Source organism: Lytechinus variegatus, chromosome 8 (genome assembly GCF_018143015.1).
Source record: "Lytechinus variegatus isolate NC3 chromosome 8, Lvar_3.0, whole genome shotgun sequence".
NCBI classification, from domain to species: Eukaryota; Metazoa; Echinodermata; class Echinoidea; order Temnopleuroida; family Toxopneustidae; genus Lytechinus; species Lytechinus variegatus.
Window position 1 is genome coordinate 25,864,885 of NC_054747.1, and position 72,089 is coordinate 25,936,973.

Consider the following 72,089-nt stretch of genomic DNA (forward strand, 5'->3'; position numbering starts at 1 on the left):
TCCAGCAACTCCAGTCTACATTACTCACCACTTAGTGATATTTACAACAAATCTAAATATCTTATTTAATATATAACTGGTTTATGAAAGAAATATATTGCTATTTTATTGTTATCGCAAAGCAGAAATGTGCGTTGAGCTTACAAGATACCTGCGTAATGAAATTGATTTGTTCCCAAGCGAACTATTTTGAAACAATCAAATTTATATCAATCCAATCCAATTCATTTACATAACAAATTCTAAAACTCTTCCCTTCCGCATTCTCGTTGACTGTCTTAAGAAAGTTTTGAAACGTCTGCAATTTAGTAAAATAATTACAAAAAATTGAACATATTCTGTTGAAAATATCGATATTTTACCTTCATATTAACCCGCGAGTATTATTGAATTTACATTTCTTCATGTTTTTTTTTATATTATTTCTTATCAAGTATTACTGTGGTTATATTTTCTTTTTTTCATATGTAAAAGCTCTGTGTAACGTATCTTATGCTGTGAAAAGTCTTGAAATAAGATGCCATTATTGTCATTTTGTATGATATGAATATTACAGTGTAATGGAAGTTTTTAACTAAATTTGAGCTGTTGATGATTTGACCGGTAGCCTAACAATATTTATAACGTTGCATTAATATGAAGTTTGCATATCACATTTTCTCAAACACTTCTCTTCATGAATCTTCATAGATACCAATTACAACTTGGTTGTGGGATTTACTTCCCGCCAAGACCTTCTCGTTTGCTCCCAACGTGGAGAGATTTAAGAATGGTGTTAATTATATTTAATAAGCTTGATGTAAAACATTTTACTTATAAATGTGATAATGGTTTACTACGTGACAGTCATGAACCACTTTGTATCATGTTATGATGGAAACACTAGGCACAAAGAACAATCTAAAAAACTAATGCATAATATAGGTTTTCCCGTTCAATTTCATCAGAGTTGCATTTAAATTATTGAATTGACGTTCAAATTCGAAATATTTTGCCCACCTTCAACACATATTGATCATTTTTTTTATTCAGCATTCAATTCCGTTCTAGATCAATCCTTTCAATTTTGTAGAAATTCAGTTTAGAGAGAAATTAGTTCAAATTAATGGCCCAAAGGTGTCATTTAATTTCGCGACGACGAACTGATCGTTTTCATTTCGCCTGAAATGCCATTTCCAATTTCATTTATCGGCACATATATCTGCACTTTAAACGTCCAAATTCAGATTACATGTTTCTGTATTTTTTTATTACGTTATATAACATTTATTTTTTCCAACTTAACCCATCTTTGTGTTTTCTTCTGATCTTTTCAGTTAGAATCATTTTATTCCATTATGTTTGATAAAGACGTGATTAATCATGTTAATGTAGCACTTATAAGATATGGTTGTAAAGGGTTATTCTTTAAGTAATTGATGAGTCGGTGCAGGGCGGATCCAGGATTTCTCAAGGGGGGGGGGCACTTTTCCCGTTTTTCCACAAAAGAATAGGGGTATTTCGTCCACGAAATAAAATTTAAGTCGGCCTTTCAAGGGGGAGCACGATCCTGCTGTGCCCCTTTGGATCCGCCAGTTAGCTGTGGCTGACCTATGCCAATGGCAGGTACTTTTTTCTTCATCATTTTGTTCTTTTTTACTTTACATAAATGCAATTCGCATCTTTTGGGGGAAGTGGTAAGAAACATGGTATTGACCACAGTCTATATAGTTATGAAAATGGAGCTAAAACGAGTTGTTCTTCCGATGATGGTTTGTCAGATGGATGATACATTTAAACTAAATTTTAACCATCCAATTTAGAAGTAAAAAAAATTTCCATAATGATTCAAAAGAAGTAAAAAAAAAAACAATAACATCGACGAAAAACACTGTCCATATCCTATAAGTGATTGCAAATTAATGACTTTGAATTCCTAAAGGAGGACAACGGTGCAAATTAAAAAAACACTTCTTCTGCTATTTTAAGTTGATCTTTCTTTATGGACGTTCAAATGAGATAACAATGAAATCGCGTACCAATAAAATTAAATTGATTAAGTGTTTGGCTATTTAAATACTGATCTCATAGGTCGTTCAAATTAGTTGCAAAATGAATTATTAAATCATTAAATCGGTTGAGATTTTGACGAAATTGGACTGGAAAACCTATATTAGAATGAATATTTTGTAAATACAGGTTCAATTATAAGTGAAAAAATCATTTACTCGTTTCATTGAGATATTAATCACTTTGGTGATTTTCAGTATGATGTTAATAACATCTAAGTATGCTCTAGCTTTTATAACATTCTTTTAATATATACTTTATATTGATCTTTGATACTACGATTTCTAAATGTTTTGTTTCGTAACCTTTGTAAATATTTTTACCTGCCATTCGTTGGTACGAGAAGATTGACTTGGTTTATTTGTGTATATATTCTGTATACTACATTACCAATGTCTTAAACTTGAACGGAGTCATAATTAAACAATGCTCAGAAGCAATTTCAATCAAGTTAATATTATACATTCATTTAAAAGTAATCTTATGTGTATGTTCTCTAAATGTGTGAAAACGGCTCAAACATTTTGTTATATTGTCATGCCACTGCACGTCTGCCACCTTGGTGTAATCAGTATGTTAATGATCATAATTATACATCTTGCTTGCTAATAAATTAAATATCATGTGACAACTAGTAATATGTTACGTATAGGTGTTTTTGTAAGGATGTGTCAAATGATACGCGTAACTTTGCTGACTTAATAATAATATTATATAGTTTCTTCTTATCAAACGTTTTTTTTTCAAAAGCGTAAAGTAGGGTACGTAAAAATTAATTTTGGGGGTTGGAAATGATAATCAAGGAGAAAATTATTCGAAATCAGTTTGATGCCACTTTCGCACCCTTTAGCACTTTTTTTCATTAACGCTTGAAGCCACGCCCACTTTCAAGCTGATAATTTGGAAATGACAATGATGTGTTAGTCGGATCAATATACATCAAAAATACCCTTACCCTCCAATAAAAATGCAACAAAATTCTTTTTCAAGGTCTTGTAGTACTATCTGACCTCAGGAATAGCAAAGTAAAAATACATCAAAATCTGCATCCGGGAAGTGCGCATCCGGGAAAGAGGTGATTTTTAAGATTGCTTCTAAGATAGTAGCCATTCACTAAAAATGGGCATAACTCACTCATTTTCCAACCAAGACATCATTTTTGGTGCATATTCCATGGCTTAGGGTAAAAAGAAGATTTATAAGGGTTCCCAGTTTTTCAAGAAAACATAATTCACTGATAAAGAAACGCGATGTAGTAGATGATATATTTCGAAATTGCGCCATCTCCAGATTGACGGCATTAGCGATTTATTTTTTCTCGATGAGTAAATTAATATTCCTTCTTCCTGGGTGGAAGATTGGGTGATGGACGCGACGACGATGACGATGATGGTGACGGTGTTGATGGTAATGATGAAGATGATGATAATGGTGAGGGTGATGATCACGGTACGGTCATTATGATGGCAATGATGATGATGATGATGACGACGACGATGGTGATGATGCATGATGATTGTGACGATGATGATGGTAATTATGATGAGGATGATGGTGATGATGATTATGGTGATGGTGATCATGATGGTAATGATGATGGTGATGTTGTTGATGATGACTGGGATGATGATGATAATAACCAAGCCCTTCGAAACAACGCAGTTTCGTCCTGGACTTTGGACAAAATTTCATTTTCGTCAGCTCAGAATCTTACCATGATCAACTGCCCCGGTTCATCGATTTCCGACAAAAGCCTGCCAGATGTCCATTGTAATTTGACGGGCATTTTCAATAGATACAACTATTTAAATACATCAACATTAAATGTAAAACTTGGAGACGAAGACATAAACGGCTTTGGCGAAGTTGGTGACGTTTATTTATCAGATAAAAACGTAAGCCGGGCGCACACTATGGGATCCGATGCGATACAATTTTTTTTTTTTATTTCATATTTTAGCATTTTACATTAATTTGAAGGTTTCAAGAAGTACAATTATCTGATTTGAAGTTCGGCACTATTGTTAGGAATAATAATATAACAATATAACAAAAAAAAAATCCGGGAGTGGGTGGGGCTGCAAGACCTAAATTTCCGAAGAAACATAAGAGCGAGGGGGTTTGTGATGGGGGAGCTTACAAATTTTGTAAAATAAAATTGAAGGATTTCGTGCACACTTTTCGTGAATTTTGCCCTCTCGATCGGCGGCCACCGGCTGCGTACGGACATGTTTGTCATCTTAAAGTCTTTAAAAGGCCTATATTACATTGGTTTGAAACAATTTCATTTGCAATAAGGCTCGTAATTTGCTGGAACTGCGACCCTGATCATGAAGAAACACCAGTCTGGGTCAGAAGGGAGGAAACAGAAGGAGGAAAAAGAACTCCAAGACTGTTTAATTCTCAATAAATTTATTATTGAATGCTCTTAGAAACGCAACTTTTATACTCAATTTTTACATAAAGTCCTTACAGTGGGGGGGGGGGGGTCCCACAGCCTCTCCTGCTCGATCGCTTCGGTATCTCACACTGTCAAAAATATTGTGCCCCCTTCGGGACTTTGCCCCCCCCCAAAAAAAAAAACTGAAAGTGTTCCGGCGCGCCTGCACACCGCACACCCACATGCGAATACACATACATGCGCGAATGCACACACACACTTTCGTCACTGGACTGGATGTGAAAACACTTCCTCTCGTTACTGGTCTCCTTCACAAACAACAACTTATACATCGGAGTTACCGACAACGGGTGGATTAGGCTTTACTATCTCCCACCCATCCGGCGTATATAGCATATATTTTTTGTGGGCTCGTAAGGGAAACACGCCAGTGTCGGTTTTTACGAGTTCGGTCTGGGAGAGCTACCGGGCGGTGTGCATCAATTATAAACTGTGCTTTTTGTGATTGGCGTGCTTTTTGACGGTAAGCAATATTGTCACTATTTGCATTGTCATATTCAATAAGCATTTAATGAATAGTGTAAATTCAAAAGCATCTGGATGCATAGTTACAATACACAAAGGTCGTGTGGTCTAGTGGTTAGAGCATTGCACTCATGATCGTGAGGTCGTGAGTTCGAATCCACGATCTGCCATCGTCTCCACTTCTTTAAAAACGCCCAAGAGCAATCTCTGTCGTATATATGGTCGGCCACTAGGCCTATACCTGATTAACATCGATTAAACATTGATTTAACCATTCCACATTAAAGTTCATATGAACGGCGTTGTTTGAAATTTCAAAGGGTGTTTCTTTAGATTTAGATTTAGATTTATTCATTTTCCGTTCACAAAGCACAACAAAATCAAACAATACATAGTCAAATTTAAAGTACAACATCAATCGAAATAAGGTATAAACAATGAGAACTAATGCAAACTAAATTAACTTTGACTATAATAACTATATAAAACAGAACGGAGGGGCTTGCCAAGAAAAGCGAAGCTTGTATGGGAGGCAAGCCCCCGTAACTTAGTTTCAATACGTATATTACAAATTATAGTATAAAGGAGAGACGGAAGACAGTTTAAAAGGAGGCTATACAAAATATCGAAGGTAACAACGAAAGAGTGAACCAAATTAGAATAAATGATACTAGTAATAACAATAAAAATAACAACAAAATAACAACATGGTTACAATAATTGTGATTATGAGGAGGAACAGAGAGGCAAATGTAGGGAGAGAGAAAGGGGGTGCAAGTACAATTGGAGGTGCAAAGAAGAGCATGGCAGGTGCGGAAACAGGCAAGTTGTAAGCTGGGAGGTAAAAAAAAAAAGGTTTTCTTTGTGTAGTGAGTGACGTTTGAAAAAACAGGGACCATAACTTTAAAGATACAAATAGTCTAGGAGTCAGGGGGCTTTATTCAGAATTTTTGGTGGGGAAGGATTGACAAGCTTATCCGGGGTAATATTGTGCGCTGATTCCAAAAATGCCACTCTTATTGACCGTACTCACGCCATTTTGGTCATTTTGGCCAAAAATGACCATTTTGACCACTCTTTGGAAAATGGTCCCTTAACAGACTGCTTTTGTAGCCACATGCAATTAAAAGGGTCTATCTTAAGTAAAAATGCACACAGATTCCAGATAAAGTGCTTTCATTTGCCAAATCACAATAGCAGTGGTCATTTTGGCCATGATTTGGCCAAAAATGAAAATTTTCATGATTTTTTGGCCGAAAATGTGTTACAAATATTGATCAGAGCTACGACTGGATGTTTTTAGAAATCCACATTTATTTTCAAAATGTGCGCTGGATCATAACCATCAACCTCATGTAATTTATTCCGTCAGTTTTGACCTATGAGGGTCATTTTGGGTACTTTAGACATAACTGACCATTCGCGCAATTTGCATTATTAACTGTTCAAATAGGCAGGAAATGGAGGTCTTCAGCATGTTTTTTCTTCTTCCCTTATAAAATGAGAATGCATTTAAATGTCCTTCATGTGTAAAATTTTATGCTGATTCCAAATATATCAGTCTAAATGACCCTATTTAACATTTTAAGGTCATTTTGGCCACTTATGACCCTTAAAATGACCAATGACATCAGTTCAATTATCCAAAAATACTTTGAATGTTACCAGAATCGTTACAAGGGCATACTGTGACACCTAACATTGGTGTATTAATCCTTGAAAATGAACATCTCAAAAGTATTTTGACCTCATGCAATTTATTCCATCAGTTTTGACCTATGAGGGTTACTTGGCGTACTCTAGCCTCAACTGACCATTCACGCAGTTTTGCATATAATAAACTGCTCATAGACATGAATTTTAGGTCTTCAGCGTGTTTTATCTTCTTCCCATATAAAATGGAAATGCATTCAAAAGTTCATCTTATGTAAAATGTGATGCTGATTCCAAATATATCAGTCTTAATGACCCTATTTAACAGCTTTAGGTTATTTTGGCCAGTTATTGCCCTTAAAATGGCCAATAACATCAGTTCAATTTATCCAGAAATACTTCGAATGTTACCAGAATCTTAACAAGGGTGTGCTGTAATACCCAACATTGGTGAATGAATCCTTAAAATTGAGCATCCCCAAAGTTGACTACCTTGGTCATTTTGGCCACCTTGACCCCCCGACCAGCCCTGCTCATTGTGTATGTTAATGGCGATATCGAACATGGTGAGGAGAAATTTTGGATTGCATCAATATTAGCATCAATTATTGTTAAATGGGAAAGTTTGAAAGCTTCTTGGTGGATGTCAACAATGAAATTATTCCACACAGACCATAACTATTGGACCCTGTGGTCATTTTGACCACGTTTCCCTCAATATTGACCAGTGACCATGGACCCTAGGAATCTCCAATTAGTGGAGAGATCAGCTAAGAGAGAGACCTTGCATGCTTTGATGAGTCAAAAAGGGCTCAAATGCTGGTCAGTATCATTATCAGCATGAGCTACCAATAATCGGTGAAGAGTGTCGATAATTGTGATAAAATCCTTTACATCGTGCATACATAAGGTTGTTTGACCATGGCACTGTGGTCATTTACATGATTTTAGCCACCTTGACCACACAGTAAATGTTTATGGAAACCTCACATATATGGGGCAGTAAATTCAGGAATGAGACACTTCACCATCATTTACATGTTATTCTAAGACACTTTTCTAGATTAATGTAGATTAATGATTCCAAATATATTAGTCTGAATGACCATTTATGAGCTAGTGGTCATTTTGGTCGCTTTTGGTCCCGACAATGACCAATCACATTTGCATGTATCAAAGAGGATTCAAATGTTGTTGTCGCTCAGTATTGTTAATAAGATGTATTATATCAATTATTGATTTTAATATGATATGACTAATAGCACATTATCAAAATTTTGAAACCAATAATATTTGGCCATTTTGACTATCTATCGCATGTATGACTTTTGTAAATAAACATGACAGGAGCAATTGTGGAAATGTGTTCAATCCCTTTCGATTGGAAATATTAAAAGCTCACCTTGAGTAAAAAAATTGTGCCAAATACCTCACCATTTGGTCATCGTGTGGTCATTGAGTAGCCATAACATCATTCCCTCCTTTTTTTATTTAAATTATACAGATAACTATATTCTAGAGAAAGGCACTAATCCTGAACTCAAAGGTGCGTCATTACAAAGCTATTGGTCAAAGTGGATTTCACGAATAGATTTAACCATGGTGCATTTTTATTACCTTTGCCATTTTGTGTAATGTTTCACAAACCTCACATTGGCATGATTGGTAAAGTTGAAAGTGGAAAACTTGCCCTAAATTGTTAGAGTGACCAAAATTCGGCACAGAGAATAATTTCATATAGAGAATGTATTTTATTACCCAGTACGTCTTCAAAAAGAATATAAAGGGTAAGTTTGCTGCTCACCAATCATGCCAATGTGAGCTTTGTGAATCACTGTACAAGAAAAACAAAGATGGTAAAAAATGAATGATAGTCAAAACTCTTTGTGAACTTCACTGTGACCTATTTTGCTTTGTAATGATTCTCAGTACAATTTGACTTTAAAGAAGGAAAATAATTCTGGCTATTTAGGAACATACAGTGACCAAAGTGGCCACAGTAGACAGTACGTCACATGATATTTGGCACAATTTTTACTCAAGGTGAGCCTTTAATATTTCCCATGAAAAGGGATTACGCATTTCATCATGTTCATAGACCTACAATTGCTGCTAAGTCATGTTTATTTCAAAATTCACACATTGGATAAACGGTCAAAGTGGCCAAAGTGGTCACATTTTGATTATGTACTATTAGTAATATCATATTGAATTAAATAATTTGTAATTGATTATGATTGATACAACAAATCTTACAAAAATATAGAGCAAGATCATTGGAATGCTTTTGATACATGTAATTGTCATTGCTAAATGTAGGGACCAAAAATGACCACTAAGTAGTCATTAAGACTGATATATTCTAAATCATTGTATTAATCTGGTGCAGAAAGTTTTTGTAATATGTCTTATCTAACATCATTCTTGAATTCGTTTCCATGAATTACAAAATGGTTAATGTTAATGTGTCATGAAAATGACCAAAGTGCATGGTCAAACAACCTTATGCGTACTTGATGTAAAGGTTTTTATCACATTCATTAAACTCTTGATTATTGGTGTAGTAGCTCAAGCTGAAAATAATATTAAGCAACATTGAGCTCTTTTTAAATCAAATAATGTGTGGTCACGAGAAATTATCGAGGAAAGGTGATAAAAATTACCACAAAGTCCAATAGTTCGGCCAATAATACTGATTTATATGGAATCATTGCATTGATTTTCACCCCAAAGCTTTCAAACTTTTCCAATTTAACAATAATTGATGCTAATATTAACACAATCCTGAATTGTCTCCTCACTATGTTCACTATAGGCTAATTTAGTATACACATTGGGCAGGGGACAATCTGGCCAAAATGACCAAGGTTGTCAAAAATATTTTGGGACACTCAATTTAAAAGATTAATACACCAGTGTTAGGTGTCACAGCACACCCTTGTAACGATTATAGTAACATTCAAAGTATTTTTGGATAAATTGAAGTATTGAACAGATGGTATTGGTCATTTGGGGCCAAACAGTGGCCAAATGACCATAATCTGTTAAATGGGGTCATTAAGACTGACATATTGGGAATCAGCATGAAATTCTACACAAGAACGACATATGCATCATTCCCATTTTATAAAGGAGGAAGATAAAGCACACTGAAGACCTCAAATTCCTGCCGATTTGCACAGTTATTATGCAAAATTGCACGAATGGTCAGTTACCCAAAATGGTCAAAAGTCAAAACTAATGATATAAATTACATGAGGTCAAAATACTTTTGAAATGTTCATTTTAAAGGATTAATACACCAATGTTCGATGTCACAGCACATCCTGGTAACGATTCTGGTAACATTGAGGTATTTTGGATAAATTGAACTGATGTTATTGGTCATTTTTATGGCCATAAGTGGCCAAAATGACCATTAGGTGTTCAATGGGGTCATTAAGACTGATATATTTAGAATCAGCATAATGTTCTATACAAGATGGACATTTAAATGTATTCCCATTTTATAAGGGAAGAAGATAAAACACACTGAAGACCTCAAATTCCTGCCTATGTGCGAATGGTCAGTTATGTCTAAAGTACCCAAAATGACCCTCATAGGTCAAAACTGATGGAATGAGGTCAAAATAATTTTGAGATGTTCAATTTAAAGGATTAACACACCCCAATGTTAGGTGTCGCAACACACACTTGTAACGATTCTGGTAACGTTCGAAGTATTTGGGGGTAAAATGATCTGATGTCATTGGTCATTTTAAGGGCCATAAGTGGCCAAAATAACCATAAGCTATTGAATAGGGTCAATAAGACTGATATATTTGGAATCTGCATAAAATTCTACACAAGATGGATTTTTGAACGCATTTGCATTTTATATTGGAAGAATATAAAACACGCTGAAGACCTGGAATTCCTGTCTATGTGCAGTTTATCATATGCAAAACTGCGTGAATGGTCAGTTGTGGCTAAAGTACGCCAAGTAACCCTCATAGGTCAAAACTGATGGAATAAATTGCATGAGGTCAAAATACTTTCGAGATGTTCAATTTCAAGGATTAATACACCAATGTTAGGTGTCACAGTATGCCCTTGTAACGATTCTGGTAACATTCAAAGTATTTTTGGATAAATTGAACTGATGTCATTGGTCATTTTAAGGGTCATAAGTGGCCAAAATGACCTTAAACTGTTAAATAGGGTCATTTAGACTGATATTTTTGGAATCAGCATAAAATTTTACACATGAAGGACATTAAATGCATTCTCATTGTATAAGGGAAGAAGAAAAAACATACTGAAGACCTCAATTTCGTGCCTATTTGAACAGTAAATAATGCAAATTGCGCGAATTGTCAGTTATGTCTAAAGTACCCAAAATGACCCTCATAGGTCAAAACTGACGGAATAAATTACATGAGGTTGATGGTTATGATCCAGCGCACATTTTGAAAATAAATGTGGATTTCTAAAAACATCCAGTCGTAGCTCTGATCAATATTTGTAACACATTTCGGCCAAAAAATCATGAAATTTTTCATTTTTGGCCAAATTATGGCCAAAATGACCACTGCTATTGTGATTTGGCAAATGAAAGCACTTTATCTGGAATTTGTGTGCATTTTTACTTAAGATAGACCCTTTTAATTGCATGTGGCTACAAAAGCAGTCTGTTAAGGGACCATTTTCCAAAGAGTGGTCAAAATGGTCAGTTTTGGCCAAAATGACCGAAATGGCGTGAGTACGGTCAATAAAAGTGGCATTTTTGGAATCAGCGCACAATTTTACCCCGGATAAGCTTGTCAAACCTTCCCCACCAAAAATTCTGAATAAAGCCCCCTGGCTCCTAGACTATTCCGGTCATTATTCAATTGGACTCAAGATGCCCTTTTCGAACATGTCAACACATACACCATGTACACACCCACCGTCACCGCCCCCCCCCCCCGTGAGATACTCACTTTGAATGGGTGTGTAGGTGTGTGTGCGTGGTAAGGGTGAGATTTTGGGTGTAAGTGTATAGGGGGAGGGTGGCTTAATAAAGTTTCGGACAGGGATTATCTACGAACTGGCAATATAAGAGTCCATATTCTTAAACCAGAATTTGTGATGTGAAACAAGAAAGATTAAAGTATTAAACAGCTCGACTGCGGAGAAATATGCCCCAATAATCACGACAGCGGATATGGGGAATTTAAGACTGTGAGCGTCTAACTCTCCCATTGTTTTCTGTGGCGAACCCGTTGAGCATGCTATTGTCAATGGGTGAGTGATCTTTATTTTTCATGATCATAGGCCTGGGCAATGACTAAGAACAGTTCGATGAGTATCAATGCCAAGCAATCCTGAAAGGTCAATAATGTCCAATTCTCTTGATGGAGAAGCTTATATCATGGCCCTGTTTGCTATTACTTTAGGCCAGTAAGTGTACTACTAACTAATATTAATAATAAATAATCACATTTCATCTATTTTAGTGTAATGATGTAATGCTTATATCACTCTACATATCTCCCTGCAGCTTACGGCCCCACATCTTCACCCGTGAAGTACTGAATTTTAAAGCTTAAATTATTGAACATAATGGCACACTAGTATTGTAATGATGTACTCACTGCAATATAGATAAAAACATTAATTTAATTCTACTCACATTGATTTTACTTTAGAACAAATTCACCCCCCTCTTCTATTTCTTCTGTTGTTATTCTTCTTTTCCATCTTATTATTCTTGTTGTTCTCATCCTTCGCCCGCTTCTTCATCTACTCTTCTTACTCCTTCTACTTTTCTTTATCTTTTTTTCTTCTTCATATCCTTTGTCGTCTTTCATTATTCGTTTTTCTCCACCTCATCCTTTTCTGCTGCTTCTTTCTCCCCCCCTCCCCTTTTTCTACGTCTCCTCTCTTCTTGTTCCTTTTCTCTATCTTGCTTTTTCCTCTCCGTATCCTCCGTATTCTTTTTCTCCCACCCCATTGATTTATGAAGATAAAATTATAATGAAATAATAATAATGTAAACGAAGATAATACTTATAATAGAGAAATGAAGATGATTGCGATAGTAACAGCGGTGATAACGATGTCGATAACTATGGGAGGTTATAGACCATATGTACAGCACAAGGTATCAGGCGCAATTTCAAATATGATTACATGACGATTTCGATACGAAATATTCATCATAAATCTAGATCCAGTACATTAATATACACTTATCTTTGTAGAATAATGAAATCGCCGCTCAATATCGGTAATTCTGATGATCAATAAAACAGAAAAGCATACGTAGGACAGTGTATTATAATATTGCCTCGAAAAATACCTGACATTTGATGGAATTCTGTGCTTACATCGCTCATTTCTCATCATTTTTACGATTTTCTTTCACAGGGCTATTTGGCAAATATTTTTCATTTATACAAACAAACACTTCGTTTTAAATTTCATTGGATTCTGATCGAACGAATTTTCAGATCGTTACCACAATTTGTATTTATCTTCAATTCCGAACATAACGTTTAATACGTTAAACCAATTAAACGAAGTTATATTTTAGTCTATTATATGTTGTTTTTATGTTGTACTCTCATACCCCGAGAGGGGATCGATAGGGTGAATAAAATGTAAATCTAAATCAGGGGCGGATCAACCCTCCGCCAATAGGGGGGGGGGGTATTTTTTTCACCCATATTTTCCCCGATCGGCCGCCCAAGGTTGATTTTTGCTTATTTCTTTGAATTGGTTGTCCCAGTGGCGTAATGATTATTAAAGTTCTTTTCTAAGTCTTCCCCTCACCTTATTCAATCGCCTTCCTCCTTTTATGTTTCCCCTTCTTTTTTCTCCCCTCTTTTTCTTTCTTTCCCTTTTTTTCTCCACCAATAGGGGGGGGGGGGGGGGCCCTATGTAAACTATCCAACCAAGAATTGGGTCTATACAACATAGTGTCTAAAGGCCAGGGGCGGATCCATGACAGGGGGAAAAAGGTTTCGCTTTCAAGGGGGGGGGGCACTCTTCTGTTTTGGCTGCATTTTGCATTACAAATTTTAATTGTGCCTCTCATAATGGGGGGGGGGGGGGAGGGCAAGGGGCACCCCCCCCCCCTGAATCCCCCAGTGATCGAAGGGTACCGGAAATTTGAGGATGCTAATTCATTCATGGCATACAATTTTCGAAATAGACGACCACAATTTCGTAAATATCCAGTCCACGCGCATGCGTGCTCTCATTCCGAAGACGCAAGTCATGATTTTTGGAAAAAATAGTCCCCCCTCCCCCACCTGATCACGGCCTTTGCGAGAACACAACTCTGCTTTCTCATGAATATTGATTTCGATGCACAGGCAGAAATCGGGATGCGCACGCATTTGGTCAAACAACAAAAAAGATTAATATTAATCCATGACAGTCGTTTTTAACACAATCGAACATTGACGTCGAGGGACATGGAATCTCTAATCTGGAAAACCCCTCTGAAATTTCCGAGTTTTTTTCCACTCTTTCAACTATATTTCCTCCATTTTCTTTCACCCTTTCTCTTTTTCCATCCCAATATTATTTTTCTTATTTCTCTCTGTTTCCCCTTCCTTTTCTCTCCCTTTGACTTCTTAGTTTTCTTTTTCCTCTTTTCACAATCCCTTTTGGTCCCACTTCTTTAAAACATGGAGATAAAGAAAATTAAGAGACAATATGTTATCCTTGGGAAATGGTTGAAATTGTTGAAAATTTGAACAAACTATTTAAAACAATTTCTAATAAATCTTTGAAAATCTTTGATCTACTATGCCTGATAGTGTCAAGCTGTTTCGGTCATATTTATTTTGTCATTCTACTTCCTTCTGTTTTTTATACTTTTTTTTTGGAGGGGGGCTCTTGACACTTGTTTGAGATGCGAGAAATAATTAATATTCCAAGTCGACGTAAATTCCATGAATGGCTTGGGCCTAAGAAACGAAAATATGTGGAATCTTATTTTCCTACCTGAAACATCATGAATTGACTCCCTTCTAATTGCAAAAACGAGGTTTTCATGGTTATTGCAGCAAATTGGAAAGATCAGTAACGATTTACGACACGTGCGTGATGTTTTAGCTACCGTGGCTTTGTGAATGCACCCGAACTTCCATTATAGATGCGAACCACAGTTTAGAACAGTGACCCGAACTATCGATCCGACAGTCAATATGAACGAAGGCACACATTTGTTTTGGTCGTAGAGGGAGCTATTTAGAATAGATTCTTCGGCGTTTCGACAAACATTAAAGGGATGCTAAAGTCGCTATTCATGTACGTTGAAAACCATTCGCTTGACTTATAAGGCGCCCATCTGTATTGCGATCATTTTGGAGCAGCGAAAAAAATGTTGCTGAGGGTGGGGTAGATTATTTTGTTGGATCGCTGATCGTTATTCTTCGGTTCTTCAACTCTGCATGTACATACACGCGTCCGATATTACTCAAATTGTGCGATAGCGATATATCGTATTATTATTGTCGCGGCCAAGTTTGTGTTGTCTCGGTCTCGGAAATCAGCGTAAATTTATCTTCTTGTTGCGATTTTTCTTTAATTCAACGATAGTAATGATGGATTTTGACATTTCGGACATCTCTATCGCCGATTTGTCTTTGGCCGACGTAGATATCGAGGTGGAGGACCCAGTATGCTGCACGTGTACTGGGTCCTGCTTCTACGGAACGGGGAAAAGAAGTTGCCCCTGCAAGAGCGGGGGAAAAATTGCACGAGAGTCTGCCGTTGTGGAGAGAAGCGGCCGTGTCGCAACAGGGCACCAGATGTGTCTACCTCTGTAAGTAGAATCGATTGCCATGAAAGTTTGAGGCGTAATCATAATCTTGAAAAATATATTCACATTCTAGCAGGGGAAATGTAGGTTGAAGTTCGTTTATTACTCCAGGATTTTCATCTTGCATCATGAGACACGTCTACCATATACCAAGTACCATTGTCTACATACCGGTAGTCATAATAAAGTTAGGCCTAGCATTATAGCATGACTGCACTGATGACAGCTGAGAGTGAGTGAGTCATGAAAAGTTAAAAAAGAAAAAATGGTCAGGAATTTTACCTAACCCAGCCAGGTAGCTCCGGCCCGCAAAGCGGGCCAGAGTGAGAGCCCAGGAGTCCACCGTGCATTTATCATAGACACGGTACGGGACTAGAATAGATTGTGGTCTCATCAATATAAATTGGCATTGGATTGGAAACAAAATTGTGAAAACGGAAATTATGCACTTACCATGATTATGATTTATATGGATGAAGGTATCGTGTGGAAGTATCCTGTCTTCCTTAAACCAAGGGATTTTTGAGGCACAGACTGGAAGTTGGAACCTCAAATTAAAAAAAAGTTATGTTACAATACCTCTCCTAAGTTAATTCTTTCAAAATTCATTAGGCCTACATGGCCGAAGGAGAGAACCTTTCAGTTTTTTTAGGTTAGAACTTCCAGTCTGTGACTCGATGTCAGGATACTGCCACACGATAGCTTCATCCGTATACCAGTAATCGTGGGAATTAGTGTATAATTTCTGTTATTATGCAATCTACCCTAGTCCCGTGTCTATGGTAAATGCACGGTGGACTCCTGGGCTCCCTGGGTTAAAGTTTACCCTGTCCTCGCTGGTATGGTTGTAAGGTTTCAAAATGCAACTTGTGAAATGATATGTCTACATGTATGGTACAAAAGTAACGTTATTAACTGTTCATTTTGTCAGCATTGATGATGAATTTTTTTCCTCTCCCTGGCTTGGACTTGTCATTGTGTCCAACACATGACTGATTTCACGATAAGGCCAATTTTTGTGTGTTTTGCGTCACTGGCGTATCTAGGAGTAGGATTTTCCAATGAGGGGGGGGGGCAAATTCATCCACCCAAAAATTTGACAAGCATAAATAAAAAAGTCTTCAACCAATAATAAAGGGTTTCATACCAGGAAAAAAAATTGACAAGCAAAAAAAAAGGTCTTCAAGACCTTCTCAAAGGAGCGGGTCACTTGTGGCTTGTTAGGGATCAGTTGTGACTCGCCATACTCCTACATGTAGAATTTATTTGTGCCTCAGGCAGGCTCTGGAACATGCAACGACCAAAACAGTACAAATTTTGATCTGTAATATACCAGATTCAGAAGTATATTCTAAAGTTATTCCAAGCCAAAATTTGTTAAATGATATTGAATATCAAATATTTCACATAGTGTGTTCTAAATGCTTTCTCCTTCATCAAAATCATACATTTAGTCATGTGTAATAGTATAAATGGATGTATATTTTGGCAGTCCTGGGCCACCCTTTTTGGCAGGCCTTGGTTTTGGGGTAAGGTATTATAATATTTTCTTCAAATTTTGATGAGATTTTATGAATACAATAACTTGTATTTATTTCTCAGGAATCCAGTGACGAGGAAGCAAGTTCAGGTGCAACACAACCAGTCACCAAGTCCAGACGTCTTGAAACAGCAGAGGATCAACACAAAGAGACGTTACAGGTACAGTGAATGTAAACACACTTCATATTATTTGGTTAAAAAGAAATATGAGTAGCTGATTGAAGTCTTTCTTGAACTTAGTGAGTAGTAGGCGATGGTTTGTGTACGCTCCACTTCGCAATACTACCATGTCAAGTCCATAAACCATTGGATTGTCGATTCACTGCAGCGTCATTTTCGTCATGAAGTAGTATAATTGATGCGAAATAATGATCTTGCCAAGAATCTATAAGATGTACTTCAATGATTGGCAATTATTTCACTCCTTTTTTATGCATCTATTAGTCTCTAAATCTATCCGTACCTACTTCTTCACACGTAAATTCACCGCCAATTCAAATACATCACAATTGTAAGAATGTATGGCCAGCAGCTGTGGCATTACTTGTGATTGCGAATGTCTTGTTTTTTGAAAAATGTGTGAAGAAATATGTACAGATTTAAAATTAGATTTTTAAGATTTTTTAAAGCATGAAAAAGGAGTAAAATAGTTGCTGATCAGTGCATCTTATAAATTACTGGTAAGTTCATTTTTCGCATCAATTATACTACTTCTTGACGAGAAATGACGCTCTAATGAATTGACAATCCAATTCATATGAACTTACCCTGATGATTTGTGCAGTGTTTTCTAGAGTGGTGATTAGTGAAGTGGAGAGTACATAAAACCATCACCTTTGCTGGGAGATGGAATACATGTAATTCTTTAGTTATCTGCCATTCCATAGTACATTGCTACTTGCTAGCTTTTTTCACTTATTGTTTACCAGTAGTCTGTATTTCTCCATAAAGTATTCTACAATTTATACAATTACATTTTTAACAATATTTGAATGGAGATGTTCATGGTAATAGTTTCATGTATTTTAGGATAGCAGGAACAATTTTGCTGTTCATTGTTATGTAGGTGTATATAAATTTCTAGTAATTTATTATTGTCATATGGATAATTGCTGGTTGTTATTTAATTTATACAATTTCCCCCTATATTTTATAGAAATTTGTGAGTGGTCTGGACACTGATCAAAGAGGGGATCTCCTTGTTTCACTGCTAGCAAGATTTCCAGAGGCATTTATGGATGCCATGGCTGCCACCCAACCTGAACCTCCGCTACCCTTCGACGACCCATCCTTGCCAGCTCCACCCTACTGCAGGTGTGGGAAATGTCGACCAATGCCAACAGATGTTGAAAATGTGTGCTGTGGTTTTGACATCTGTGTGTCGACAACGCAAGCATTTGCTGATGCAGTTCTTAATGGAAACGTCCTTGCTGCTGCAATGCGTGCAGCAAACAATGAATTTCCCAGAGACATAGCTCGTTCGAATGAGTCTTATCGGCACTATGCGTATAAGCAATTCGTTCTTATTCACCATGGCCGTCTTGGTGCAGGAATCCGGAGAGTTGTTCCATCGTGTTCGGCACTGAGAATTCGGCGTAGTTTCCCTGCACCGAATAACAGATACAAAGGATTTGTTGATGGAGTCCAAGACTAAGTGTCTTATGTAATCATTGTGTTTGTGAGGTGATGTACATATACATTCTGCCTTCAAGTCATCGCTCACCTAATCAGACAAGTAACTTTGAACTTTCTTGCCTGTCTACTGGTTTTTATTTGCCCCAAGCAAGCGGGTAGGTGGGTTTTTAGAACCCTGCCCCTTGGCTTTTAAAATGATTAGGAATAATTCTAAAAATATAACAAAATGGATAACAGTAGCAGCACCCTTATTGGAAATTTGATAAAAATGGTTAATGGGGTAATTTTATGCCAAATAGTTAGTAGTTGTAGACAAAGTGGGATACGACCATATGATAAGACTAAACGAAAATTAGAGATTTTCAGTGGTATTCAGTCTTCAAAAATCACAGCCTGTCATGTTATGTTGCATAGAATTTGTGAAAGTTATTTTTCTAATGCAAACAAAATAGTTCATGCAAAATTATGTATAAAAAACAGACTTTAATCTTGAAAATTTATACATGATAACAGTCTTCATGAATTATAATGAGTTATAATGCATTTAGGCTATTGTATTGTTTTATTATCATGTTACATCATTGGTTCACATAATCTGTATTATTGATATTTTGCATCCTTTTTTATTTCATTCTTTTTATGAGAAATACATGTGTAGTTAATATGAACTGTAATTTTATATTAAGACTTTTGTGTATCTTAGTGTTAAATGAAATATGTACTCTTGCAATTTCCTTGCATATAATTTTTTAACAAACTGTGACTTCACCTTGCCTTTTTATTGTTTAGACATTTTCTATTAGATGTGGAGATTTTTGTACTTTTGCAACCAGTTTCAAATTATAATATGCATGTAGTATGTTATACATGTATGTGCAGGATACGATAGTATGGTTATTTATGTCACCAAGACTGATCATATCTCAAACATGTGATTTTTTTTTTTATTGTACTAGAAAACCAGGCCATTTAACAACATCCTTGATGAGTTGATACCAAAGAAATTATCTTTTTTATTGCATTGTTATATTACTGTATGTACAAATGATTACCTTTTTTAATGCATTATGTCTTTTCATCTGGCCCCCATTTCAGGAAGTGTTCAACGTGATAAACAGGGTCAGTTTTTTGCATTCACATTCCATCGAGGTGTGATTTAATTCTGTGTTATTGAACAGATCTTGATTGCATAAATTTGAAACGTGATCGATTTTGAAACGGGCATCTGGGGGACATACATGTACTTTATCATGAAGACATGAACAGGATATCGTTTGTAAATTTCATTGAATAATTTGCACACCGAATCAGATGCAAGTGATTTTGATAGCTATTAACATGTTGTTGAATATAACTTATAATGATGTGGGTTGCTACATTTATCAACAATTCACCTTGAAATCTGTAAAGTAATCTTGCCACTTTTGCAATGGCTGTACTTTAAAATCATTTTTGTGCATGAGGTTGACTGCCAAAGAACAAGATAAAAATGTATCTATAACGTGCAATGTGTATGTGCTAGCAGGAAGGACAATGATTTTGTCTAGATTTATACTACCCATCAATTTATGAAAAACCTTTTTTTTCTTGCCCATCATCTGTGCTGAAATTGTAAGACACCGGTGCTCATTGACTCAAGATTACCTCTTTTATGATAGTTTATTCTATACATGTAAATAAAAAAATATTGTACTTGCCATACAGTTTGCAATATCTGTATTCCTGAAGTGTTTTTCCGTTTTTTATATCGCAAAACAATCCAGTGCCAGCAATAATCTAGTGTATGTTTTTTTTTCTTTGTAAATAAAGATTCTATCAAGTTTATGTTTCATAAATTCATGTTTCATAGATTTATTGTTTGATACGAGACTCAAGTTTAGTATTTCAATTTCCAGTTTGATATAATGTCAGTAATTTTAGCTATGATTTTTGCTCTGTCGGACTAGTGGAGTTTGTACACCATCATTTCACCATCCCCGTATACATATATTTGTTTTGGTCCATATTAGAAAATTTGCTTTCAAAATTAATCCAAACGGAGATCCAGACCAATAAGAAGATTGCTTCATCACATCCAAAAGAATTTGGAAGGTTAGAAAAAGAGTATAATTAATGTACATCAGTGGTGATTGGTGAATACAAACTGCTAAAATCCTAGCCAAAATTACTGAGTTGCATGTTACATACACACAGTGAGTTAGAAAAAATCTTTACACCTCAAAAAGTGGCAATTTAACCCTAAAAGGACGGGGGGGGGGAGGGATGATGACCACCCCCCTCAACGCTGTACCCAATTTATCTGAAATGAAAAGAGACAGCACTGCAAAAATTTCATGACTTTCTTTCAGGTCTCGCGCAACTTTTGAGAGCAATTTCATAACATACGGGTATAGCATCTCGATGCCACATGACTTTTTACAAGACAATGTCATGCGGGGGGGGGGGGGACATGATGAGCCCCCTCAACGATTTACGCAATTTATCTGAAACGAAAAGAGACAGCACTGCAGAAATTTAGTGACTTTTTTTCTTTCAGGTCTCGCGCAATTTTTGAGAGCAATTTCATAACATATGGGTATAGCATTGCGACGCCACATGACTTTTTACGAGACAATGTCATGCCAAAAATGGCTAATTTTTATACTTTGTGTTAAGTCTATGGGAGATGCAATTCATATTCATAAAAGGGTGATGATTTTTAATTGTTCTGCTTAAATTAGGGTTTAATTCAGTTCTTAAATGGTCTGTAATGATATCCATCGAAAGGAACTATGAGAAAAAGAAAATACCTAAGGAATCATAAAGACAAAGAAATACAGTAGGAAAAATTGACTTTGATATTTCTTTGTATAAATCTTTAAATTAAATTGGAAGAAAAAATAAAATTTGAAGTCAATTTATTTGTTAATTATGAAAATAATGATTTTCACAAATAAATTTGCATATTTCATCCATAATATTTTTTTTCATACTGGCTAGTAGTTTGTGTGCATGCTAAATTTTGGGGCGAATGGCGCACATCCCCCCCCCCCCCCCCCCCCGCCCTTGCTACATCTCGATTAGCCCAGTCCTTTTAGGGTGATGATATGTCCTGTAGGAGTACATGTATCATCACAAGATACCATTGGGACATGTATGTTTATGCTCAGCTAATCAGGAGGTATTCTGTACTGTCATGTGTCAAATACATGAATTCTAATCCTGCATGAGTTGCATTACCATTCATTGGGAAATACCTTTTGCTTGCAATGTGCAAATTTTTCAATTTTTCATGTTAAATCAATATAAAATGTGTTTTGCAAAGAAATTAACTGCTACTCTTATAGGATTATTACTTCATGGGCATCTTCATCATCAACTGCACCCATGGCTTACTTTGACACAAATGAAATTTTACATCACATCAAAGAATACCTCCGGATTATCCCAGCATAAACATATACCATACAAAAATATCAAATTATTTGGGAGAAGATACTCTTTCAGGACATAAATAATGGCTTTGTGTTCATAGAACTATTTTCTGACTAAATTGGTTTGATAGATTTAATTAACTGGCTAGTAAAATTGACCAGTAGAAGATGGATATTATTTATTTTCAAATAAATGCCAGGAAAATTGACACTTGACTCGAAAACACACACATTACAAAGCGAAATTGTATTCTGACCACCCCATGACCCCCCCCCCCCCCAAAAAAAAATATATAAATAGGAACAATATAAAACTAATAAACGTAAAAATGGAAAACAAAAATAAGAAATTGATCATTATAACTATACAAAATGAACAATAGTCACTGAAAACATTTATATTGCATTGTCATGATTCATGAATATGCAATTATAACTGGCCTGCTGATGTCATCTCCTCCCCACGTACCCTTTTTATTGTCTTCCTGTTGTCATACTTGTGTGTCACCCTTGTAAACAAAAGTTACTAATAGTATGCAAGTTGCTGAAACATTGCTGAAAAAGAAAGCTTCAACAATGATTATGTCAAAAAAAATCAGTTGCCCATCCTACTTATACATTCTTCGAGAAGAAATAAATGCATGATAAAAATGAAAGAACAGGTGGGGAGATGACATCAGCTCATCCATTGCATAATCATGAGGACATGCATATAAATCTTCATCAAAAAATTCAAAACTTTGATAATTTTTTTTCTAATTCCTTTTCCAATTTAGTTGAAATTTTCAATGGTTTGATTATTACTCCTTTTATTTGTTCAAGGGCCGCTATTCATATCATGAAAGTAAAATAGGGCCCAATAAAAAAAATCAAATGATAAAATTTTCAGACAGGAATCCCCCTTCATGATGTACATGTACATGTTTTGTTTTGTCTGCAGTTTTAAACATCTATCAATCATAATACATGCACACTAAATAATAAAAAAACTGAGCAGCTAATAAAATTCGCACCAAACATTTATTTTCTTTACAAGTACATGTACATTGAAATCGCAATAATGAAGATACATGTGATATATAAACAACTAATTAGGATGATATGATATACATGTAAGTTTGTTTATTAGCTTTCATTGATGCAATGTGTCAACATACACTGTAAGTGTAATTTAGGTCAGCTAGTGGTCATAATCATTTGCTAGTTAGTTGTATGATAACTGGAAATGTGAATGCGAAGAGTTTTAGGTAGGCTAAGAAAATAATCTTTGAGTGCGAAAATAATCCTGTCTACATAGCTTTCACGATTCTGGTCCACTGATTTTAAAAAAGGTGAAATTATTGCTCTGTAATGACTTCATTCCAAGGAAATATTCCTGTCGATAATGGTATTAAGCTACCATGATTTGATGTATCTCATAAATTTTTATCAAACTCAAGTTGCCTTTCAGAATTGTAATACCAAGAATTGCTAACATTTGTGAACAAAAAGAGCATCAATATAAAATGAATTCACATCTTACAGCAATCTACCTTACATGTACGTATGGTACCAAATGCCCAGCAAATCCTTGCTTTCAGATAAGCTTATTATATCGCCTAAAACAATGTTTCTTTTGCATATAATTACTACATATATATGTCAACAACATCAAATGAGAGATGGAATTAGAAGTGGCACATTTCAACTCAACATACTATAAAAATGGTCATTTGGTAATTGACATGGAAACTTCTTGGGACCCATACGGTCAGATGGAGTTAGCATGACGTGCTCTTCTAATCTCCTCATTTCCCCCCCCCCCCAAGATCACAAGCTATCCAAATTATTTTGAAAAGTTTATAAATCTGTCCATTCACATCTGCATGCTCTTTTAAGCTTTCTCAAAATGTTTTTTTTTTTAAGTCAACCATGACCTTGCTAACTACAAGCGCTAAAATATATTTATATTTTGATTTTCAAGTGTGAGGAGATAACAGCATTGCGTGTGTGAATGTGTAGGCTAATGTGAATGGACACCATTCATCCACATGATAGGTGGATTGTTGAAATCATTGCAAATCTCATGTGGTCTCATCAATAAAAAGATGTGCACAACAAAAACATTGTTATTGTGAACAGACATTTAAATTGTTTTTGAATGACAATGAATTATTTCATCAAATTGAAATGTGATACACACACATCCTCAACACTTACATGTATGTAATGATTACTGTCCTTTTTGTTAAAAAAAGTACATTTGAATTCTAGTTTCATAACCCTGAGGAACACATACAGATCCTCACAGAGAATTTGGTTTGTTTTAAAATTTAGAATATATTTTGATATTTTCTTACCACTGCCTATTATCTGCTTATGTACAAAACTACAGGCAAACTTGTACATGTCGCCCTTGTATATAAGGCAAATACTCACCAAAGTCAAGTCTGTAATCATATCATGCAAACAACTCTTCAAACAAATTCTCTGTGTTGTGGCCCTAAAAGATTTGACTTCTGACAAAAGTCAATTTCGGTACACATCCAGTCATAAAATGCAATAAAATATTTAAGAATAAAACAATTAATTCATTTACATGTACAATACTTGTAAAAAGTATTAATATAAGTCTGACATTTTTTCATAAACAAAGCATTGAAAATGTGTTCACCAAATTTTTGCAAAGAAAATTGGTATCAAAACACTATTAAAAAACAAAAATAGGAATAAATGCTGTTGGCATACTTTATTCAGGTTAAGAAAAACAACATAAAATGTTAGAGAATAAAAAAACCTCCAGAGATGACATCCTCTGCATTTTGCATCAATCACACTTTTCGCAGTCGAAATCTGGAAGTGGGGGGGCAGTTTGACAAGAACAAACTTGGCTTGACAAGGAGCACTTGAGACATGGTTAAATTTGAAACTAATTTGACACTTTAAATTGTAAATGAAAACACTTCAATAAAAATACTATTACAATGCAGTCTTAATTGAAGAGAATATGAAAAAAAACAATTTGAATGAAAAATTCATAAAATGTGACAAGGATCCTGTGAACAATGAAGAAATTAATTTGAGTCTGTCTTCCTCAAAATCAATTCAGATATTTCAAATGTGTAGCACAGGCAAAAAATTACTTGCATATCAACCAATGAAGTTTATTTCAAGTCAATAGTTGTATGGAGAAAAATGGAATCAGCAGTGCTAACAAGACTCCAATTTAATCTCCAGGGCATTGCTCATTCAATGCAAAGCGGCTCTGATGCTTGACTACAAGCTCTTCCGTTGGTTCTGGCCTCTTCATCGAGATGGTGGGATGGACACGTCTAGGATCATCTTCCGCCATGGAAACGTGCTGGGAAATATGACCAGGTGTTGTTGCTCGCTTTGAGTAGATGGCAGTGATGAGATCAGGCATGTAGGCATACGATTTGGGCTCTGGAACCGGAACAACCACATACTTCTTGGAGCGTTTGTTGTACTTCCTTCTCCACTTTAACTTGCCATCCTTGGTTGTGGCTTGCTTCCTGTTCGCATGAAAGTTAGTGTCGAGGACAGCAAGCTTCACTCTGCTGATGTAGCCTACCATTGTGAAGAAACTTCGCTTTGTAGCGTACATGAGGAGTGTCGAATGGAAAGCTTCCAAGCTACCAGTATGCCTGAAATCAGTATAGTACTTTAGTGTCTTCATGAACCGCTTGTCATGAAGTATGTCATACAGTTTAACGTGAGGGGTACTCCCTGGTTTCAACCAAGCCGTTTCCCTCTCTTCCATGAGCTCTCCATGCTGACACATTCCCGGTCTGTCATCAGTAGTGAAAAGCCACTCATGCTCATCAACTATATGATGCAGCATCCCATTCAGGTTCCCAGCAAGTTTTGCCACATCTCTGTCGCATGTTTTGGCAGAGTACCAAAAGTGGTTCGATATCTTTGGTACCCATGGCTGAAGATCTTCGCATCCCTTCTGCTGCGACACATTGCTCACTTTTTTCATCAAGTTCTTGCACCCGTGCCATATATCCCATTGATGTTGGATTGACTCATATTTTTTTGTTCGTTTCATTAGTGCGGCTATCTGTGGGTGGGCATCCGTGACAACACAGGTGACATTAATCTTGCTCTTCACATAGTCTAGGCCCCGCTCAAAGCCTATTCGCTCCATGTTTGGCGATTTACCCCCTGCCTCCTGCACAAGTACAGTTGTTGTATGTAGTATCTTCTTCTCCTCCTCATCACAGAAGGAGTATGTCATCATACTCGCGCTGTATCCTGGAGAATCTGCACGACCATCACCAGACAGAACCACATCACGCCCCCTGTACATCTCAAATAGTTCTTCTTGTTTCTTTGCGTAGAACTCGTTGATTGCTGGCGCAACATACAATTTCTGGATGTTAGTAAAATGGGTCCTCGATAGAAAGTACAAGTTCGTAAACTTTGCCATTGTTGCAATCTTCTGGAAACTGTTCCCAGATGCTAAAAGTGAGGCTGATACGTGGAGGTTGCCAGAAAACATGCCACGGAATTTCGGTTGGGAACTCCACGAACTTCCATGACGATTCTTACATTCCCATTTTACTAGGAGAGCTGTTCCTTTCTGCACAGTGTTGTATTGGAGCCTTGAATTGCACTTTTTGCATCGCTCCCCATGAATGTTTCTTAACAAATCTACCAGTCGATCCACATAAGCGATGCACTTCGGTGCACTGATGTGTGCTCTTGCTTCTATCTCATCCTCTTCTTCAGTACTGTCCTCTTCTCCAGTGAAATCCTCAACATCTTCCTCAGCTCCAAGATTTAGGTCAAAAACGTTGACATCCAGGCCATCCAGAAAATGTTCCTCAAACCTGTGAAAATCCATAGGAAAACAAAGAATACATGAGAATAAAAATATATGTAGTAATCATAAGACTGATGATTTATATTTTTAGGTCAACGAATGGTCATCGTATCAATAAAGTGTGACATAAACTAGCAAATCTCACCTTTGCCTACCCTATACAATATCTATGAATGAATAAAAACTTAATTTCGTGGTGTATAATTTTTTCGTTAAAATTAAGAAAAAAACATTACCATTGTAACAGACCTGCTTCATTGATTTACAAAAAAATTAGAAGGAATTTAGGTTGACTGAAAGAGAGCTACCGTTTCCCACATATAATTCGTGTAGCATCTACGCACTCATTCAAAATGAAAGTTATGCATATTTTGGTATGTTGCATTGCCAAAATTCAAATCGAATGCATTAAAATTTTCAAATAAGGATATAATTTTATGTTTATCAATAATTTGGAGAGTTTCCCCGTATCCAAATATTAATGTCCAGTTATTTTTTCTTAGCCTGACATGTGCCTTTGTGCCATAACTAAATCTGATACAAATAAAACAATACTGCTGATTTCTACATCTCATATGAAATCATGAAAATCATCTTTGCTTAAAATCTAAGGTTTATGACCAATTAAGATGGAATAAAAGTCCAATATGTTGCCATTAATCATGTCAAATGTGAGTCATAGACTAGAGGGAGCTCAATTATAAAGGCACAGATTGAATCTTCACAACTTTACATGATAGAAATTTGGAATGTGTATCCAATATCACTTGTCAAATAAAGGGTTGACTATTTGTGAAATTCTTATCTTTTAACCCTAAAAAGACTGGGGGGGGGCTGATTCAGCCCCCCCTCGACATTTTTCGCGATAAATCAGCCGCGTGAAATTTTTTGACCGCGTCGCTCGCTGACTTTTTACTTTCAAGTCTCGTGCAACTTTTGAGACCAAAATTGTGACCCCCGGGTACGCGGTTCCAAAATTATGCAACATTTCGTAAGTGCATGCAGACCCAAAATTACTCCAAAATGTGAATTTGTGTACAAATCCAATGCAAATAGTGTTCTTAGCCAAAATTCATAAATGTATCATTAGTTTTCCTTTTACTGCTTAAAATCAATTAATTTTATCTTGTTTATGGTCAAAATAAAGTCCCCAACAATTTACATTGAAAAAACAATAAAAAACAAAAAGTCGAAAAACAAAGAAATACATAAGAAATTTAGAAAACAATAGAATACATAAGAAAATAAATGTGATTTTGAAATTTTTTAAAAATCAATTTGATCAGATGCCTATCTAGAGTATGTGAAACAAAAATTAGCATTTCAGGGGCATTATTTTATCAATTAGAGCAAACTTAAGATTTTACGCATAAATTAGCATAATTAATGAGACATGAGATTTTTTGCAAAATTTGATGTTATAGTTTTGTAGATAATGCCATGGGTAATGCGTGTGCCAATTTTCGTCGCGATCGCGCGATCGACAGCCGAGATCATCAGCCCCCCCCCCCCAGTCTTCTTAGGCGTCGAAATAGCCCAGTCTATTTAGGGTTAAAGGTGTGATTTAAATCATGATCTGCAAGTTATAAAATAAATTGATTAATTTGATATTCTGATTTTCTAAAACCAAATATTATGATTCAAATCTGTGATTTGATATTTGTAAATTGCTTTTGGTTGCTAACCCTGTCAAATAAACTTTTTAAGTTAACTTACACATATTCTGGAGTGTCTTCTGCGCGATCCACTCCTTGCTGTGGTACAGTTGATGTTATCTGTGCATTCTCAGCAGGAAATTCTTCATAATTCAAACTATCCTCCGAGTCTGAATCTGGAAAGTCTAAGGGTTCCCTGCAAAAAAAAAAAGAATGAAATAAAAAATGAGTTTAAATAATTCATTCATCAGTTCTTTGCAATGTGCATGTAATTCATTGTACTTCAAAGATTCATGAAAACAAACACCTGAAAAGACAATACAGAAATAAAATCCTTTCTGCTAATCCCCAAAACTGAAATATAACAGTTAGTTGAAGAAATCAGATACCAGAAAAAGATAGCAGCTAACTACTAGTCTTGAATATTGACCATGACAAAGACTGAGATGCTCAGTTTCTGAGTTTCATCCAATGTGAAGAGGATCAACAATGGAAATTATGCATCAAAGCTGAAGATTGAATAATTTAAAATTGAATACAAAATAAATAACTGGAGAATTCATTAACATTCATGATGTACAGTTTTGTAAAAGCATGTGTTTGCCTAGAAAGGGATTAAACTAATGAATCAACAAAAAGTCAAATTCTATGTAAGTTCAATATACCTGAAGTATGTATGATCTAGCAGAGGAACAGAGGCAAACAATTTCTTCCTTGAACTGGATTTAGACAAACCAGAAGCTGCAGGTGCAGGGAAAATACAACCTTCAGTGGGTTCGTCAGATGGAGCTACATCTTTTGGTGTAGAGCTGACAGCAGGGGCTGTAATATCAATGGGAAAAGGGGAAACAATATAACCATATTGAAGGTAAACAAGAAAATAATCATGTGAATTTGCATGACCTCTGTAAGCTTTATGACAGGTACATCTAAATCACATTTGAAGGGAACAATTCACATGGTTCTTTACTTCTTTCAAGAAGGATGATACCCAAATTAATAGATTTATAATAGTTCTTGGGGAGAAAGTTGAAGTACAGTGAGTATTCTCACTGCATTGTATCAATAATACATCATTCAAAAGCTCAAAACGTGTTAATCACATTTTATTATACATACCAAAGTGAATTGAAGGACCGGCTGGTTCTTCCTGCATTGCATCGGCATGCTGTGATCGGTGGGCTGGTTCACTCCTGAAAACAGCAATGACAAAGTTATTCAATAAAGTATGCAATTCATTTAATGGTATCTTGTCTAACTACTTACATTCAACTATCATTATTCAATGACCAATATTGAGAATATATATCCCAACACAGCACAGCCAAATAGATCTGAAGAAGGATGAACAAGAAAAGAAATGTCTTCACTTGTGCCCAGCCTTTTAAATTTTTGCTCTATCAAATGATCTGAACTTTGTAAAAGTAATTTATACTGTGATTTACATGCACGCATAACTTGATTGATCAACTGCAACCAAATGAGCAGTATCCTATATTTAGAGTCCATGTAGAGCATTCCTCAATTACATCCTCATTTCAATATAGAGCCCACATCATCTGTATGTAATTTTCAGTTTGACACCTTCCTAACAAGATCACATGAGTAACATTTTGACAAATATTTGAAATTCTATTTCTTGTAATACTCTGCCCATTTCATATATCTGTAGGCCTATTTATTTCATTCAATTTTATCTAAATAACTATTTTTGGGGGGTTGCCTAGAGATCTACTGCTTAAAAATATTATTTACAGCAGGTACAGGCATAATGCAATACCATACACTATTGCTATTAACAATAAACTAAACAAAAATGTACCTCTAGAGTCTAAAGAGCATTTTCTCAATATTTGTATGAGCTAATCAATTAAAGTGGTCTAGTATGTTACATGTTGTTTGTTGAGGGTCGTTTTTGTGCATGTACAGTGCTTTCAATTCATGGAAGTCAGGAGAGCGATTGAAGTGTCAGAAATCGTTCAATAAATCCCCAGAAATTGACAATATTTAACAGTCACAGGTTAGCCAATGACAAATGACAATGCAATGTAGGTCATGACTCGGTCTCGACTATCGGTGTCGAACATAGCCTTGAGGACTCCGTGATGATATTAAAAAATATTTTAACATATACATGTGCTTCTTCATCACCGAGCCTTGAAAGTACAATTTATAGATACATGTACATGTAAATAATGTAATGAAATTTGAAACTTGATTAAAAATAATTATAATTTATTCATAATCACGCATTAGATTTTATTACTAGTATTTGTCAAATAAAAATTGTCATCTCTAAATTGTTCTTCAAAACGGCATTTTGTAACATCGCTAATCGAAGGTACATGTATGTCATAACAGAGCGGTTCAAGGGTCAATCCTATTGTATATGCTTTAATGACGGATCAAGGGATCTACAAGTACACGAGATCGGTCTGGAAAGAAACCTCTCATTTTTCACATTCATACTCATACACTGTAGTGAAATAATTTTTATCCCCTCATATGCATTAGGCGTATGAATGTTCATAAAATAAGTACATACAATGTATACAAACTGATTTCACCCTGGCCTCTAAATATGGATTTCTAAATCCATCAGGGTGTAGAGGTCTCGCTTACATGTATGCATCTATGGGAAGTTTCAAGGCTCCACGATGAAGAAGTATATGTCAAAATATTAAAAATTATTTAGATGTAGAGTTTTGAGGTGCAGATATTTTTTGGCATCTTGCGAGATTGTTTCAAGGAGACAAAATATTAAAATTGATTGAAAATATTGGACGAAATGAATATTTTGCCCCACCCACAAGATTATCATTGGTTAATAAATGATTGTGCGCATAAAGCTATTGTTACGTCACAACGAAATTGCGTATTAGTTGCGCTCTTCATAATTATGCAGATGATGCGATGCAAGCTACAGCTACATGTAATTTATGTGAGAATTTTACGTACAATGCAATGCATGTGTGTGAATTTGTTAGGCCTACTACTAAATGAACATTAATTTATGTTTAGATTTGTGGGGGTATCTTGGATGACCAATTTTTGTGGGATGGGAATTTTCGTGGGATAGAAATATTGTTACTCGTTGAAGAACAATATTTGATTCGTCTTTGACTCATCCAATAATGTGCTTCAGCTCGTAAATATTTCAAAGCATCACACTCAAGGCCATCCAATAAGGCCAATTCGAACAAGCAGTCTAGATACACTGTACTAGATAAGTGATGTAATGTACAATATTTTCATAATTTTGAAAAATAGAAAATGTTCTTTACTTTTTAGAAATACTAAGTACGCATATAGTCCACTCATCCTTACCGGATCTTTATAGGAGTGAGTCGAGGAGGATCCCTAATAACTTGAGCCTGGGGTGGCTCAGCGACTTGAAGTTGAGGTTGAGCTCCAACATCAGAATTAGATCTACTACCACCACTCTCAGTGACACAGCCAAGCCCAGGGGCAGAGCCAGAGCTCGAGGCAGAGCCACTCACACTCACAGCATCGCTGGTGCCGGCGGTGCCTCTTGTCCGCCCTGATAGTTCGGCGGAAGGGGTACCGGTACATGGTTTGGTTATACTAGTGCACATCGCACCATGTTGCCGCAAGAGATGATGCGCAAATTCTTCGTCGTAGTTGCTTCTTATTCCACTCTCTTTTACAAAAATTGCCCTTTGTGTCATCCAAGATTCATGCGCTGTCCGAAGCCTTACTCTTGAGCTATCCCAAGACGATTTCCCTTTCTCCATAATGCGTGATATGACAAGAAAACAGCTAGAATATTCAGCTTTAGAATTTGGTAAAAATACGGAGGCAGGCGATCGGAGACTGTGGCTGGCCGGCCGGAGATACCCGGAAGTGCGCTGGCGATCTTTAGGCTTTTTCCAAGCCTACTCGACTCGCCAATCGCCGCCCACCGCAGGCCTTCAAGCGATCGTGAACGACCGTTCCTATTCGATATTTTTCGAAAGCAAGGCCCACCGCGTATCTCTACATTGAGTTCTCGGGTTGCCGACGATGAACGGAGATTTGCGAAGATTACTCGAGCCAGGCCTACCTCAAAACCACCACGATTGGCGACTTTAGCATCCCTTTAAGACTTGCAGGAAAGACGAACAAAGGAACGGTGGCATTAAAGGGTTTTTGATGGCGGCCGTTCCTTCGAAGACAAGGGAACGTTCGGCGGGAAAGCGGAAGCGAAAACCTGGATGCGGGAAGAACGGTGCATGGACTTTTGACAAGCTCCCTAAAAGTGTGAGTTAAAGTATTGGCTACAAGGAGATGATGGGTGGAAGTGCTGAGCAGTAACTAGCACATATATCTTTCACAGAGTTAAAAAAACATAGCCTAATTTTTCATATGCAGTTAATTTTCGGAAGGCTATGAACAACTAAATGAATAAAACTATTTTTTTTGTAATTACTTTAAATGTAGCAAGGTCATTATCAGGCGCCCCTCGGATACCAGCTCTCACTGATACTGCTGAATATCTCGTATGTATGAAACATCACGATCTTTAAAGACAATTAAAACTAATATTCTTACTTTATACAGTTTCACTTCTTGGTGATTTAGACGGTAATAAAGTAAAGTGGAGCCTGCAAGATCTTCGCTCGAGGTGATCCCCATGGATACAGTTTAGAAGTAAATGCTAGTTTTGGTAACTATATCAAAATGAGTTAGTACAGAATCCAATGAAATGACCACCAAAGTGTCTGTATAAATAAAACGCACGTGCCAAAGGATTCTGGAAGAAATTGTGTAATTGCTGAGAAATTAGCAAATAAGCACAGGTAGACCGTCGGGCCCGACGCTCAGAGCAATAATTATACGTTGTCCCACGTGCGCTTATCTGTGTTGGGGATCTTCGGTATGAACATTTTTCAGTAGATTTCAAGATTTCACAAAGTCCAGTTAATGTAATAGTGTGGTACGGTATGTCACTGACACAGCTCCCGTAGGACTAGCGTGCCAAAATTGATTTTTTGGTTGTTTTGGCTTCAATAGGGTCCCCTTAGACCAAAAAAGATGGGGGTCAAATTTTCAGACCCCTCCTTCCCTTTGTGGGGGGTCCTTTTTGGCGCCATATTGGCCTGTACAAAGCCCAATAGGATAATCCATTGTTTTCGACCTTATTTCTCACTTTTCTTTGCCAATTAATTGTTAAAGTTGTCTGAGGTGTATGAGAATGAATATTTGATGATGTTGTGATGTCAATGTTTTTTAACTTTTACCATACGGGGGCGGACTTACGAAAAATGCCCCAAAATTGTAAAATATTGCCCCAAAAATATTATTTTTCCCTTTTTTGGCACTAAAATTAGGACAAAAGGATTACAAAATGAAATGAATATGTCTTGTTATACAATCAACAACAGAGGAATATATCACATGTAATGTATACCATTATTTTTGGTCAATTGATGTAAAAATCATCCCCATTTCAGGATTTTATGCAGTGAAAACCTTACTACAACACTAGAGGGCGCCATAACTTATGATAAGCACTTCCCTAAAAAATCAAATTCTAGGCACTGTAATTTTATCAATAAATTTGAAAGCTGACACATTTCAAGAGCAATTATTTCCAATGCCGATTCATAGTATGGGCATCTAATTTGTTTTGATTCTCGCCCCCCACGGGGGGGGGGGGGCAAAATGGCTGCCTTGGGCTAAAATAAAAAAAATCCTGGATTTTTTTTTTTACTTAAGTGACCTTAATTTGGTTTCTATTCAAAGATTTTTAAGGGTGAAGAAGTATATCGGGAAAAGTTACAAGGACCCAGAAATCCAAGATGGCTCCCAAAAATGGAGTTTAAAATGGCTGTTGATACTTTAAATGGACATAGCACATTTTATATACCTGAGATAGATGGAATCGGTGTCTAGACCATGGTTTCAACGATCATAATTGGGACAAGAATACCGTTTCCATTCTTTATTCATTTAACTTTTGGAGGCCAACTTGGACTCAACATACCGGGACAGTCGGTGGTCCGGTATGTTAAAAAATCCAAGATGGCTTCAAAAAATGGAGTTTGAAATTGCTGTTGCTGCTTGAAAAACTGATATAGTTTGTTCAATATCCGGGAATATGAATGTGTGTGACTACCATGGAAAAGTGAGTCTAATAATACATTAGAATAAGTTACAAGGAGAGTCGTTGGTCGAGTATGTTAAACAATAGAGTATGAAATAGCCACTGTTATTTACAAGTGGACATGTAATATCCATCAAGAATATGGTTTCATGTTTAAACCATGATTTTTAAAGTCAGAAAATTAGTTACAACCGTTCGAGTGTTGTGGCCCAGTGGATTGGTCTTTTGACTTTGAAAGGGTCGTGGGTTCGAATCCCAGCCATGGCATAGTTTCATTCTGCTAGAAATTTATCAACATTGTGATGCACTCAACCCAGGTGAGGTAAATGGGTACCCGGTAGAAATTCCCTGAATGCGCGAAGGAATTCCCTGAATGCTAAAGCGCCTAGGCAGCCCATCTAAGGCAGGGGTAATAATAATGGCAAGGCCCGCTGGGAGAACAGTTTTTAGAACTGAAGTGGCTTCCCTAGGTAAATATACCTATATTATTAATATTACCATATCATAACAAGGACAGTCATTGGTCTATGTCGGAAAATCCAAGATGTCGTGAAGAAATCTGAGTCTAAAGTGAATGCTGTTACTTAAAAATGGACATCGTTCATTTAAAATTCACCAAGGACATAGGATTTTGGTGTCCACTCAATGGTTTCATGATTATAATAATACTTTCGATTAGTTACAAAGATAACATATGCACTTGTCCATTTTGCCTAAAAATCCAAGAAAGTTTTCAAAATGGCATCTAAAATGATTCCTAAAACTCAATAATGGTCAGAGCTTATACAATATTAATATGTGAGGAATAATTTGGTTGTCTACATGGTGGTATAAAGGGTTAGATAATACATTCAACAAATAACAAGGATATTTAGTTTTCCATTTTGTCTAAAATCCATGGTAGATTAAAAAAATTCATCAAGTGGGTGCTATTACAAACTCATGAATCAATATGATAACTTATCCCATAAGTGTAGGCACCAAAATATTTCTCACAGGTTGGTATTGTTTGAATAATGTCTCCACTTTTAAGTAACAGTAGTCATTTTGGAACCCATTTTTTTAAAGCCCACTTGAATTTTAAGGCAAAATGGATAACTGCATAGTCACTGTAGCCAGTCCTTAATATGTATTTTTAATTTCAACTCTTGAAATACTAGTGTAGACACCAAAATAATATCCCCAGGTGTATGTTTAATGTTCTATATCCACTTTTAAAGTAATAGCAGTCATTTAAGCAATCTTGGATTTTTGATAAACTTGACATCCGACTGTTCTTTCTACTTGAAACAATACTTGATCCTTTAAACTCTAGTGTAGACACCAAAATCAAATCCACAATGTGCATTTCTAATGAACTATGTCTACTTTTAAGAACCACAGTCAATTTAGTCCCTGCATTTTGGAGGCCATATCGCTTTTTTGACATAGCAGACCACTGACAGCCCTTATTTACTTAACCAAAATGTCTTATTTGACCCTTGAAACCATTGGTTTAGACACCAAACTGGGGGCCGTTTCATAAAGCTGTTCGTAAGTTAAGAGTGACTTTAAGAACGACTGGTGATCCTTTCTTACGCGCTAAACCATCCCCTATGGTGTATACCATTTACCAAAAGAAAGGATCACCAGTCGTTCTTAAAGTCGTCTTATCTTACGAACAGCTTTATGAAACACCCACCTGATATCTCCCAGGCCGATATGAAATGAACTTTGTCCGCTTTAAGTATCAGCAGCCATTTTAAGATCATTTTTTGGAATTCATCTTTGATTTTTGGACATACCAGACCACTGACTGTCCTTGTAACTTATCCTTATATATTACTTAACCCAAACCAGTGGTTTAAAATTAAACATCGAAATCACATTTCCATGGACGATATGAAATCAGCTATGTCTGCTTTAATTTTAGCAGCCATTTCCATGATTTCAGAATAATTTTTTTTAAGCCATCATGGATTTTTGGACCCACCAGACCACTCACTGTCCTTGTAACTTTTTTCCAATTTACTACTTCACCCTTAAAATCATTGAATCAAAACCAAATTGCGGATTTTTAGCACACGGCAGGCTTTTTTGATGCCATCTTATATTTTCCAGGTATCCTGGGGTCCTTATATTCACTCTACCCTGTGTCAACAAATTATTTTAACTCCTAGACCATGCAGTATGAAACTAATTAGGATTCTAGGGTGGATAATGAGAGAGTCGTATTCTTTAATTTTAAGTGAATGGTGGCCATCTTGGATACTATCTTGAAAATAACCACTTTCCCTGATGCAGATTTTGGTAGATTTTTAGTATATTATTCCTGAGGTCAATTAGTACTAACAACTGTTGAAAAACAATGTAAGTTCGGAAGTTCTCTAAACATCACATATTATTTCAATAATGAATATGTGCGTGTGTGGGGGGGGGCTAAAATTATATTTTATGTGTTTTTCTGTCTATCAGTAATTGGAAAATAGCCGAGAAGTACATAATTGACAATTCGAATAGAAGTACTTTAATCGTTATTGTACTCCAGAACGAGTGGCCGAATAGTGAAAGTTGTATGCCAGTCAGTTGGGGGGGGGGGGGAGTAGGGGATATGGTTGGTAGGATGCTCGTCCAACTTGAAGCCTTCAGATATAGGCATTTTAGCTGTCTAGGGATGATAAAATTCAATAAAATAATCCATTGTTTAACCGGGCGCAAATTACTAATACTCCTGATTTTAGTGGGTCTCGATATAGGTGACCCCCCCCCCTCAGGCAGTGGGTGAGGGTGGGGAAAATTGGAACCCTATCATTTCGTGATAGATTGGACCCAAGTGAATCCCCCCCCAAAAAAAATTTGGCACAAAAATCCTGCAGGAAGTGTGTCATGATATACCGTACCACACTAATATCATCATGATAAGTTATGGCGCCCTCTAGTGTTGTAGTTAGGTTTTCACTGCATAAAATCCTGAAATGGGGGTGACATTTACATTAATTTATCAATAACAATCATGTAAATTACGTGTGATGTGTTCCTCTGTTATTGGACTGTACAACAAGACATATGCACTTCATTTTAGTAATCTTTTTGTCCTAATTCTAGTGCCAAAAAGTGGGAAAATTACATTTTTGGGGTAATATTTTACAATTTGGGGGCATGTTTCGCAAAATCCGCCCCCCGTATGGCAAAAGTGAAAAAATATTGACTTCACAACATCATCAAATATTCATTCTTGTACACCTCAGACAACTTAAAAATAAAATTGGCGAAGAAAAGTGAGAAATAAGGTTGAAAACAATGGATTATCCTATTGGGCTTTGTACAGACCAATATGGCGCCAAAAAGGACCCCCCACAAAGGGAAGGAGGGGTCTGAAAATTTGACCCCCATCGTTTTTGGTCTAAGGGGACCCTATTGAAGCCAAAACAACCAAAAAATCAATTTTGGCACGCTAGTCCTACGGGATGACACACCATACCCCACTATGAGTTTACCAGCTAGATCCTCGATGATATACTGTCATCTAAGCCTGGTTTTACAGACTTTCTCATGAAATCAGTGTTTACTGCTGGAATTTCTCAGCAATTACACAATTTCTTCCAGAATTTCTCTTTAATGCACCAACTTAATAATGTATTTATTATTTTCTTTTGCATATTCACATGGTACCGTTCATAAACAATCTCATGAAGAAAAATCGAATCAAGTTGAATCCCAATCTCAGATACATCTTAATCATTCGACCAGCAAACAAGTCATCCATTTGCTTTTTGCTATCAGGTTCGTTAAGTGTTAAAATGTTCCCCTAGGCCTACCTTAGTCATGTTATTCCTGTCTGCAAGGCTGAAAGTGTCTGCCTTTCATTTTTTTAAACACAAAGCACCTGAGTATCAGCTTCGTGTAAGCATTCATGAATCATGGATGTGTGGATAGGAGGATAGGGAAAATGTAGATTAGAAGTATGGGTGATGAAAGTGGCTAGAGATGAAGTGTTGATGTGTAGTTAAGAGGTGTGAATGAGGGTTGTAGGTTGGTAAAGTGGGTTATAAGTGTGGTAGGAGTTGAAGATTTAGGCTGTAGACAGAAGATGTGGATTAGAAATATTGGTGGGTAAAATAATGGGTTAGATGTGTGGGTGGAGATTAAGTTTTGAAGCGCGACACGAGATGTGGATTAGAAGTGTGGGTGGGAGAGGTGGGTTATAAGTATGGGTCATGGGTAAAGTGGGTTGTACGTATGGGCAAATATGAAGTTTTGAGGTGTGGGTAGGTAAGATTGCTTGAAGTGTGATTGCAAAAGGTGACTTACAGGCGTGGGGAGATGAAGCTTTTAGGTGTGGATAGGAGGATAGGAAATGTGGATGAGAAGTGTGGGTAGGAAAGGTGGGTTATAAGTGTGGATAGATATGAACGTTTGAAATGTGGTCATGACAGGGGTGTGCATTAGAAGTGTGGGTGGATAATGTGGGTATAGATATGGGTAGTGTTATATATAAGAATTGTAAGAGCAATTACATTCATTTGCTGTTTCCTCTTTAGGGATATTTATTGCTTAGAATGATAAAGAATGTTCTAGTACAGCTTTGTTAGACATGGGTAATCTTTGTTATCTTCTAATAGAGACTGCAACACAAAGAGATTCCAGTAGAAGTGAAAAGAACAATAGGATTGTCTATGTTGTTGACATGTTAATTTCACTGACGTCATTCAAGAATGTTTTAGAATTTGATTGCTCCAGAAAGAAGGAAAATGTCCTTTTTAAAGACAACACCACAAGCTTCCAGAATAGTGATTACTAGAAATTTCCAGAATAGTAGAAATTTGTATATATAAGCTGGCAGTTTCTTCAAGGACATGATCATCATATCAGATCAGAACTCAGAGTTTCATACCAGACTGAATGTCAGAGCATGGCTTATTTCCAACTGGAATATAACATTTATCTTCTGTGGAATTAGTTGCAAGCCATCAATGAACTGTTTGCAGTTACTTTGAGAGAGGAATTCTCAGTTCTTATCGACATCATCAAGCTGTTTTAACGAACGCTTTTCAACCCATGGATTGCTGAAATTGAATGTTTATTCCTGAACACCGTCATTTCAACTTGTTACAGTGACTCTTGTTATTCATCGTGCTTCAACATCAACTTAATCATCGCCAGCATTGTGGACATTAATTTAAAAAGGAACCTTTGCCAGCCAACCTGGATATTATCATTTGGAATAAATACAGAACTTTCACTTCAAGAGATGTAAGATAAATATTATTTATGTTTTGTTAGTATTGATCCACATGTATTTCCTGTAATGAAAAAAAAGGAAATCAAATTTATAACGATTTCACTGCTGTTTGTTGCAGTATCGTTGATAGGTTTAGATTATAAGTGTGGGTGGGTACGGTTAGTTTAACTGTGTGGGTGAAAGATAATGGTTTATGTGTGAATAGCAAATGTGGATTATAAGTGTGGGCTAGTAGGATTGGTCAAAAGTGTGGGAGAAGATGAAGGTTTTAGGTGAAGTCCAGAGATGTGGATAACATGTGTGGATGGGTAAAGTGGGTTATGAATATGGCGGAGATGAAGGTTTAAACCGAGGATAGGAGATGTGGATTATAAGTTTGGGCGGGGATGAAGGTTTGAGGTGTGGATAGGAGATGTGGGTTTCAAGTATGGGTGGGTAAGATTGGTCAGATGTGTGGGTGGTGATGAATGTTTCATGTGTAATAGGAAAGGTAGATTGATAGTGTGGGTTGGTTAAGTGGATTACATACATTATGTGAGTTCAAAGATTTGGGTAAAAATGAGATATGGGTTGACGTGACATGAAGACGGGAAGTGTGCATGTGGGTTGTTGGATGTTGGTAAGCTATGCGAGTGAATAAGATGGATTCAAAGTATGAATTTGACGTGTGGATTAGATATATTGGCTACAAGTATGGTTTGGAAAAATTGCCTGAGAAATCTGGATGTAAACTTGTGGATTAAAAGTGTGAGTTAAAATATTGTCTACAAGGAGATGATGGGTGGAAGTGCTGCGTCTAGACGCAGTAACTGGCCCATACATCTTTCACAGAGTTAAAAAACATAGCCTAATTTTTCATATGCAGTTTATTTTTGGAAGGCTATGAAGAACTAAATGAATAAAACTATTTTTTTGTGTAATTCCTTTTAATGGAGCAAAGTCATTATCAGGGGCCCCTGGGATGCCAGCTCTCATTGATACTTTCGAATATCTCGTATGTATGAAACATCACGATCTTTAAAAACAATTAAAACTAATATTACTTTACTTAGTTTCACTTCTTGGTGATTTAGAGGGTAGTTAAGTGAGTGGAGCCTTCAAGCGCTTTGCTCGAGGAAATCCCCATGGATACAGTTAAATGCACCAACTTTATCATTTCTTAATTATTTTGTTTTGCATGTTCACATGGTACCGTTCGTAAACAATCTCATGAGAACAGACATGGGAACAGACATGGGAACGTTCGTGTCTCATGAAGAAAAAAAACATAATCAAGTTGAATCCCAGACGCAGTAACTGGCACATATATCTTTCACAGAGTTAAAAAATCATAGCCTGTTTTTTTCACATACAATTAATTTTCAGAAGGTTATGAACAACTAAATGAATACAAATAAATTATTTTGTAATTCCCTTCAATGCAGCCAGATCAATATCAGGCGCCCCTCGGATAGCAGCACTCACTGATACTGTTGAATATCTCGTATGTATGAAACATCACGATCTTTAAAAACAATTAAAACTAAAAATTACTTTACTCAGTTTCACTTCTTGGTGATTTAGACGGTAGTAAAGTGGAGTGGAGCCTGCAAGCACTTCGCTCGAGGAAATCCCCATGGATACAGTTTAATGCACCAACTTTATTATTTCTTATTATTTGTTTTGCATGTTTACATGGTACCGTTCGTAAACAATCTCATGAAGAAAAATTGAATCAAGTTGAATCCCAATCTTAGATCCATCTCAATCATTCGACCAGCAAACAAGTCATCCAGTTGCTTTTTGCTATCAGGTTCGGTAAGTGTTAAAATTTTCTCCTAGGCCTACCTTAGTCGTGTTGTTCCTGTCTGCAGGGCTGAAAATGTCTGCCTTTTAGTTAGTTGTTTTGAAAAACACAAAGCACCTGAGTAGCAGCTTCGTGGAAACATTTATGAATCATGGATATGTGAATAGGAGGATAGGGAAAATGTAGATTAGAAGTATGGGTGGGTAGAGATGAAGTGCTGAAGTGTAGTTTAGAGTTTTGAATGTGTTAGAAGTGTGGGTAGGTAAAGTGGGTTATAAGTATGGGTAATGGGTAAAGTGGGTTGATAGTATGGACGAAGATGAAGTTTTTGAGGTGTGGGTAGGTAAAATAGATTGAAGTGTGATTGCATACGGTGACTTACAGGCGTGGGGAGATGAAGCTTTGAGGTGTGGATAGGAGGATATGAAATGTCGATGAGAAGTGTGGATATGAAAGGTGGGTCAAAAGTGTGAATGGATATGAACGTTTGAAATGTGACCATGACATGGTGTGCATTAGAAGTGTGGGTGGATAAAGAAGGTATAGATATGGGTAGATATGAAGGGTTGACGTGTAGTTAATAGGTGTAGATTAGAAGTGTGGATGGGTACGGTTGGGTATAAGTGTGGGTGAGAGATAATGGTTTTAGGTGTGGATAGGAAATGTGGATTATAAGTGTGGGTTGGTTAGATGGGTCAAAAATGCGGGCGAAGGTGTGGGTGGGTAAAGTGGGTTATAAATGTGGCGGAGATGAAGTTCTAAGCTGAGGAAAGGAGATGTGGATTATAAGGTCGGGCGGGGGTTGAAGGTTTAAGGTGTTGATTGAAGATGTGGTTTTGAAGTATGGGTGGGTAAGATGGGTCAGATGTGTGGGTGGTGATGAATGTTTCATGTGTAATAGGAAAGGTAGATTGATAGTGTGGGTCGGTTAAGTGGATTACATACATTATGTGGGTTGAAAGATTTGGGTAATAATGAAATATGGGTTAAGGTGAGATGAAGACGGGAAGTGTGCATGTGGGTTGTTGGATGTTGGTAAGTAATGCGAGTGGATAAGATGGATTCAGAGTGTGAATTAGATATGTTGGCTACAAGAATGGTTTGGGAAAATGGTCTAAAAAATCTGGATGTAGGCTTGTGGATTAAAAGCGTTAGTTAAAATTGGCTACAAGGAGATGATGAGTGGAAGTGCTGCGTCTAGACGCAGTAACTGGCCCATACATCTTTCACAGAGTAAAAAAAAACATAGCCTAATTTGTCATATGCAATTAATTTTCGGAAGGCTATGAAGAACTAGATGAATAAAAATAAATTATTTTGTAACTCTGTTTAATGTAGCAAAGTTATTATTAGGCGTCCCTCGGATAGCAGCTCTCATTGATTAATTGTTGAATATCTGTCCCAGTATGCAGTGAATGTATTCACCATTGATACAATTTACTGCACCGACGAACGTCAACGGCCTATAATTGTTTTGCATGTTCACATGGTAACGTTTGTAAACAATCTCATGAAGAAAAATTGAATCAAATTGAATCATAATTTCAGATCCATCTCAATCATTCGACCAGCAAACAAGTCATCCAGTTGCCTTGTTGCTATCAGTTTCGGTAAGTGTTAACATTTTCCCCTAGGGCTACCTTACCAGATGTGGATTAGAGGCGTGGGTGGGAGAGGTGGGTCATACGTATGGGTCATGGGTAAAGTGAGTTGTAAGTATGGGCGAAGAAGAAGTCTTGAGGTGTGGGCAGGTAAGATAGATTGAAGTGTGATTGCAAAAGGTGACTTACAGGCGTGGGGAGATGAAGCTTTGAGGTGTGGATATGAGGATAGGAAGTGTGGATGAGAAGTGTCAGTAGGAAAGGTGGGTTATAAGTGTGGGAAGAAATAATGGTTTTAGGTGTGGATAGGAAATGTGGATTATAAGTGTGGGTTAGTAAGATGGGTCAAAGGTGCGGGCGAAGATGAAGGTTCGAGGTGTAGTCGAGAGATGTTGATTACAAGTGTGGATGGGTAAAGTGGGTTATGATGTTATGAGTGTTTGAGGTGTGGATAGGAGATGTGGGTTTGAAGTATGGGTGGGTAAGATGGGTCGGTAAGATAGGTCAGATGTGTGGGTGGTGACGAAGGTTTCATGTGTAATAGGAAAGGTAGATTGATAGTGTGGGCCGGTAAATATGGGTTTAGGGGAGATGAAGACGGGAAGTGTGGATGTGGGTTGATGGATGTTGGTAAGCAATGCGAGTGGATAAGATGGATTCAAAGCGTGAATTTGACGTGTGGAATAGATATACATGTATTGGCTACAAGTAGGATTTGGGAAAATTGCCTGAGAAATCTGGATGTAGACTTGTGGATTAAAAGTGTGAGTTAAAGGATTGGCTACAAGGGGATGATGTGTGCAAGTGCTGCGTCTAGACGCAGTAACTGGCCGATATATTTTTCACAGAGTTAAAAACATAGCGTAATTTTTCATATGCAGTTAATTTTCGGAAGGCTATGAAAAACTAGATGAATAAAAATAAGTTATTTTGTAATTCTTTTTAATGTAACAAAGTCATAATAAGGCGCCCATCGGATAGCAGCTCTCATTGATTAATTGTTGAATATCTGGCCCAGTATGCAGTGAATGTATTCACCATGGATACAATTTAATGCACCAACGAACGTCAACGGCCTTTAATTGTTTTGCATGTTCACATGGTAACGTTTGTAAACAATCTCATGAAGTAGATTAAATAACAGAGCATGTCTGTTGTAGACTCTAACAAGGATGTCATAGTCTCTATAGTCACTTTCAATATGGGAAAAGTTACACTGACGCAAAAGTGATTCGAAACCAAGCAGAGTCTCGGGGACCGGATTGAGAAGCTTCGCGGCCAGATCCGGCCCGCTGGCCGTAGTTTGAGAACCCCTATTTTAGAGGAAGAGCCCCTACTGCGTGGGGTCTGGGGCAAAGCCCCGGCAGCTTATTTGAATAAAATTTAGCAAGCTTAATATAGCACAATGTTGTATATTGTCCATCTTTCTTACCGTTCTTTACTTTCATTCCTCGGCAGATCAGTCACGTTATTAAGTTTTCTTTGTCTTGTACCATTTCTTTGTTTTCGAATTTAGCTTTTGACTAATTCCATTCTACCTTCGTTTCCCGCTATTGTTTGCCACTTTGTCATCTTTTGATTTATTTCCCATCATGCTATTGCATTTCATAGGCCTATTTTGGAATGATTTGTTCTTTCTCATATGTTCTTTTTCCGATCCTTTTCCCGCTTAATTCCTTCCTTTTTCATAAAAAAAAGTTCTTCGTTTTCTTTTCCCTTCCCCTTTCGTTTTCCTCCTTTCCCTTTTCCCTTTCCCTCCCATTTTCCTTTAATTCTCTCTCCCTTTTCTCTTTTACCCGGTTTTTTTTTTATTTTCCCGGTGAAATCCTCCAGGGGGCAGCTTGCCCCCCCCCCCTTCCCCGACCCCGCCTGTTACGCCACTGTGGATAAGATGGATTCAAAGTGTCGATTTGACGTGTGGATTAGATATGTTGGCTACAAGTATGGTCTGGGAAAATTTCCTGAGAAATCTGGATGTAGACTTGTGGATACAGTGTTGAGTAAAAAATAATTTTGATGAATACTTCGAGCATGGCAAGTTAATTATTGATGATTGTTATTTATACCGGTATGTCCTTGTTTTTTTTTTTTACTGACTTTATTCCGTGCAATAACGGCCCATAAGTATTAAAATATGACACCCGGGAAATGTGAATGAATTTGTTTAAGAACTTGAATTTTTATGTCAAACGTGCATTATGAACAAGTCCCCTACTGTAAAAATAAAAGTCGTGTTGTTCGGTGTATAGCTTGATAGTCAGAAGCATGCGCAGTGTAAAGGCCTAGTCACACAGCCCGAGCGTTGTTTGAGCGGCCAGCGTGGAGCAGAGAAAAAAAAAATCATCACCGCCTGCTACAGTTCACCATTTTCGATTTCGATTGTTTTTATTTTGTTTTCGATTTTTGATTTTTATTTTTCCCCAATTTTGTGATCGAAATTCGACCCCCTCGCACTAAAGCTCCAATCAACGCTCGGGAGGTGTGACCAGGCCTTTAGGATGTGCAAAATACTTGGGAATGGCTGATGTGCGTTGCTGTTTTGAAAAAAAAAAATCAGCCAAAATGTTTTTAGCTTTTCCCAATTAGTGAAGGTATTTTTTGTCAAACCACTTAAGAAAATATCCTCCCCTCCAATTCCCGCGAAATTATCACGCACGTAGATCGTGCTGATATAATAATGTGCCTTGACAAGAATATGAACAATGCACCTCTCATTGTAGGGCTGTCTTGACCGAGGGGAACCCATGAAAGTGTTTGCAAATTAATTTACAGGTGGTTTATGAACGACTATAAGGGCATTGTTCTTGTCCTTCATCAAATTTTTATTTGAATGTGATAATAATGATAATGATAATAATAACAATAATAATGATAATAATAATTGATAATTACCCAGGGTAGCTAATTCAGATAGGAAACTGCTTTACCAGCGGGCCCTGCATAACATAATATGTTATTATTACCACTGACGTAAATCCGGTCCGAGCAGTGGGGGAGTGTTAGGGGGCGTTATAGCAAATTATTGATCTGAAAATTCAAAATATGTTGGACACCCCCACACCAAAAGGGCTATGCATACGGGGTATATGCTCATGTACATAATACTAAAATGTATCAGTTAAAGGCCTACAAAGATTTTTTTAGCATAGTGGGCGAGCCTTGAAAAGTTAATTAAGTCGTTTAAACTGATGTGCATATAATTACAACTGATGATAAATGGAAATAATGAATAATGCAAATAACAAAAAAGGAAAAAAAATAAATATAAAGAGCAAATCAGTATGAAACAGTCCAATATTCTCTTGAATGAAAAGTCATTTGCTCACTGGTAAAAGGTGAGATGAGAATGAAAAAGGGAACCATTATTATCGGGATTAAGGGTGCTTATGAAATGATTATAGGTCATCAAACATGTCAAAGGTCACAAAACAAACTTCCAAACAGGTGGAAATAGCACAATGATGCAAATTTGAAGAAGAAAAGTGCAGAAAGGAAAGATATTGAACAATCTTTGAGATTATTAGGAGATGATACAACATTCAAAATTTGGAGCAAATTCACATTTGAAATATTTATTAGATTGTTATGGAATAAATGTAATTTAAAGTCTCCTATAAACGAATTAAATTGTAACGTGTGTGGGAAATATTGCTGTCCTCTTTTGCCTCTGTGTTTCATTACATTTGGTCAATTTTCTTAGTAACTCGTCAGAACGGTATGACATTTTGAACTTTAAAGGACATTCATTAGGATTCATTTTGTTTCTGTTGTTGCGTTTGTTCTGCCTAATACACTCCTTGTTCTGACATGAATTACTTGAAAATTATGATGGTTGTGCTCTCTCGCGTCGTCCTTGTTTGTAAATGTACATATTGACATTACTGAAAGGATATTGCATGAAAAAAATGTAGGGAATTTGTTTGATCAGACCCCAAAAACACACTTCGAAGCGATCGTTTTGCGCGTAGATTTCATAGGTTTGTTCATAGATTGTGAGTAAAGTATTTCGTAGTGAATTCAAGCTTTCATAGTGAATTCTATGTTTGAATTTCATTAAATTTATTTTTGAATGCTCTTAGAAACGCAACTTTTATACTCAATTTTCACACTAGTCGTTACCTTCGGAATTTCGCCCCCCCCCCCAAAAAAAAAAAAAAATTAAAGTGTTCCGGCGCGCCTGGTATCTTATAATAAGACGTATTAAAACAATACTCTAAATAATTCAAGCAGTCGGTCGAATCTGCCGGTGAGAAAGTCTTGAACAAACCTCCCAATACCTTGCAAAACTCTAATTCTATTAACAGCTTCAAGTGAAATTATGAGAAACATTTTTTTACATTAAATGAATCTTTCTGATTTTGTCCTGTTAAAATTCAATTTATCTTCCTTCTTAAACTGATCATAATTATGATTGTTTCCATTTTTTATTTATGCTGTCTTCTTTTTTTTTAATTGATTAACAATTTATATGTTACTCTTATGATGCAGGGGTATAACATTTGCGATATGATATGCTATATTTAAGATTAGAATGAGTGCAGGAACGTAGCAACCGCGCGAGAAATTTTGCATTTTTAGAACGCAAAATTTGCCAAATTTAAGCACTCTGACCGCATTTAAAGATGTATCTACTTACAAATCACAAATGGTGTCATTATGACGACTGGTAGTTGGATTTATTTATGTATCATTTGTTTTTTACATTTATTTATCATTCAGTAAATTGCTGTCCTCTTCAAAAACAAAACAAGAAAGTAAAAACAAACATATTTTACACAAGCCCTGTAAAGATCATAGGCTCTGTCCAGGATTTCTTGCAATGTCCGCAACTGTCAAGACTGTGACATTCCTGCTATTCCTTGCATTTATGCGTATCTTTTATTACCTGTATAGTTTGATCTTATATTATTCTTAAGCTGTCTCCCCCACATCTATGGCCCACACACTCATATTTCCTTGATAAAGAATCGTTTTCACTTTTCTTTTATCCCCCGTATGCTTGGAAAAATATTGGTCGTTGATTTGTGTCATTTTTAAATCTTGTCGTACTCATTTTTCGCAAGATATTTTGTTCATAAGTGTGCTACGTGAACAAAGTTGAATAACTTAACAGATATGATAAAGAAATTCCCCACTCCAATTTTCCGTTAAGTTATCACGCACGTAAATCGTGCTAAGGTTATGTACGTTGACAACAGTATAAACAATGCATCTCTCATTGTAGGACTGTCTCGATCGAGGGACGCTCACGAAGGCTTTTGTAAAGTAACTTACAGGTGGCTTATGAACAACTATATTATTAATGTTCTTGTATTTAATCAGATTTCCTTTGACTATAAACGATCGGGTTCCCACTAGAATCTTCATTAAACATGTGAGAGGCCAAACACATTTCATTCACTTGATCAAGTGTTTTTACACGATGAGCAATATTGCACATCGTAGTAATTGTGATAATTTTGGTGTATCAAGATCCAAAATAAAACTCCTCTAAATATCATCGAAAAATGAATTAAATTAATATGTATATATCGCTTTCATTTAAATCACTTTAATCTGTTAATAACGGAGACGGATTCTACTACATGTAAAATCTATTCAAAATGAAAAAAGAAGGACGAAAATGAATCGGAATAAATTCTTGATGGCCCAAAGGTCTAGTGGGAAAGGAAAGGAGGAGCAGGCGATATGATGATAATACATGGTGTTCGATGTATAGCTTGATAGTCAGAAGCTTGTGCAGTGTAATGAGATGCAAACTATTCGGGAATGGCTTACATTTTTATGTGCATTGCTATTTTGAACATAAATAAGAAGTGAAAAGGAAAACTTCAGTAGAATAATTTAATTCTTACAATAGATTGGACGGTACGGGGATGGAGAAACATTGTAGAGGATTACAATAATCTGAGTTATGGGGACCCTACATGCTGTCAGTGCATAATAGACCTTTTAAGAGAAATGAAGTGCTAATTTAGCACTTACGGTGCTTGTATACTGACTGCACTACGAGTGCTGATTTTCTAGTTTAAACTCAGGCTGGAAAATCAGAACTCGTAGTGCAGTCACTATAAAAAGCACCGTTAGTGCTAATTTAGCACTTCATTTTTTTACAGTGTGCTATGTGAATAAAGTTATTCAAGTAACAAATGAATAAAAGATAACCATCCGACCAGTTTCCCGCAAAATTATCACGCCCGTAGATCGTGCTGAAATCATGTGCCATTGAAAACAGTATAAACAATACCAACATCCCTCATTGTAGGCTTGTCTATACGCCCCTATAAAGGTTTTTTGTAAAGTAACTGACAGGTGGCTTAAAAACATTAGTGATTGTATAGCCAGATTTTCTTTGAACACAAAGAGATTTCAGAAGGGAAAAGTACATATGACTTATCGGTTAACATGGTTAACTCGACCATTTTGGAAGAAAGAAAATGTATTAATTTGGTACATCAATCAAACTTAGCATTAAAAGAAGAAAGGGAAACAGAGCTGATGCAGCCCTATTTACACAGAAAGAAAAATGGAGTTTAAAATGGCTGCTGAAAATCCACAACTCATCTAAGTAGCATTATTTTTTTTGACCAATGGTTTTATTGGTAAAGTACTATATTGGAACAAGTTACAAGGACAGCCAATGATCTGTTGTGACAAAAAAAATCCGAGATGGTGTCCAAAATCAAAGATGGCTTCCAAAAATGGAGTTTAAAATGGCTGTTGATAATCAAAATTGACATAATTCATTTCATATCCACCTGGGACATAATGAATTTGGTTTCTATACCACTGGTTTCAACAGTCAATTAATACATTAGGATAAGTTACTGGAACAGTCAGTGGCCTGGTCTTAAACAAATCTACGTAGGCTCCGAAAATTAATTCTAAATTGACTGCTGTTACTTAAAGCGGACATAGTTTATTTCATATCGGATTGGGGGATGCGATTTTGGCGTCTAAACCACTATTTTCAACGTCAAAAGGATACATTGAGACAAGTTTTAAGGGAAGTCAGTGGTCTGGTATGACCAAAAATTCAATATGGCTTCCAAAACTTGATTCTAAAATGGTTGCTGATACTTAAAAGTGGCATAGCTCATATCATATGCGCCTGTGAGATATGATTTCGGTGTCTAAAAGAAGGTTTTAAGGGTCAAATTATATATTAGGACAAGTTACAATGACAATAAGTGGTATAGAATGTCAAAAATTCCAAGATGGCTCAAAAAAGAGAGTAAAATATGTCTGAGGTTAATTAAAAAAGGGCATAGTTTGTTCAATATCTGTCTGGGGAATATGAGTTTGGTGTCTAAACCGTGGTTTAAAGGGTCAAGTAATACACTAGGGTAAGTTATACTAGGGTAAGCCAATCATCTTTGTCGAATAGTTTCACATATATTCAACATGACAAGATAAATAATTAGAAATAGGATATTTTGACCATTCTTAATTAGAAATATTTCAAAGTTTCCTATTTTCATACATGTGGTACAATCCTAAATAAGGTTCAGCAGAGGTTACCTTGTACAGTAAATCAATAGCCGGACCTATTCTTACATTCCTGAAGGACAAAATTTGAATTAACAATTTTACAAAAATAATAAAAAAATTAGTGGAGACCTCAACTCATTTAATGATTATTGTTATTGAATGAAATAATTCCTCTCCGAAATTGTTAGAAACAGATGGGGCAAAACGAAATTCCATGTTCATGATTTTTTTTTATATATAAATGAAGTTTTGCTTTACCCCTCTTTGTAATTAAGCGCTTGGGGTATGGTCCATTCATTTTACCATCCTCGTGGATGTTACTTCAAAGTTGCTAGTATTCTTGATCCAGTTTCATGACATAAAGTGATTCCTTGAAATGGTTATTCAATTTTCAGGTCAATTTTCAAAACTTTCAGCTCGCTCTTCGCGCTCAAATAAATGATCTAGTTCTAACACGTGGTACTTGCTACCTAGTCTTGTTATAGACATAAAGATGCTGAAAAAATCAGTCATAGGGACTACCCCTTAACTTGCGTACAGATGTGTGGCTTTAGAATCATGGAACGCCTCCAAATGTTACACGACAAAAGGGAAAAAAACGAAATGAAAAAGGGTGAAACAAGGGTAATATTCTTAATAAGCAGTAAAAAAAATTGCTCGCTCGATCGCATTAAAAGATAATGTTGACCTTTGTGCCATGTCTAAGTCTCTAAAGAATTATTAGAATCTATAGGACACCGTCTCTCCCCTTTACATTAAAACAATCCTCACATGCAAAAATTTTTGTGTCAGTCATCCCCGACCATAAACACCAATCGTTATCCATGATATTAAGCAAACTTTTTTGAAATGGCATAATATTGTTATTCCTTGTCCAATTTGATGGCATTTTATTGTTATGTTTGTCTGATTTAACTTTTACTGTCCAAATAAAATTATTGTTCAGCTTGGAGTACCTCTTTAAGCAAAAAACAGGAGAAATCCTTGTAAGGGACATCTAACATTTGCTGCAATGTTTTTTTTGTGATGAGAGAGATCCAACCTTTAAAATTGTCCATATAACGAGCAGTTTAATGGAGAATGACAACCTTTAAAACAAGTTAACCAATATTGGATTTGGATATTGGATAACCAATAAGAAAGTTATGAGTATTTGAATGTCAAGATCACCTGTGATGTGGAAAACTCCCTTTATACAGTGCGATCAATAATCTATCAGGGGGAATCAGTTTTGGTGTAGCCCTTTTTTAACAGGTGGATCTACATGGTTGGGGCGTTATGGTGGTATCGGTTTTCGTGGGCATGGTGGAGGTGATATCATATTGATAAGTCATACTATGCTTTATTGTAACACTGTTCTTTTATACTTTTGTCTTGTTTGGTTCATGTCATTCTGTTATACAATTTGCGTCGTGGGGATATTTCATTGTTTATGCCAGAGATCGAGCTTTCGGCGATGGGGGGGGGGGGGGGGGGGGGAGGGCAATATTATTTCACCTTACTTTCCCCCATTGGTAGTTCTAATAATGATATTAATAATAATACGCTTCATTTATAGGGCGCCTTTTCATCAGATACAAAGCGCATTAAAGAACGAAAGAATAACAGAACACAAATAGGGAGTATGACTCATAAGAATAATGACTACAAAGTTATGAACATTATATGGAAACCGTACAGAAAAAAATAGAATAGGTAGGTTTTAAGAGATGAGGAAAGTGTTGGGAAGTCTTTAGTCGTGCTGATTTTTTGTATCTTATTTCTAAGAAAGTATGAATGCTTGTAAACAAACAAACAAACAGAGGACCGATGATTTAAGGTCCTCTCTGAGGGAACTGGTTCTAAGGATTATCACCTTACCAAAGGGCACTAGCGCGCATGAATACATGAAAAAGACAAAAAATGTATAGATTAAAATAGGCTAATGATCATAACTATACTCAGCAGAAAAGGAAGCTTAACGAAATGGAAAATACATTTAAAATCAAACTCAGATAAAGCAGAATATTTCAATAAATATTTTATTAATTTGCCTGCAAGCATTAGTAGAGAAATTCCCTCTATGCAAACTTCCTTTGAAAAATATCTGTTGCACAAGGATAACCAATCTTTATTCTTTAGACCAACATCTGTGCATGAGATTGTTAACTTTGTCTGTACTTTAAACTCATCAAAGGCACCTGGCTCAGATGATATTTCTCCTAGAATTGTAAAAGATTGTATTCATGTTATTGCAGATCCACTTTGTGACATATTCAACAAATCATTGTTTCAAGGGGTGGTTCCCAACAAAATGAAAATAGCAAAAGTGGTTCCATTATACAAAAAGAATGATCTAAAATGCATTGAGAATTATAGACCCGTTGCATTGTTGCCAATATTCTCAAAGATTCTAGAGAAAATAGTTTACAAAAGATTGAATTACTTTTTGAACACCTATGAAATTTTGATACCCCAGCAATTTGGATTCCGTAAAAATTGTTCAACTAGCATGGGTGTTCTAAATTTGGTAAATACAATAGTTACTTCAATTGATGATGGAAAGTATTGCCTTGGAATATTTTTATACTTGTCAAAATTATTTGACACAATTGACCACGATATACTCCGAAGAAAACTTGAATATTACAGCGTTCGAGGAATAGCCGTAAGTTGGTTAGACGTTACCTAGAAAATAGACTACAATTAGTGTATATTAATGGCGCCAAATCACAATTAAGTAATGTAAACTATGGTGTACCACAGGGATCTGTCCTTGGACCATTGTTTTTGATTTACATTAATGATATCATCAATTCGTATCAATTATTTACATATTCTCTTTTTGCTGACGATACCTGTTTATTATATTCTCACAAGAACATTCACACTCTTATGCAGTCAATTAATTCTGAAATTTGTAAGCTCTATGCGAGGTTTTGTAGTAACAAACTGTTATTAAATACAGGTAAAACACAATGTGTATTATTTAGGTCTAGACATGCTAAAGGGGGGGGGGGGTAATCCCTGATGATGTTCATCACTTAGTTATTGGCAATGAACAGATCAATTGCAGTCAACATGTGCAATTTCTAGGTGTTACGGTTGGTGAATATGTATCTTGGAAAAACCACCTTGATAGTGTATGTACTAAAGTTTCTCGTTGTGTTGGAGTGATATCCAAACTTCGTTATGTCCTCCCCCAGCAGACACTTGTTACTTTATATAATGCTATTGTCATGCCTCATTTGACGTACTGTAATGTTGCTTGGGGGCACACATATAAGACTCATATACATGAATTGCAAGTTCTTCAAAGAAAAATTGTTATATACATAACATATTCGAATTATAGGTCACCAAGCACTCCTTTGTTTTTACAACTGTAAATTTTACCTTTCGATGAATTGGTATCTCTTAACTGTGCCACATTTATGTTAAAGTGTCAATCACGCCAGAATGCATTTTTGTCTCATGTGTTTGTTGAAAATTCTTCCATCCATCATTATCATACTCGTCAAAGAAACCTTCTCCATCAGCCATGAGCAAGAACCCAAACTGCTTTAAATTCATTTAGAATAGTTTGTGTTAAAGAATGGAATAAGTTACCTCATGACATTAGAAATAGCTTGGCTCTGTCCCGATTTAAAACATTGTGCAAAAAGCATCTTTTCGATAGATTGCGGTCGGATGTGAATGTAAGAATCATGAAGCAGATTGCAATGAGTGAGGTCTCCATGTGTGTGTGAGGGCGTGTGTGCGTGCGTGTGTGTGTGTGTGTGTGAGGGTTTGTGCGTGCGTTAGTAATCGGGTGTGTATGGGGGGGGGGTGTCATGTGTGTTTATTATTAAAGGTTGTCTATACAGGGGAACAAGCTGTGCTTCACTGGGGTCCCAAGCCTATCATTCTGAGTTCTATGTTGCTGTATTCTGTACTTTTGTTTGTGTTTGATATGGTTTGAAATAAATACTATACTATACTAAAAGGAAATGGCATTTCTCGTATGAAAGCCGTGGCGGTCAAAAACCATTTCATTTTCGTTACACATGCGTGATGGCCATGACCATTGATACATTTAAACATGAGGGTGGCTAGAAAATATTCGCGTCTTTACTCAATATTTTTGCTAAGATAAATTCTTCATTAGGTCGGTGCCATTGCTAGTCTCATCAAAATAAGATGTGTGAGTAGGAGAAGAGGATTTGAATTGTGGGTATCAGACGTGGGTGCGGTAAAAATTGAGATGAAGGTGTTGATGGTGAATATCAGTCAAAAGTAAGGGTGTGAGAGAGGTCTGCGTACAGGGTATGAAGTGTGGGTGTGACGTGAGGATTAGAAGTGTTAGTGTACAAAGTGAGTTATAAGTGTGAGTGAAGATGAAGCTTTGAAATATGACTGGGTACAATAGATAAGAAGTGTGAGCAGGTAAGGTGGTTGAGCAGTGTGGGTGGAGATAAATGGTTGAAGTGAGGATAGGAGATGTGGATTAGAAGTGCGGATGTGTAAGGTGGATTAGAAATGTGGGCTAGGAAGGTTTGAAGTTAAGTGTGGATAGAAGATATGGATGAAAGTGTGAGTGTGTATATAAGGCGGGTTTGAAGTAAGGGGTTAGGAAGGTTTGAAGTCTGGATAGGGGATATGGATTGAAAGTGTGGGTAGGTAAGATGGCTTAGAAGTGTGGGGGTAGGAAGGCTTGAAGTTTGGATAGAAGAAAGCGGATTAGAAGTGTGAGTGGTAAGGTAGGATCAAAATGTGGGTAAAGATGAAGGTTAAAGTGTGGAAATGAGTTCGGATTAGAAGTGTGGGTCGGTAATTTGCTTTAGATGTCTGGGTGTAGATAAAGTTTTGAAGTGTGGATAGGAGATGCAGGTTAGGTGTGTTAGTGGGTAAGGTGGGTTAGAAGTGTTGTTGAGAAATGAACTTTTTAACTCTGGATAGGAGATGGGGATTACAATCGTGTGAGTGGATAAAGTGAGTTATAAGTTTAAGTGAAGATAAAGGGTTGAGGTGTGGATAGAAGATATGGATGAAAAATGAGAGTGGGTAAGATGGGTTAAAAAAGATGAAGCTTGGTGTTATGGATGGGTAAAATAGATTAGAGCTGTGGGTGGGTAAAGTAGGTTAGATGTATCGGTGTAGATAAAATGTCTAGCTCTGGATAGGAGATGGGGGTTACAATCGTGTGTTGAGAAGGTGGGTTAAAATTGTGGATGAGAGCTGAATGTTTGTGGTGTTTAAAGAAGATGTGAATTATTAGAAGTTTCGGTAACTTATCTAGCAAATCAGAGACATGTACCCTGCAAGGCACCGTGCATACGACTAAAGAGCTGAATTTACAAACTTTGCTTATTTTCCGGAAGACAACAAGAACACACTTTCGAAACGCGGACTTTGGGTGGTCCTTTTTCAGGACAGACATTTTCTAAGAAAGATGCGTGGTGTACAGTGAAACCTATTCCAAAAAGTGTGGGAAAGTTAAGTAGATTAGAAGTGAAGGATTAGATAACTGGGTGTAAAATAACGGTATAACCATTTTGGAAATAATGTGAGATGTGGGTTTGCAGGGAGTATTGTGGGGAGTGTTTTTGAGTCGTGGGTTGGAGTTTAGAATTGGAAATGTGGGTGTAGGTAGTTGGTCCCATGTTCCTAAGCAATGTGATTGGATCAGGTGGATTAAAAGTTTTGATTTGACTTGTGAATTGGAGATGCTTGCTTCAGATTTGTTTTTGGGGGATATTTGGCTTAGAATTTGGCTTAGAATTCTAGATGTAAAACTTTGGATTGAAAGTGTAAGAGGTAGTGGGTTGAGAGGAGATTACGGGTGGAAGTGCCAAGTCTAGCTGCATGAATTCACAGAAAAAAAATAATTATGTAATTGATTACCTGCATATAATTTTCAGAAGGTTATGGAAAACTAAAAATAATAAAGATGATTCATCTTTATTCTTCATTTCTGTAACAATGTCATTATCACCGCGCCCCTCGGATAGCATATATCTGATCAATTCATTACATCTCTTAATGATTTATTGTTATCATATACCCCACAGTGGAACATGCCATCACCCATGGAAACAATTCAATGCACTAACGCACGTCATGTCATTTATTCATTTTACATGTTTACGTGACAAGTTCTCATGAAGAATTATTTAATCTATGATTTAACCAAATTGACTCCCACTGTCAGATCGATTTCAACCTCCGAGGAAACCGGTCATCCTACCGCTCTTTCTCTATCAATTTCGGTAAGTGTCCAAAGATCACATTACCAATTACTGCCACTTGCAGGGTGGCAGGTTTTTATTAGTTGTTCAACAGTTTGCAGGTCAAGTCCATGCTAGACAAATGTTGATTTAAACGAATAGAGGAAAATCCAAAAGCATAACACTGCAAATTCAATGTCCTATTTTTTTTTACAGGATAACATTTCAAAGGTTCGCTTTTTTTGCAAAATAGTTTGTACAAATCAGGTATATGGAAAGGAGAGTCGGTGATGTATGTCACTATTTTTTTTCATTGCTTGAATTATACAATATTTGTATTTTTACAGATTTCACAATAATGAACCCTCATGGCTGAACCGAAAATGTGCATACTGACCAGGATGTGCATATAACTTTTTTGTGATATTAAGCAAAATTTAAATATTTTCGTAACTTTCTTTACATTTAAATTAAATTTTAGCCTTACACTCTAAAAAAATATTGGGTAAAAATTCTCCATGAGGGCAATTATGTGTCTAACCGACATTGGACATTTTGGGAAATTTTATTTATCCAGTGTGATTAAAATTCTGCCCATTCTAAGTTAATTGCTGCTTATTTTTTAACCTTACCGGATATTTATGCTTCCCGCATTGGGTAAAATACTGCCCCATTTGGTTGAACACGTGTACCCTTGTACTGGTTAACATTTTACCCAATTTTTTTACAGTGTATGCTTTCTTACATTTTACTCTTTCATTCAAATAAACTTTTTGTTGGGGTCGGACCTGTCCTTTAAACAAGGGTTTCAAATAATATACAACAAATCGAATTTTCGATATTTAATTCTTGAAAAGTTAATCTCCTTTTTTTTCATTTTTTTACAAAAATGTTTGTATAATAAACAATATTTTTTATTTAAAAAACGTTTTTACTGTGTGCATAGTTTTGCAGTAAACCGTTGTTTAAAATCTTTTACATAACATATTTTGTAAACTATATGAACCCTACAATGGTTGTTGAAACAAGTTTTAAGAAGTTTTAACAGGTGCGTAAGATCTGAAACACCCAAAGTAATACTTAATATTCGATAAATTGAGCATGGTTGTATAAACATCTGCTATATGGTTCATGTTATAAACAGCTTTGCTTAAAATTTCAAAAAGCGTTATACAATGTTTATAGCGATTAAAAAACATCTTGATAAATTCTTCGAGCATGGCGAAATAATTAATCGATGATTGTTATTTATACCGGTAGGTCATTGTTATTTTTTTATACTGACTTTATACTGTGTAATAACGGCCCTGAAGTATTAAGATATGACACCCGGGAAATGTGAATGAGTCTGTTTAAAAGTGTGATATAAATTTTATCTCAAGAAGTGCATTATGAACAAACTCCCGACTGTAAAAATAACAGTTGTGCATTATTATAATAATATAGGTGTATCAAATTAACTGGTTACACTTCGTAATTACTAAACACGTAAAAGGGTTCGTTAATCCGAACATTTGTGGCATTATTTCGAAGATTCGTTAAACCAACAACGAAATAAGGTCCGTTGTTCCGAAGGTTCGTTAGTCCGAAAACGAAATAAGGTTCGTTTATCATTTCGTTTTCGGACTAACGAACCTTCGGAATATCCCAAGCTTCGGAATGACGAATGTATGCGAAATAATAAACCCTTCAAATTTATTTGTATTCGAGAAAGATGAAATAAAATGAATATGTATCTGTTTGATTTATTTATTATTTATAATGCCATAATCACTCGATAAGATTTTGTAAGCCATAAAATCTAAATATGACTTAATTAATTTTATTCCTTTTACATGTTCACATGACAAGTTCTCATGAAGAATTATTGAACCAAATTGACTCTAACTCTCAGATCGATTTTAACCTTCGAGGATACAGGTCATCCTGCTGCTCTTTCTCTATCAATTTCGGTAAGTGTCCAAAGATCACCTTACAAGTTACTGCCACCTGAAGGGCGGCAAGCCTCTGTCAGTTAATTATTCAAAAGTTTGCCGGTCAAATCCATCCTAGAAAAATGGTGATTTAAACCAAAAGAGGAAAATCCGAAAAGCGTAATTCTGCAAATTTTATTTAAATTTGAAGTAACATTAAATGTCATGATTGTAAATAATTTTACATTATGACATTTCAAAGGTTCGCTTAATTTTCGCAAAACAGTTTGAACAAATCCGTGATATGGATAGGAGAGTCAATGAGGTACCTCACTATTCCTTTTGTTTATTTTATTATTTGAATAATTAAATATTAATATTTGACAGATTCGACAATAATGAACCATCTTCACTGAACCACAAATTTGCACACTGACCAGGATGTGTATATGACTTATTTGTGAAATTAGGCGAAAGTTTAAAATGTAACTTTTTTACATTTGAATTGAATTTCAGGCTTATGCGTTCTTAGATTTTACTTTTTTATTCAAATGAACTGTTTGTTGGGGTATGGACTTGTCCTTTAAACAAGGGTTTGAAATAATATACAACAAAATTCAATTTTTGATATTTAATTCTTAATAAGTTAATCACAGTATTTTCATCTTTTTACAAAGAATGTTCCTATAAACATCATTTTTTTTAAACAACGTTTTTAATGCGTGCTTAGTTTTGCAGTAAACCGCTGTTTAAAATCTTTACACAACGCATTTATTTAATTATGTGAACCCTACAATGGTTGTTAAACAAGTTTTAAGAAGTTTTAACAAGTACGTAAGATCTAAAAAAACAAAGTTTATTTTCTAATAGTTAATGCTCGATAAATTAAGCATGGTTATATAAACTATTAAACATCTACTATATGGCTCATATATTTAAAATATTAAATAGCGTTTTACAGTGTTGATAGCGATTAAAAATTGTTTTGATATATTCTTCGAGCATGGTAAGTTAATTAATCGATGATTGTTGTTAATATCGGTAGGTCGTGTTATTATCTTTTACTGACTTTATTCGGTGTAATAACGGCCCATAAATATTAAAATATGACACCCGGGAAATGTGAATGAATTTTGTTTAAAAACTGCGCTATAAATTTTAGTCCTCTACTGTAAAAATAACAGTTGTGCATTATTATAATAATATAGGTGTATCAAAATAACACCCTTTCAAATTCATTTGCAGTCGAGAAAGACGAAATAAAATGAATATATCTGTGTGATTTATTTATTATTCATAATGCCAAGATCAGTCGATCAAATTCTCTAAGACAGTAAAATAATATGATATAGAAAGAAATAGGGTTAACACATATGCAACAGATTCTTTTATATAAAGAGAAATGACTTTTACTTACAAGATGCTTATTTATCATGGTTTGTTCATTATTCATATTATGGAATCATTTGTAATGCCTTTTTATCTGGAACGGGATCATTCATTGACGACGAAAGTGATAGTTAGACATTAAATCGTAATTATGTAAGGGTAATTAAAGAAAAAAAAAACCACGAAGCTAGCATGACAGAATGATTGGTGTTGTTTCTTTGATCTGACAAAACGTCTAACCTGGTAAATTTAGATTTTTGTATAATCTGGGCCCTATTGCATAAAAGTTTATGTATTGATTTATGTCGAGATTTCTGTCACGATTTATGTCATATAGCATAAATCATGACATAAACACAAATAATGACATAAATCCGTGGCATAAAGCTTTATGTCTGAAATCACGACATAAAATCATGACATAAATCCATTTGAATGACATAAATTTATGTCGTGATTAAAATCAAGACTTAAACGGCGGCTTTCCGCAATAAGTGACTTAAGGGTAATTTTACGATTATTTTCTATAATTATGCCCTTTGTAATTTGATGATATTTTGAGTTTTACTTGGACTTTCGAAATGATTTTTGTGTCATTCGATAGCGTATGATGTATTCTTTCAATATTTGAAAAACTAACAATCATAAATATTTCCGTTATTTTCATAAGCAAAACTAGGCCTAAGCATATAAAGTTAATGTGTTTACTTCGTTGAGGATAGGACACTTTCCTTAGAATGATAACATAATTTATATCAAAGTCACATATTTTTCAAGCACCACCCCTCCCTCCAAAAATAATGCTAATAACTTTGACTTTCAGTCTAGAATCGCCCCTTTTGTGCTTAATTCAGATGTGATTAAACAAGAAATTTGGTACACACATTGGGTGATTTCAAGTCTGGTGTTGGCGTTGGTATTGGAATATGAATTGCTTCCCCTAGCTTTTAAATCTATTTTGTGTGTCAGAAATCATGTTGCCATGGTAACAGCATATTATGTGACAAAAGATTGGTAAAAACTTTCAGTTTTAATTACTAGATCAATTTTCAACCAATTCTCATAAAGTTTGGCTCACATATTGAGTTTGAGGTAAAGATGTGAGAGACACATATTTTGTGTGTCGGAAATCATGTTGCCATGGTAACAACATACTATATGCCCAAAATTAGGTAAAAATCTATTGGTTCCTGCTTCTTGGTTAGTTTTCAACCAATTCTCATGAAATTTGGCTCACACATTGGTCTCGATCAGGTAAAAATGTACAGGACATATTTTTTTAATGTGTCGGAATCGTGTTGCCATGGTAACAATATATATTATGTCAAAAATTAGGCAAAATCTTGCGGTTCAAACTACTTCATCAGTAATGCTCATGACTTGCTCGTGGAGGTCTTGGGTAAAGGATGGGCAAGACACATTTTTTTTCACAGTTTGAAACTGTTGCCATTGTAACGGCTAAGGGCAGAGGTATTTATCACTTTCATCTGTTCATTGATAGTTCTAGTTTAATTTCCCTTCCCCGCAACAAAGTGCATATAGGACGTGCCTCGTATATTTCATCATCCTTTTAAATATCGCTTTTTCTTTGTTAATTTTCTTTATTCAGGTTAATAGTCTATAATAGGTAGGCCAAAAGAACATACAAAAGAAATACGAATTGTAATTTAAAAGAGGAATGAAAAGGAAAATATCAAAAGGTCATCAAAATGGATAATTTATAGGTCATCCAATTCTTTTCGAAAATCTCAGATGCAGCTTCCCGCTTGCATTATTCATCTAGTTCTTAGTTAATAGTCTTGTTGGAGAAAGAAAGGTATCATAATCATGAAAACTTCGGTTTGACAAAAGAAAGGAAAAGAAAAACAAGTGGAATATGATGTGTTATTTCATACCATATCAACATCGATCATAAAATTAGATTTTGTATTAAAAAGTAAAAATGTTTGCTCGCTCGCAGTTTTTATAAATTTTGTTCCTTAATGCCATGTCTGCCCCATAACAATTTAGATTTCTAAAGCCTTAAACTGAAAGAAAACTCCTTCACAGAGAACAGTATTTGTGTCAGTCATCCCCAAACCATGAACACCGATTGACAACCATGCATATATCCCTGTAATCAATGATTAATTATTTTTTCTTTATAATTTCAATTTTGTATTTTATAAGCATGTCATGGAACCACCTTGCCAGTGCACATGAGGGGCCACTACTCATCACGGCTTTGTGCCTTAATTGGGACACGTTCATACCACCTGTATCCCTTAATCCATACCTCCGTCACCAATCATTTATATTTATTCATCTTTGATGAGCACCTGGCCATTTTCTTTCTATCTCTTTCTCATCAAATGTAACTCCCCCCCAAAAAAAAAAAGAAAAAAAGAAAATGCTTTATCCTTTTATCACTTTCATTATCTCCCTCCCTCCGAGATTAGGCCACTATCATTCACGAAATTTATCTTTACAATTCTCTATACATCTCTCTATCTCTGACTCCTTCACATTTATACCTTTTCATTTCCCTTCTCTCATTCTAATTTACCTCGCCCCCGTTTTCTCATTATTACTTATACAGTGTAATCTTTGCATCTCTACATACATTTAGATCTATCTCATTTTCATTTCTCGCCCTCAATCAATTACTTTCCAAATTTGACAATTCATGGGACAATATGTTCATAAAAACAATCCTACAATTTTCTACAAATATTAATTATTATTTTTAGTAGGGAAACAAGTGTGTTCTGAGGGGCAAATCATATTTTGACCACACCCCCCCCCCCCGATTCAATAAAAGCAACAAAGAGATGAAGCAAAGAGAATGACATTTTATGTAAATTTATTACTTTTAAAATAAATACACACTAAAATTTGTGAAACAATGTTATCTTGTCACCTGTCCTATGACTTTATAAACATGATTAAAAGTGGAACTTGGATTTAAATAAAATGTATTTTTCATACATTAACCATTATATTATTCATAAATATTTCCACTTTAAGATGAAGATTTTTGTAATATCATGAAGAGGAACTCACAGTGTTGTAATTTATTCTTCTTCTCCTTTTCTCCTCTTCCACCCCTCTTCTTTTTCTTCTTCTCCTCCTTCTTGGTTGTCTTCTTTTCTACTTGTTGTTCAGTTGTATTAGTATGACCTATCATCATTTACATTATAATAATTTTATGATAATCATAAAATATATTCACAATGTCAATATAATGATTATTATCTTTGTAAAATAGAACTTTTGTTAATGTTCAAATTTTTAAAGCGTTTTTAGGATACTTGAGTAATAGATTTATGAACAGTAATATAGTTCCCTTGCCAGGTGCTATCAGGTCCATGACGTCACCTCTTCAACAGTCTTGACTCTTGAACAATCTGAAATAAGAAGAATCAGTGAAAACAACTTTAGCAACTCAACTTGATAACAGTAAAGTGTTCACATACATTTACATGTATGATGTATCTCTAAAAGATTATGAAAGAGCCTTTTGAGATTGCAATCACAGACATAATTAAAAAAATATAGAATGTTAAATAAAACTTGGGTAAATAGCTTTCGAATATCATTTTTATATACTTATAATTAAAGTCAGAATATATTTAATTTCAATCAAGTCATTTGTAAAAATTTTCATATGTGGTGTTACTTGAAAATGAAAATATACCCTTCTACTACTACTATTTATTCTTAAATGCACTTAAATTGCGTTTATGCTTCTAAGCTCTCATTGTTAGCCTCTTTGTTGAGATTCTAATAAAAAATATAAATCAACTGAATCTGAATCTCTTGCAAAAGTTAAGTGGAAAATAATTGTTACAATAGTATGGATCCAATAGCCTTCCTAGCTAGATTTTGTTTTCACTTTGACGAGTTGCATTGTTGTTGCTCTTACATATTTTTGTGAATGCATTCCATAATAATATCATTAATTGAAATATTAAGAGGGCTCAGTTGCCAATTAAAACTTGAATTTCTATAAAAATTCACGAGATTCATGATATACATTTTTGTGAGTAAAATTAAGATGTATTTATTACAAGATGTGGATGAATTTTAAGAGATTTATATTTGAAAAATACTAGAACAGGACATCACATTTGCAACTGCTCTTAAGAATAATAAATTAGACAAGAATAAATATTACCGTACAGTAGTATACTTGTATTTACAAGTAGAATATTCAATAAACACAACTTTATATAAAGACTCACCTTCATACTAGAAGCTTGACCCCCTGATCCAAAGAGAAATTTCTTATTCAATCGCAGACAGTGGTAGAGTGTCTGGACTTCCCTCTCCTTCCAGTTGCTGTGCCCCTTTCTCTCTTTACCTCTTCTCACCGTTTGTGTGGGTCACCTGTTAAAAAGTGAATACCAAATTTTTCATATAGTAACAGATGAGAATGAATTCATATTTACATTTTGTATAAACAACAACTGAAGTCCCTTCTTTAAAAAAATATATTTTTATCATTACAGATTTTGTCAAATATATTTGACAGGGGTGTTGGTACAGTTATACAGAATATTTTATTTTAAGGCAAATGAGGTCTAGTCTTTCAACCTTGAAATGGTTTGATGAACATACTAAGAATCGGGATTCAAATTTGAACCTTAGGGGTTGGTACAATAAGGGGTGCTAATGAGAGCAATTATACCCATTTGTGCACCTTTATGGGTGTAGCATAAGTTATATTAATCATCATATAGGGCGCAGATTTGAACCATATAATTGAGGTTAAAAATTTGAACATCTTTAATCTTTAAGTATTATGCACCTTAAAAGGTTGAATGTTGCCCCTTTTATTGGGCAAACGAACTTTATGAGTGCAAACAATAACAAGGCCACTTTTTTGCACCTTTTATCACTTACTAAGGAAAGTACAAGTGATTCATTTAGGCTTCATTTTTTTATGTTAGAAAAATGATTTACACACTCAATGTATGAATACTTCTAGTGAAGATAGGTTTTGATAAGTAATTGTAGGCCCTATAATTCTATTATTCATACAATTAGGGATTTTCTTTACTTCAAATTGCCAGTTTTTGTTTTCTAAAAAAAGCACCCCTCTAGTAACTGATCTAAAAGAAATCCTCTTTACAGTAAATAGGTAAAAGGAATAGAATATACTATGAGGAGTTCTTAATAACAGTCATCAAGAGAATTTCATTTGTCATGGTTATTTTTATTCACAGATCAGAAACCAAATCCTGTAGTTACCAGTAATTGAAATGCCTTTTCTCCAAGCATATTATTTGTCCACTGATTTGAAAATTAATAGAAATTAATCCATCATAGATGTACATTAATATCTTTATTAGATATTAACATACAACATAGTCATCAGTTTTTCGTGAAGTTACATGTCTTTTCAGTTCAGTGTTTAACTTAATTAGTTCAGTGTGTAATTCTCCCCCCCCCCCCCTTCTTTACCTTCCTGTTCAGTAGTCTCCATTCTTCATTAACACAGAGGGTGACCCAGGATTTTCTAAATTATTTTATCACCTTTATTACACACCAATCACTTTGTTGTTTTTTTCTGAACGAAGAGGGAACCCCCCCCCTCGCTGCTAAGGTCTTATACTCTACACATGTTATTGAAGTGCACATCTACCAACTAATAAATCATCTAGGCCTCTACTCCTGGCACTAGAAACTAATATCATATTAGAGCTAGACACCCTATTCCACAGCTCTATCATAAACCCAGGGGGCTCCATCACCGTAGCGTCGGCAGCGGAGGACTCGTCTCCCAAAGGTCTAAGTTATAACCTACACATATACTAGATTGTATTTGAATTTTGATGTCAGAGTTAAAAAGTCAGGCTAAAGATTAGACATAGAATAGATCTAAAGTAACTTTTGTAGTTCTAGTAGATCTATGTTACTTGTTTCATATAAATGATATATAGGCCCCACAAATGATTAGTTTACTAATGATGTAAACACAATTTTGGGGCCCTGAGCTAGATCTATTCTAGATCTCTTGTATTGCTAAACTAGATTAGGTCTCGATTTTGATCTATTAATAAAAATATGAATGGAAGGAGCCCCAGCCAGACTCAGTCCAGGGGCAGGGCTGCACTACCTCATTCACTGGCCAGGACCAAGGCCCAAACCAGGGTAGGCCTAGACTAGAGTCTAGACTAAATTGTATGGCCAGCTCAGCTCACCTAAGTAACTAAGACAAGTTTAACTTATATTATTTTAGAGCTAGACTAAGTCTAAATTAGACAGTCCGGCTCTAACGTTGGGCTAGGCCTAACATTACAAGTACCGTTAATCTAGGCCTAGATCTTTCCAATTCCAGTGAGAGCAGGGATGCTCTAAAAAAAACTTTAATTTCAAATCAATGAAAATGTCCAATAAAATGTAGTGAAGATTAATTAAAACTGTTTTCTGTCAGTGTTCATCCCATGAATTATTTGTGTCTATCCGACGCCGGAGCCTTAAAATCAATGTTCAATGTCGTGAAGATTATTTAGCACTGTCCTGTTGTTGTTGATTCCATGCGTTAATTGTCTTTGTCAGACGTCGGAACCTCCGGCTAGCACTGCCAACGTTGTACGGCTAAGAGCAGCCGGAGAGTTTATTGCAGGTGAACACTGCGGCAGCCCGAACACGTACTGTGTTCGGGCTGCGAACAGCTTCACCCAAGCTCACCGGATCCGGACCGGGTCGGCCAAAAGAGATTCGGGAATTTAATGATTATTTGTTATTTTGTAAGAAATTGGAAAGAAGGAATCAATACATACTTACAACTTAAGCCGCAATATTCACAATCCTCAAAACGAAGAAGTAATGTCCCAAAACTAGGCAAAAATGGAGGGATGTTTTTCCGACGTGCATTAAAAGTCGTTTGTACAGGAACCAATGGAGGATCGATATAGCCTTTTGACGAGGCAACGGGATAAATTTGATTTTTGTCAGCAAACAGGCGAAAAAACAAAACCAACAATAAAAGAAAAATATACTTAAAAAATAAAATAATAATTGAATATGCGTAATATGTGTGAATTTTAGTAAGTTCATATGTTCATCAGATTTGCCAATAGCACTAAAGTCCATATAGAAAATATAACTTAAGGCCCCGACAAAAGGCTATCATTCGATGCGTCGGAGAGAGATTTACATGAATATTCATGAGTCTAGTTCCGGAAATTCTTGCTTTTCCCTTTGCCTGATAACCAGTCAACATACGGCTTTGGTTTTTTCTTTGAAAGAAATAACATATTTTCTTTTGAATTATTTGTTTTTTCTTTCTTTCTCCTTCATTTTTTTTCTTTTCTTCTGTTCTATTTTATTTTCCTTTGCCCTTTTTTTATTCTCGTTATTTTGTTCCCCTACCTTCTCTTCATTTTTGGGTCGGTTTTTTTTCTTCCCTTTTTTTTAGTTTTTGCCTTTGTTTTTCTTTTTTATTCTTCATTTTTTTTTCTTCTCTTTTTTTGTCTCTAATTTTCTTCTTGTCTTCTTTGTTTTCGAGAGATAATACTCATGGTGTCGTACTACAAATTTTTTATCATTATTATTATTATAGAAATCTACAGATATAGGTAAATAAACAAGCGAAGAAATAAATTAATACTCATATATTAAAGGAATATTTTCAGGGGCGTACCCAGAATTTTCCGTGGGGGGGGGGCAAATTCGTCTGCCCAAAAATTTGACAAGCAAAAAAAAGAAAACTTGTCTCAACCAGAAATAAATGATTTCGTACCAGAAAAAAATTGACAAGCAAATAAGAAAAAAAAAGGTCTACAAGTTCAAAAGAGGGGGCACTTGTGGCTCGTCGGGATCAGTTGTGATTCGTCATGGGGGCAGGGGTACGTCCATTGCATGAGTTATGACTCGTCAGAGGGGGGGGCTGTCTACCCCCCCCCCCCCCCCTCTTAGGTACGCTTGTGAAAATATTCGTTGATCAAAATTATTGAGTGATCAGCAAATCATCTCTTTAAGATATTGATGCCCATTTTCTGGAACCCAGCAACTGAAAGGTCTGCGCTGACTTAGCCTAGAATATAGAGGACTCCGTGATGTGAAATGATTTTAAAGACATTATCACGGAGTCCAATGCTGGCTCCCACATATTTTAATTTTGTTCTTTCTCTCTTGTTATGTTTTCCATTTTATTTATTTTGTATACTGTGCATGCATGAACCATTCTGTCAGTTTGAATTGTATGTTGTATGTTTTAATGAGAATTTAAAATAAATAAATGAAATGAAAATATATGCAAATCTCATTATCATCCAACAATTTTCATATACTATTGATGCTTATATCAATATCAATTTGTAATTTGTTTGAACGGAGATTAATTTTTTGATCATGAAATATGATTATGTTTGTTTCTAGATTACTATGTAATCTTTCATCTTGTTGGCATTCTTTAAGCCTCAATCATTGAGTATATAAATCTCTGCGGGATAAGTATAGGCCTGTAATTACAAAGAATTGAATTGCTCGTTACATATAGGATGCATAAATTCGCCGGGAATCTTGCTTATCTGATTGTTTTCCTGGCATCCAAGAGGCGCTTTTTTCGAATACGTCCCGTTCTTTATCTTAATTGTTTTGCTTATAAGAATTAATGAATAATAATGATGACACTAAATCAGCTTATCTATATTTCTACTGCAGTACCACTGAAGTATTGATGCAGAAATCAAATTTTGTGATAGATTTTGTCATAACATCCCAATAAAAGTCAGGCCTTTGTCATGAACCTTTTCCATTTTTCTATAACAAGTGCGTCGCAAGGAGGCGGTGGGGTGGCCCCGGGGTGGCTTTCCCCATCCTAACGCCACCCCCCCCCAAAAAAAAAAAGAACATGAGAAATGGTGAGAGCGAAGGGGAAAGCAATGGCGAAAAAGATAGCTTTGCGGGATTTTCTTTCTCTATAAATATTTGCTTCCGCGCAAGTTTGCGAGGAAATCATGAAAATATAGTTTTCTCCTTTGTTTACCTTTCCCCGTTTTCCCATCTCGGCTTAATGCTATTTTGTTTCGTTGCGGCATCAAGTTTTTAAAAATAATATTTGGGAACGGAACTTGTATTAAGATTACAGGTCAAAGTAATATATTTCTTCAAATTGATCAATACCAACTTTTCCGATCCCTAGGTAAGGGCGGTAAACTATATAATAACAATGATGTCAATTACTCACAAAGGCTACTTCTTCCGCTTTTCAGCTCTTTACTAGTGAATTTATTTGGGGCCGCAGACGGCCTTATCATGAGCATGTAAAGGGGCAGTTATAAAAATTGTGAAAAAATACAATATTACTAGATGATGGAAGTTCATATGTCATCAAACTCCTGTCGCCTATTTTGCGCCATTAATTTGATATTTTGCATGTCACTTTTTGTTCCTAATCATACAAATACACTTTTAAAAATGACTGAAAAAACGCTCTTTACGACACGAATCACACAATTGTTTAAACAAGTATTTAAAATCTTAAACAACACAGTTTAAATTCAAAATTTGATTATCAATAATTAAATTCAAATATCAAATTATCAATAATTATACAATTAGGAATTTTCTTTAACTTCAAATTGCCAGGGTTTGTTTTCTAAAAAAAAGCACTCCTCTAATAATTGATCTAAAAAAAAAAAAATCCTCTTTACAGTAAATAGGTAAAAGGAATAGAATGTAATATGAGGAATTCTTAATAACAATCATCAAGAGAACTTCATTTATCATGGTTATTTTTATCCACAGATCAGAAACCAAATCCTGTAGTTACCAGTAATTGAAATGCCTTTTCTCCAAGCACATTATTTGTGCACTGTTTTGTAAATTAATAGAAAAGGCATTTGATAATTTTTTTAACCTGTTTAACAAATCAAGGAACTAAAATGTGTATCTATCATAGATGTACTTTAATATCTTTATTAGATATTAACATACAACGTAGTCATCAGTTTTCGTGAAGTTACATGTCTTTTCAGTTCAATGTTTAACTTAATTAGTTCAGTGTGTAATTCTTTTTTTCTTCCCCCCTCCCCCTTCTTTCCCTTCCTGTTCAGTAGTCTCCAGTCTTCGTTAACACAGAGGGTGACCCAGGATTTTCTAAATTATTTTATCTTCTTTATTACACACCAATCACTTTGTTGTTTTTTTCTGAACGGAGAGGGACCCCCCCCCCCCCCCCACTCGCTGCTAGGGTCTTATACTCTACACATGTTATTGTAGTGCACATCTACCAACTAATGAATCATCTAGGCCTCTACTCCTGGCACTAGAAAACAATATTATATTAGAGCTAGACACCCTATTCCATACATGTAGCTCTACCATAAACCTAGGGGGCTCCATCACCGTAGCGTCGGCAGTGGAGGACCCGTCTCCCAAAGGTCTAAGTTTAATTGTATTTGAATTTTGATGTCAGAGTTAAAAAGTCAGGCTTAAGATTAGACATAGAATAGATCTAAAGTAACTTTTGTAGTTCTAGTAGATCTATATTACTTGTTTCATATAGATGATATATAGGCCCAACAAATGATTAGCTTACTATAAATGATGTAAACACAGTTTCAATTTTGGGCCCTGAGCTAGATCTATTCTGGATTTCTTGTATTGCTAAACAGTTACTAGATTAGGTCTCGATTTTGATCTATTAATAAAAGCATGAATGGAAGGAGCCCCAGCCAGACTCAGTCCAGGGGCAGGGCTGCACCACCTCATTCACTGGCCAGGACCAAGGCCCAAACAAGGGTAGGCCTAGTCAATTGTAGGGCCAGCTCAGCTCACCTAGGTAAGATAAGTTTAACTTAGATATTTTTAGAGCTAGACTAAGTCTAAAAGACTAAATTAGACCCTAGACTTAATCTAGTCCTAGATAGATAACTAGATAACGAGAGATCTAGATCTACACAAGAACTTAATAACGGGGCCAAGCTATTACTTGCTAGGGCCTAGCCCTGCATTGACACTGACAGTGACATGCCTAAATTTCAGTTTTTTTTAAATCTCCGAACATAGCCCATAGCCTTATTAGGCTCAGCATTACTGCGGCAGCCCGAACACGTGACACTGTCTGAAGACGTGTCGGGGTCCCCGGGCAAGGCTCAGCACAACTAATTATTTAGGCCTGGGCTAGGCCCTCACGGTGAGTGACAGAGCTGTTTTGTATAGACTCTAAAGTGTCTAGTCTAGACTTCTAGTCTAATCGTAGTTAGACAGTCCGGCTCTAACGTTGGGCTAGGCCTAACATTACAAGTACCGTTAATCTAGGCCTAGATCTTTCCAATTCCAGTGAGAGCAGGGATGCTCTAAAAAAAACTTTAATTTCAAATCAATGAAAATGTCCAATAAAATGTAGTGAAGATTAATTAAAACTGTTTTCTGTCAGTGTTCATCCCATGAATTATTTGTGTCTATCCGACGCCGGAACCTTAAAATCAATGTTCAATGTCGTGAAGATAATTTAATACTGTTCTGTTGGTGTTGATTCCATGCATTATTTGTCTTTGTCAGACGCCGGAACCTCCGGCTAGCACTGCCAGCGGTGTACGGCTAAGAGCAGCCGGAGAGTATCCGAGCAATCGTTACATAAAATTGACGGCGATAATGATTTATTTAAAACATCTCTTCATACTTAGAATCTTTGAATTTTGGTCAGAACGTGAGATATATCTATGATCTACGATATACAACAATGAAAATTTGATACATACCAAAATATGCCTCTTTCCCGTCCAAATAGGAAGCCGAAGACCCCTTTTTCGCAAGAGCTTCCTGCGGCTGAAAAATGACAACTTATGCCAAGTTTATGTCAACAGGCTCGTTCATGACTATTCAGTTTATGTATATCGCGTGATAACTTGACATAAGCTAAAACAATACATAAATATTTTTATGCAACGAAATTTATGTCAAC

At 35.8% G+C, this 72,089-nt stretch overlaps 2 protein-coding genes and 1 long non-coding RNA gene across 3 annotated transcripts in view; 1 reads left to right on the forward strand and 2 right to left on the reverse strand.

Moving 5' to 3' along the window:
• Window positions 1-14,889: 14,889 nt before the first annotated feature.
• On the forward strand, window positions 14,890-21,034 carry LOC121420246 (P2X purinoceptor 7-like). Its single transcript, XM_041614816.1, has 3 exons — window positions 14,890-15,428; window positions 17,028-17,126; window positions 18,124-21,034. The coding sequence occupies exons 1-3, from the start codon at window positions 15,285-15,287 to the stop codon at window positions 18,619-18,621; spliced, it is 741 nt and encodes a 246-aa protein (XP_041470750.1). The 5' UTR covers window positions 14,890-15,284; the 3' UTR covers window positions 18,622-21,034.
• Window positions 21,035-24,843: 3,809 nt separating this feature from the next.
• Window positions 24,844-32,253, reverse strand: LOC121419578. Its single transcript, XM_041614033.1, has 5 exons — window positions 31,826-32,253; window positions 29,618-29,691; window positions 29,164-29,320; window positions 28,560-28,694; window positions 24,844-26,850 (listed from the first exon to the last, which is right to left on the reverse strand). The coding sequence occupies exons 1-5, from the start codon at window positions 32,251-32,253 to the stop codon at window positions 25,221-25,223; spliced, it is 2,424 nt and encodes an 807-aa protein (XP_041469967.1). The 3' UTR covers window positions 24,844-25,220.
• Window positions 32,254-63,210: 30,957 nt separating this feature from the next.
• LOC121420247 overlaps window positions 63,211-72,089 on the reverse strand; it is an 8,954-nt gene continuing 75 nt past the window's right edge. The window contains exons 1-3 of the long non-coding RNA XR_005970733.1: window positions 71,887-72,089; window positions 64,414-64,558; window positions 63,211-63,576 (exon numbers count right to left, since the gene is read on the reverse strand). The exon at window positions 71,887-72,089 is cut by the window's right edge and continues 75 nt beyond it. This is a non-coding gene — a long non-coding RNA (uncharacterized LOC121420247). The remainder of the gene's footprint in view (window positions 63,577-64,413; window positions 64,559-71,886) is intronic.

Bases quoted from the DNA above. Each gene is read 5' to 3' on its own strand.
- LOC121419578 (XM_041614033.1), bottom strand. From the start codon at position 32,253: ATGGAGAAAGGGAAATCGTCTTGGGATAGCTCAAGAGTAAGGCTTCGG. The intron at 28,695-29,163 runs GTATATTGAACT...TTTTTTTTGCAG, and splicing joins CTAGATCATACATACTTCAG to GGAACCCTTAGACTTTCCAG. The intron at 26,851-28,559 runs GTAAGTTAACTT...GGATTTTCACAG, and splicing joins GAAGACACTCCAGAATATGT to GTTTGAGGAACATTTTCTGG.
- LOC121420246 (XM_041614816.1), top strand. From the start codon at position 15,285: ATGCTGCACGTGTACTGGGTCCTGCTTCTACGGAACGGGGAAAAGAAG. The intron at 15,429-17,027 runs GTAAGTAGAATC...TTTATTTCTCAG, and splicing joins CACCAGATGTGTCTACCTCT to GAATCCAGTGACGAGGAAGC. The intron at 17,127-18,123 runs GTACAGTGAATG...TATATTTTATAG, and splicing joins AACACAAAGAGACGTTACAG to AAATTTGTGAGTGGTCTGGA.